We start from the raw sequence: 72,089 nt of genomic DNA, 5'->3' as shown, positions 1-72,089 counted from the left end.
TTGTTACACATGTGATTTCAAATATTAAATGATGGTTTTTGATGTTTGCAAAAATGAATTTTTTTTTGAAAATTCACGTTGTTACATAACCAATATTAACCATTAACCAAAACCATTAACCGATAAAAACCATTAACCTTAACCAATATTAACCATACCAATTGGCTACCCAAATGCATTAACCAATCATAGTGGTTATGGTTCGGTTTTAACCAATAACTGAACCAAACCGCCCCATACACACCCCTAATTTTTTCGTTGTATTTAAATTGATTTGTATCAAACATGATTGCTATTTTATTGCTATATCTCTCTATGTATGTCTATGCAACACGGATCATGAGAACTTATCATCTTAAGGCCCCTCCCTTACACTTTTCTCTAACCATTAACTCTTTGAGCCAATGGTCATTATGGATACCGCTATTAGTAATTAACAACTCCTCACTCGCCCGATTGTTAGAGTGCATGATACCATATAATCTATGGAACGATAAGCATAGTTCTTGATAGGGCTTCAGTCATAGGCTTGGTTGAGAACTCATTGTTTGCTTATACACATACAAACTCGTTACTTATTATAGCAATAAACTTTGCATCTCATTATAACAACAAACTTTTGTTACTAAATACTTATTTACTTGTTTTAGCAAAAAACTTTGTTGCTTCTTATAGTAACAAACTTGTTTGCTCCTTGTAGCAATGAAACTTGATTACTCATTTTAGTAACAAACTTTATTTCCCATGAGGATATGAATGTTGCATCTCTTTTGGGCAACATACTTTATTTCTCATGATGACAACGAACTTTGTTTACACAAACTTATTTACTCATTTTAGCAATATATTTTGATCTATGGAAACTTATATCAAAATTTTGATTTCGATTCATGAAACCAATATTATTTTTAAACTTGTGAGTACTCACCAACTATTTTTATAGTTGATGCTCGTTTTACATGGTTTTTCAGGAATCATCGAGTAAGTAGCACTTAGGGACACTTCACTTTTTGGAGCATTCGCATGTGTTGTATTTCAATATACTTTGTAATTTCTTTTAAAAGTTGTTCAAACCCATTGTAAAATTGTACTGGTTTTTAATACTATGGTTGGTGTTGTCTTTTAACTTTTGCTATGAAACCCTTTATACTGCCAAGCCTCGTGTTTCCACTTTAGCGGGGTGTGACATAAATACTCATCAAGAATTTTGCATGTTCAATGTTTTTATCTCTAAGATTGAACCAAAGACAATTAAGATTGCAATGGAACACTCAGATTGGGTTGTTGCAATGCTATCTGAATTATCTCAATTTAAACGAAACTAGGTTTGGAGATTAATTCCTAAACCAAATGATGTTTTAATTATCGAATTAAAATGGATTTTTAAAAATGAAACCGACAAAGATGGAAAGATTGTTCGAAACAAAGCCAGCCTTTTTGTTAAACGTTATTCTCAACAAGAAGGAATAGATTATGAAGAAACTTTTGCACCTGTCGCAAGACTCGAGGCTGTTTGTATATTTCTTGCTTATGCAGCTCACAAAAACTTTGATGTTTATGAAATGGATGTGAAGTGTACATTTTTAAACGGAGAGCTTGAAGAAACCATTTATGTAGAACAACCCTTTGGTTTTATTAATGAAGAACATCCTAATCATGTTTACATCTTAGATAAGGCAGTTTATGGTTTAAAACAAGCACCACGAGCATGGTATGCAACGCTTACTTCATTCTTAAAACAATGGAAATTTAAACAATGATCAGTTGATCCCATATTATTTCGAAAAAAGTTGGGAATCATCTAATGCTTGTTCAAATTTATGTTGATGATATTATTTCTGGCTCAACTGACCCTGCTATATCTAGAGAATTCGAAAATTTGATGAAAAGCAAGTTTGAAATGAGCATGATGGGAAAAATCAATAATTTTCTTGGGTTGAATATTCATCAAAACAGAGAAGGTATTTTTATCAATCAAGAAAAATATACGAAGAATCTGCTAGAGAAGTTTGGATTGACTAATAGCACGAAATTACGAGTTCCTATGGCAACTGGCATAAAGCTGAAACCTTTGTTAGATAAACCTGCAGTTGACCTAACTCTTTACAGAAGTATGATTGGTTCATTACTTTATCTTACTACTAGCCGACCTAATATCAGGTTTTTATGTGTAATTGTGCTAGGTATGAGTCAAATCCACGAGAACCACATCTCACTGTTGTGAAGAATATATTTCATTATCTTAAGGGAACAATTTCGTTAGGATTATGGTATCCTTCGAAAACTGGGTTCTTTGTTCAAGCTTATTCGGATGCACACTTGGGTGGTTGTAAGCACAAGTGGTGGTTGTCAATTGCTTGATGGTAAACTGGTGAGCTGGAATAGAATATGTGGTTGCTGCTGCTTGTACATCACAAATAATTTGGATCCAAAGTCAATTGCATGATTATGCAATTAATATGAAAAAGATTCCATTATGTTTTGATTCTCAAAGTGCCATACGAATTTTTCATAATCCTGTGCAGCATTCGATGACTAAACATATAACTCTTCGTTATCATTTCGTCAAGGATCATGTGGAAGATGGGAATATTGAAGTGCATTTTGTGAAAACAACAAATCAGTTAGCTGATATTTTCACAAAACCGTTAGATGAAAAGTCATTTGTAAGAATTTTGGAAGGACTTGGAATGATCGATGGAAACTCGATTCCATTCGAAAAAGCATAATGATGGTTAAAAAGGAATGGTTCAGAGGCACGAAATCAAAGAAAAAGGAATGTCATTCAGTATTCGAAGGTTACTGTTCATAGTCAACTCTTCGAATCCTTCGAATTCGTATATTTATCATTTTTCAAGGAATGTCTAAATTTCGTATCTTTGCAACAAGTACATTACAGTTTCTTATTTTATTTTCGAAAAATCAAAAATTCAAAAATGGTTTTATTTTTTTTATTTTAGAAAAATCAGAAATTCCAAAAATATTTTTTATTTTGTGTTTGAAAAATTCAAAAACAAGAAAAATATTTTGTTTCTGTTTTCTTTTCCATATTTTGTTTCAGATTTACGTACTGATTCATTTGGTGTAATGCTTCCAGTTCTAGGGTCAGGTATTTTTTTTTTTGAATACTTTGAACTAGTTAAGATGTCCCTACAAGCATCTTGCATCATGTTGACCAAAGCCTTTACTGAGTCAACGTGTGTGTTTAAAAGCCTTAATGAAAATTTTCATATGAAGATTTCTTCCCAATCACGTTCTATTCACATTAGTCTTCAGAGCTACCTGACTCTTCTCACATGAGTTAAGAGTTTACTATTCGGTCCAAATATAATAGAGGTACATTTCGTGTCTACTACCAATATTTTTCATCTCAAAATTCTTACACAATCACACACGAAGACATATGTCCAAGAGGTATCTGATTAAAGCAATCGAAACCTAGACATATCAAAACTTTGTGTTTATGATGTCCCTAGAAGCATTTGGTGTAATGCTTGCAGTTCTAGGGTCAGGTGTTTTTTTGAATACTTTGAACTAGTTAAGATGTCCCTAGAGGCATGCTGCATCACGTTGACCAAAGCCTCTACTGAGTCAATGTGTGTGTCTAAAATCCTTAATGAAAATTTTCATGCGAAGATTTCTTCCCAATCACTCTTGTATTCACATTAGTCTTCAGAGCTACCTGACTCTTCTCACATGAGTTAAGAGTTTACTGTTCGGTCCAAATATAATAGAGGTACATTTCGTGTCTACTACCAATATTTTTCATCTCAAAATTCTTACACAATCACACACGAAGACATATATCCAAGAGGTATCTGATCAAACCAATCGAAACCTAGACATATCAAAACTTTGTGTTTATGATCATACATCATGAGACAGTGACGAAAGTGAAACCCAAACCTCTAAACATTTAATGAATTGACGGGGAACTATGTTCCAGGTTTTAACGAAACATTTGTTTCAGTACCTACATTCGAAACTCCAAATCATATTCATTTCTTATGAGTGGTCTTGATCAAACATTCGAAACCCACGATGTTTGTTACCCAACATGATCCGTTACGAAATTTTTTTTTTCTTGAATATGATTTATGTGTGAGTTTTATTCGAAATTCAAAGTCATTTAAAAGTTTTCCAAAGCAAGCTTGTCACTGACTACACAGGTCAAACAAGTAATTTCTGTTACACTTACTCACCTTATGTTTAGGTTGATATGTAACAAAATTCATTAAGCCACCTCGTAAACCTTTTAAAATGAGCCCTTCGATACTTCATTACAAGTATTCGATTGTAATTCACGGGAACATACACAAGCTGTTGATCATCTTTCTTGATGATTAACAAAGAAACCTTTGCCCGGGGTTTTAATTTCCTTCGTGTCAAATTGAATTTTTGACATCACTGAATTCCAAAATTTTCTTTTTATTGCTTCTTATCTAAATTCTTTGGAACACTGCACACACAAAATCCTTGAGGTACTGAGTAACACCAACTCATGCTGATGATTTTAAACATCTGGAAAATGACTTTACTTTAAAACCCAAAAGTAAAAGAGCCCTACTTCCATACGAAGGGTTCCGGTGGTTCCTATTCCATTGGGGCAAACAAAAAAACTTGTTTGAGGGGACGTTTTGTATTATGTCCGGGTTTTGAGGCGTCGTGACAGTTACTTTATCATGCATGGTCACTTTGTCATCATCATGACGCGATTTTCTCAGTGCCACGTCAAATTTCATTAAATGCACATCCCGCTTCTATTTCTAAAATCAAGGGTTACATATAAAAGGGGATTCAAGGGTTCATTATCAGTTTACGCTTACAATCACAATAATTCCCAGATACTCTCTGATAAACAACAAGCTTTCAAACCCTAACAATGGCGGCTGCTGCAAATCTAGATGGTAATCTTTCTCACAACACTGATGATGTTACTATTGGATTAATGTCTAAGTCCATAACTATAATTGGTAAGACTTGACCCGACCCGGCATGGTCCATTTGGGTTGCATACCATTATGCACTTGGATAGACTAAATGAGAGAAATAAGACACTTATGGTTATTAATATATTATAAGTTCTAGTATATTAATAATAAGAATAATGAGATTATTTAATTAGTATTGATCAAGAATTAATCTAGCATTAATTGAGTGATCAAAAGAAGACTAATTAAATATATGGGTTGATTGTGTAAATCATCCATACATGTATAGTGGGCTAATGCTCCATGGATTATCTAGTTGGGCCAAAACCCATATGATGCTCCATGGATGCTCCATGGTGTATTTGAACCCATGGATCCAAGGAAATAAAAAAGTCATGACAATTAGGGTTTACCCTAATTGTATAACTATATAAGCATCTTATTCTTGAGGAAAATCGGTCACTAGTGAGAGTAAGAAAGGGCTAGCCGTTTTTCATGAAGTGTAGAATTCTCTCTATGTTATTCTAAGTGTTTTGATGATTGTGAACCATTTGAGGTGTCACACTTGGGGCACTAGGCACTCAAGCTTCATGAAGATAAGCACCATCAAAGAGGTATGCATTCTATCTTGTTATATTGATAGTTTTGTATGCTAGATTAGGATAATACCTTGGATGTTCATATTTGCATGTATAATAGAGAAAACATAGATCCAAGGTATTTAGGGTTGCATGTACACTTAGGAGTGATAGAATGCTCATAACCCAACAGTGGTATCAGAGCCTAGGCTTGTTTTCTTGTTATACCTGCAATAGAAGCTGAAAAAATCGAAATTGGTGCTGTCAGCCCAGCCAACTCGCCGAGTCCATGAAGGGACTCGACGAGTCCAAGGCAAAATGCATCCAACTCGCCGAGTTATGTTCATGCACTCGACGAGTTGGACCCCAGACAACATATTTTCGAGTTTTTTTGGCTAGAAATGGACTAGGAACATTACCCTAAGTTGTTTTTTGAACTTATAAACTTGTTTTTGTTGTGGTAATGTTCATGCTAATCCATTTTCAAAGATAGTTGTCAATAGATTCATGTTTTGTATTAGTTTAAAGGTTAGACTAATTACATGAAAAAGTTTGATTTGAATTATCTTGTTCTTATGAGTTGCTTAGATTAATAGAAAAGTTGAATGAAATAGTTGTTTTCAATCCAAATTAATCTAAGAGTTGATTCTAAAATGTGTTTTTGTAACTTGTCCTCAAGTTATATGAAAAGTCACATTTAAGTTTCATAAAACTCATAAAAGTTGGCAAAGGTTACAAAAATGAAGAGTCTAGTTCTAATTAATTGGAGTTATGACTCCATAATTTGTCCTCAAGTTATGGAGGACCAAGAGTCTCTTCATTAAACAATAAATAAAAAAAAATAATGTAACCTTAATTAATTCCATAAGTTATAAAATAAAGAAAAGTTAATTCTTTATTAGTTTAAAGTCTTCCATAATTTGTCCTCAAGTTATGGAACTTGAAGAGTTTTTAGATTAAAACTACTTTAAATACATAAGTTATGGAATTAATTAGTTTTGAATAGTTTCAAAACTTGCCCTCAAATTTTGGAATTTGTAAAGTTTTCTCTTATGAATACTTTAATTCCAAGTTAGCCCTTAGAATTTTAAAAGTTAAAATTCAACCCTTATACTTTATAATATTATAAGTTAATAATATATATATATATATATATATATATATATATATATATATATATATATATATATATATATATATATATATATGTATAAGAGTAAAGTCAGTCTTACCGCTAGTACGCCTCATTCACGAAGCCGGTCTATAAGGTGGGTATAAGGTTGTTGCCTATAAAATGACAACTTAATGGGTGTCCACTCTCACCCACCGCTTGCTTGACTGGTGGAGGGTCGTTAGCCGAACGGGTTTGACAGGACTATAATTCTCCCTTCATTAAAAGTATTAATGATAAATACTAAGTAACTAAACTCTTAATAATACCCAATCTTAGTTACTTAGGAAAATGTGAATAAGGTGCTAATCCATGAAATTACACTTTGCACTTTGTTTAAGTCGGTTAGTGGAGCGTGTGTGGTTAACCGGCACACTAACTTGGACTTAACAAGGTAGGTAAAGGGTGACTTAATATTTATCATAGTATCGATGGAGCGTGTGTGGTTAACCGGCACATCGATTGAGGGGTAATTTATTAAGGGTACCAAGTAATTTGCATGGTTACTTCACACCTTGTTTTGTGATCCTCGGCATCCCAGTCACAAAACCTGAAGGGCACACTCGAGATTGAAACATGCCATTGAACAGTTCAATGAATCTCAAAAGATCTAGGAATTTCAAATCCAATTAAAACCTAATAATACATTTCGTTTATCTTGGTGGAAATTGGTGAATCGTCATTCACCTACCTTCAAATTGTTTTATAGCTTGGATTACGGCATACCTCTTCTAAGTTATAAAATAGTTTATTGGGTCGTAGCCTTAATATTTCATATTGGGTGTCATATTAAGGACTTTAAGATCAACTATCTTGAATATCTCCCATAACATGCCTGGTTTAGATATTTATGATCTTCCCAAATCTCTTGAAACTAGCTTTCCTAAATGAAGATGATGTTCCAATGGAAATCATACTTCTTTCACCTCCTCCAATTACTCTATTTACCCCACAAGTTCTTGAAAAGTTTAAGGTCACTCAAGCCCTATTGGGAAGGCAAGATCTAGGTGTGATCACATCTTGGAGATGTAGTCACATATTGACAAGCCGGGAGAGTTGGGTCTCAAAGTCTTGAGAAAGTTGTAGGTTTAACTACTTTCTAAGTCACATAGTGAGTTCTTTTGGAACACCTATGAAACAGACTATGACAAGACCCTTAATGATCTTATCTACCTGCTAAGATCAAATTCCTAAAACATGATGGACATTAACAATAGTGACACAGGAAATCCAGAAAAGCATTCTCTTCCCAATGGAAAGGGATCGGCCATAGTCAACTCGGTTGACCAAATGGTAAAGAGAAAAGCTAAGTCTGTGATAGTCCCGTGTACCATTATCAAAGGGTCCATATGTTTATATTGCCAAAGAAAGGGTCATTAGTTGCGAAGCTGCCAAATTTACCTAAGGATGTTAAAGTCAATAAGTTTGACTCTACTTCAGGTAAAGTCCACTATCTAACTCTGTTAAGTTTCTATTCTGAGATTCTTGATACATGATGTGACTAGGTCACATGGTAATGTTTTAAGAATCAAAGAAAAGTAAAGGAACTCAAGAAAGAATATGCTGAATCTGATCGCGTAAATGGATTTCTAACGCGTAGTTTGAAAATCGGATTCTTGAGCTACTTCTTAGAAGTTATGAGATATTGCTTAGGAATAGATAACAACAAAGTTTTCATGCTCTTTTGCATTGTAAGGATGGTTTTTCCGCGTAGTTTTAAAAAATAAAAGAAAATTTTTGATTTTATTTATTTTAAAATATCCTTACAATGGCATTTGAGGAAAAATTGTTGCTTATATGATTCCATTAATAGCAAGAGTGGAAATATGAAATTTATTCCTTCATTTGTGGTAATGTCTAAATTTACCAAATAAGGAAAGATTCTCATCACCAAGTCTCAATTGGACCAAAACTTGGAATCATGCAAGTTGTATAACATGATGAATGAGAACCTTCAAGTATTGGAAAAATTAAGACTAATTACTTGTTCACATGGATGTGTGAGTCAAGTAATGGACTAAGGGATCGAGTACATAGTCATGTGCACTGATTAAGTCCACCACAAAAGATATAAGGCTATTCGTCATAGTTTACTAAAGCTCAGTAAATATGATTATACTTACAAGCTTAAGTGTAACTCTGAGACATTGGAAAAGGTTCCAATGCATGGCAGAGCGAATAAGAAGAATCCAATTAGGCAGAAGGATAAAAGTTTCTCAAATCTGAAAAGATGGGAGAGTACTTTAGTATCAGCTTTGTGATCATCTTAATGATTAAGAAACCATATCAAAATTAGTTCTCTAAGGAAAATCTTAGTGCATTCTTATGACTAAGAAGAAGGGATCTTGAATTGTTGAAATGGTTAAATCAAGAAGATGAGTCATACTTCGATCCAATACAAGTCTTAGAGTCATACTCCAAGATTGTAATTTGAGTGACATGTCTTTAAGAAGGTTTAAAACACGTGTCAAATGTAAGAGTAAAAGTGTCCTACTCTTGTTCATTTGAAGTTGGTAAGTTGTGATGTTTTGGATAAAACAAAGACCAACTTAGGCCAACTGTGTGAAGTGTTTGTCTTGGTTAGAATCCACACTATCTCTTGGATGTTTGACAAGGAAGTCTTATAGGTCAAGAGGACAGTGGGAGTCCTAAAGGTCTTGAAAGTCTCGAGAACTAATCAAGAATAGAACCTAAGGTTCTTCACTAGCACACGACTCGAGGTTTATAACCTATCGTGTTGACATATTCTGTGCCCATTCCAGTTAAAGTTGGCTTTGCATATGAGTTCTTAGAGTTCTCAATGTGCTGCACAACAACTTGGAAGCAATGGCAGGCCCTTGAGCTGCCAGGTGGCAAGAATTTAAGATTGAGTTCAGTCCATATGAGTTTGGATTTGTCATTACCCTTGTCTTGTGACTATGGTTTTGACAATTCACATGGGTAAGAACACATACACCATTAAATCTAATTGTCATAAGGTTTCTCTCCGATTCATGAAAATGATGGTGAGGAAACACTTTCACTAAGTAGATTTTAGCTAGATAGCAATTGTGATATTTGCATTCTCAAAGTCGTTAGTGGAGCGTGTGTGGTTTACCGGCACACTAACCTGGACTTGTGAGAAGTGGCAAAAAGGTCTAACCATTATGATTACGGCATCCCTCTTCATAATTGTTTAGACACACAAGTGTGCTATCTAAGGGAAGGTGTGTGATTTTGATAAAGTTCTATCAAAACAATCCAGTATCAGAAATCTGAACTTTGGTAAGAAAGTCAATAAAGTATTGATTTCTAGAAGTCCAGCTGATTTCTGAGTACATGTCAAAGCTAGTTGGAGCATAAGTGTTGTGCTAATAATCATCATGTTAGTGGGAGCATGATAATTATGATAAAGATTGTCAGGTTAGCAATGTTAATTATAGAAAACAAAAGGTTTCAATTGGGAAAAAGTTGTTTTTCTATAAGTAAGGGAGAGGAAATTATACTTCATCTCAAATCTATAAGCTTAGATCGTGAGGTTTTAATCATTTAGTCGAGGATATATATGAATTTCATGTTGGAATGGCTCAACATAAGGAAATTCTGTATATGGGTCCATTATTTGCGTTCTAAAATTCGATTATGATTACGGCATCCCTTTTCATAATATGAATTATGAGAACTTGGCAAATAGAAATGGAAATGTTATAGCAAAAGACTGGTTTAGTCTTTATGTGAGACATCATGAATCGTGTCCCATATGCTTCGGATATAGGATCAATTACATGTGCTATAGTTATCCGTTCTAAAAGTTTCCAAATGCCTGGGCATTAAGAAGGGAAAAGGTTTAGAACTGGATATGACTAAAAGGATTAAACAATTGTCGAGGACAATCTAAGGTTTACCAAAGATTGGTTGCTCAAGGACAGTTGGAAGTGTAGTGATAATTCTGGAAGGACCATATTGACATAATCTGTAAGGAGGCAACTCTTGTTCAGAAGTGATAGTCAAAATGAATCTGGAAATGTTTCAAAGTCAGAAATTTGAATCTGTGTAAGATTATGGAAACTTAAAGCAAGAAGGATGTTTCCAAGGAATTGATCTCCTTTGGAATACTCTGTAATGATTGTTGCCAAGTCTTTGTGAATTTGTGCATAATCGTTACAAGAGGATCAATGCATATAAGTTTAGAATCTAACAGATTTCAGTAAATGGCATGAATTTGGAATTCTTGCATTTGCAGTAAGGATTTGGGAGTGTGAAAAGAGAATCATTGAAGTTATGTTCAATTGATCTAGTTCACAAAGTAAAGATCATAGACAAACATAGTATGCATACTTGGTGTATGGCATGACTAGTGTTTAGAAAACATAGTGTACATGCTTGGAGCATGGGACAACTATTGTTTTAAATTCAAGAATAATGTTGATAGCTGAAAGAGTATACAATGAATAATGTGTAATCATATGGTGATAAATAAAAAGTGTTTTATTTATATTCATAAGTTCTGAGACCATATTGGATTCAATTATTATTGTGTTTCACTTTGCATGTTTTGACTTCCTGAATAAACTAGGTTATTCTTCCGAAATGACTAAGTTATTCAAACCATCCACAGTCGGTCATATGTTGGAAGTAGATATGAATTAAGACTGTCATGGGTTGGCTTGTAGAGGTCTAAGGTGTTGGACAAATGGCTACAACACTCATGAGTGCTCATAAGTTCTGAGCATTGGATTCAACCCGCGCTCAATGGAATCACTTCATGGATTTTATCACGAGTGATCATGAGACGATAATATCTTATATTCTTCAAACCTAGAGATATGAGTTGTTACTATGAGTTGGTTGTACATTGATTGCATGAAACTGCATTTGGTAACTCGGTTCTATAAAACGTGCATTTGTGTATGATTCAACAAGTAATAGAACAAGCCATATGAGTCGAAGTTTATACATTCCTTTTACCTTCGGGATAAAAGCGATATCTGCGGGCCCCTCGATGATTTGATGATGACAAATGGAAGTGCTCGGCCAGGCCAGGACTGACTTGATTTGTTCAATTAGTCAGTCGTCATAAATCGGAAATCGGGAAACAACAAATGGACAGAGAGAATGATTATAATCCATGTCTCAGTCCATATGATATCTAGAATGGAGGAATATATGATCCCTTATCTAATGGACAAGTCATTGACAAGATCATAGTTCATCTACAAGGTCAGAGTTCGAAAGAAGCTTTTGAGAGCTACGATTGCCAGTTGGTTCCTAAAGTCATACGCAATAATAGTTTTAGACTTATCCAAGTGGGAGACTGTTGGATTAATGTCTAAGTCCATAACTATAATTGGTAAGACTTGACCCGACCCGGCATGGTCCATTTGGGTTGTATACCATTATGCACTTGGATAGACTAAATGAGAGAAATAAGACACTTATGGTTATTAATATATTATAAGTTCTAGTATATTAATAATAAGAATAATGAGATTATTTAACTAGTATTGATCAAGAATTAATCTAGAATTAATTGAGTGATCACAAGAAGAGTAATTAAATATATGGGTTGATTGTGTAAATCATCCATACTTGTATAGTGGGCTAATGCTCCATGGATTATCTAGTTGGGCCAAAACCCATATGATGCTCCATGGTGTATTTGAACCCATGGATCCAAGGAAATGGAAAGTCATGACAATTAGGGTTTACCCTAATTGTATAACTATATAAGCATCTTATTCTTGAGGAAAATCGGTCACTAGTGAGAGTAAGAAAGGGCTAGCCGTTTTTCATGAAGTGTAGAATTCTCTCTAAGTTATTCTAAGTGTTTTGATGATTGTGAACCATTTGAGGTGTCACACTTGGGGCACTAGGCACTCAAGCTTCATGAAGACAAGCACCACCAAAGAGGTATGTATTCTATCTTGTTATATTGATAGTTTTGTATGCTAGATTAGGATAATACCTTAGATGTTCATATTTGCATGTATAATAGAGAAAACATAGATCCAAGGTATTTAGGGTTGCATGTACACTTAGGAGTGTTAGAATGCTCATAACCCAACAGTTACTTCTTTATCGATTATGAAGATTCAGGGTACAAATTATCAAGTGGAGGCTAATGTTTCTCAATACCCTGAAGAACTCAAGATGCTAATCATTGCTTTAAAGAGTTCTGTTTTGTCAAAAACAATGTTCAATTCCTTTTCTGTTCCACTTTCATGGCTTTCTCAAGTCGGATCAACTACTACTTATTCAAAAGCTTTTGATGCAGTTACTTTCAATCTCGTTAATGATAAAAAGGTCAGACTATCCGAGAAGCTTTTCTGTCATATTTTGGAAATCCCTAATTCCCCACCGTATGTCAATTTTACTTTTCCTCAAATCGTTCATATGTTTAATGAAATGGGCCATCAACCTCAATTATCAAACACTAGTGACTTCAAGAAGTCTGGTCTTCCCAGTGTTTGGAATTTCTTATTTGGTATTTTCTTGAGGTGATTGACTGGAAGAACAGTTAGTCTTGACAAGGGTCGAATGGAGGTATATGTCATGGTTGCGGGGCTTTATTATGATCTACAAGTGGATTATTCTACTCAACCATATAAAGAATTTCTGAAGACACGAATGCTCTTCATGGAATTTCGTGTGCAAGATGTTGGAGCTTGATTCTGTAGTATTTTTACGAGAAAGAGAATATTCTGGTACCAAATGATGAGGAAAAAGCAGTTTTTCATGTATACAGTTGTCTGAAGGATGCAACTGATGATGCTGAGGAGTTTCCTTTTGTAGCTCGTATTCCTGATGTGATGCTCAAACATGTTGATCCAACGAATACAATCTTATTGACCTATTTGCAAACAATTGATACAACTATCGAGACTGGGATTATATTGGCAAGGGAAGAGACAAAGTCAAAACGTACGAAGAAGACTGAAACTGGTTCTTCTGATAAACCACTCAAGGAGTCTAAGTCTACGAAGATTCCAAAGAAGCTACCAGTTACTGATGCAGAGCCAGTAACACACGAAGTTTCGGTTGCTGACACAACCTTAACTATGCCTGTTGGTCCAGAAAATCAAGAAAAAGAAATTATTCCTTCGAAGACTGTTGTTTTTCGAAGAATCAAAATGAAGTCAAAGCACAAGAGAATATCTCCACTCACTAATGTAGTATGAAAGACACAGGTTACTCATTAATGAGTCCTGTTTTGTGAAATTCCAGCGCATGTTTCTCCATCATCAAATAAACGAAGGGCTGCAGATATGGCTAAACATATTTCAAAGAAGAAGAAGAAGACAACCAAAATGATCATCTCTTCTGAATCTATAGATGACGAAGATGAAAGGATTCCAGAAACTCCTTAAGAAAATCTCCAAACATATACTTCTACTCCTTCACAGACAGTTGTTATACCACCCGAAGATTCGGTTGCCTAGTCATTTCCAGAGGAGGCATGAACTTTTGACATTCTTGTAAAAGTATCTAATATGGATGAAAATGTCATCATGGGTGAGGATGATTCGAAGAAAGATGAACAAGTTAAAACTTCACATGCTACCTCAAAAACTTTTGTTTCTTTTTCTCCACAAATTACACCTGTCATACCTATTACTTCAACCATAGATTCCCCTACATTCGAAAACATCATTAAACATCCAATTACTTCTCTTTTCTATTCTCAATCAACTGATCCACCCACAACCACTTCACCAATTCAAGAATCTATCTTTATGGAGACTAAGAATGAATCTGAAGGTTTTGGAAGTACTTTTGAGAATTTAGTATTTGATGAAGATGAAGCTGATTTCCTAGATCATATGCTTATGACAATGAAGCAGTTTTAAATTTTGAATACAAAGTTGAATTCTATTCTTCAATCACAAGCAGATCTTGGAGGAGGTAATTATGTGTCAAGTTTGGAGGTTGATGGTTTGTTAAAATTGTTAGAAGGAAGGATCACTTCGAGAGTTTCTGGCATGCTCAAAGACTTTCAGTCTCATCTTTTGGAGAAATTTGAGTTGTGTGATCACAACAATGAGATGAGGGTGAATTCTCAAAAATCCACATTTGAAGGTGATCTGAAGAACTTGTGAAAGGCGACCAAGGAACTTCATGTATTGTTCATTGAAGACGTTAAAAAGGTGCGTGAGGATGTCAACGTCAAACATCAAGAGCTTCGTCAAGATATGGACAAAGAGATTGCATGTGTTCAAACAGAACATGCTTCTCTAAATCAGAAGGTTGGCATCATTTGTGATGCTGTGACGAAATTTGCCAAGTTGTATGAAAGTTTGAGTCCTCAACTATCTCAACTTTCTACAACTGAAAACAAAAATTTTATGGAGGTTATCACTTTGTTAAAGGAGCTCAAGGAGTAATCTAAAATGTCAGTCTCATCTTCTCAATGATCTTCGGATTTTCTTTTACAAAAAATTTCTCAATTCGAAGATATTCTTCTCAAACAGTTGGCTCCTCTTTCTCGCATATCTAGCCTTTTTCCAACAACAGATGCCCCGCTTGTTTTTACCAGGGTGCAAGGGAGAGAAAGGAAGGTTGAAGATTCGAAGGCTGGTGGTGATGATGCGAAGGTGGTGGGAAAGCTATTTTCTTCAAAGATCCCAACTACAAACCCAATCATAGCAACTACTAGTCCAATTACTTCGACAGTAATAACAACTGTGCTAATTACAAGAACAATTTCGAAAGGTATTATGATTGGTAAATCTGCTGATGTTGGTGGGAGTGATTCGAAAACAAAAGAAGTAATAGAAGATTCAACTTTGAAAGCCATAGGAAAAACTATTTTGGTGGAGAAGTCAAAGGAAGAAAAGAAAGCTGAGGCTGAGGATGAACTGGAGAGGATGAGATTGATACAAAGCATAATGACACAAAGGGTAAGTGATCCTCCAGGCATGAACAAAGGTGATCCATCAAAGCATTATAACTATGAAACAATCGAAGCCAAGCTTGCATTCAATCATATGTATTCATTCGAAAAGAATCCAAAACAGAGCTACATAGTTACGAATACTGATGCAAGCCAATTGGATTTTCCGATCAATGAGATGATGTTCATCATGCCCCAGTTCAAAGCCGAAAGTAAATTCAAAGTGAAGGATGAAGGAACACATATGAAGATCAGATTTCATGCAGTTCTTGCAAAACCTGCTGAAGAGGTGTGGTCACTAATAAAGATAAACAAAGTGATTAGTATAAAGAAGGGTGTTGTTTTTGAAGACACAGTCCAAAATATCAAGTATGTGGTAGCCAGGGCAAATGGGAATGTTTTTTTATTTTGCTATTGTTGATTTTCCAATAATGAACTTCTATGACCTTATACAAGTTGCATTGCTATTGAAGGAAAGATCTTTCTCTTTTCTTCAGAATACTGATCCGGATGAATGCTTGGCTTTGATTGATGTGGAGTTAGCTACAACGAAAGGATTAGAAATAACAGCTCCAATGGCTCCTTTGAAGACTTAAGTAGATCTGAAAAAGTATGCTGATGGTGAAATTTTCTTGAAGCCCTTTGGGTTAGTCTTCTCAGGAAAGGACAAGGCTGGGAAATCGAAACGATTTTTGTTCCAGGCTGGTGAGGTGGAAAGATACTCAACTTCTCAATATATAAACTTAATTGTCCGTATGAATCATTGTAAGAACAACAATCAAGGAGACAAGAAAGAGCTTAAGAAGATAATCTCCTGGTATACTTAGATACGAAGAGTGAAGCTGTATTCCATCCAGCTGCTTACGAATTGAAGTCTTCGACTATGATTACAAAGGGGGAAATTGTAAGGGTTGTTTTTGTTGTAATTAGTCGAAGTATACTCTGTACTTTTCGTATGATTCGTAATCTATTTTACTAGAGCGCTTTTATACGAAGCTTAAGTGGTTATGCCTTAGTATATTTTTTGTACGCTTTATGTATCTTATAAATAGGATCATCTACTAGAGTTAGATAGAACTTTGCAGTTTTGTCTATTTTTCTATGTAAGCTCAAACTGTAATAGACATGAAGTGAAATCTTATTTACCTCCTGTGTTTAATCTCTCATACCTTCTTCAATATTAACTCTGATTAATATCATACTCGATTCATTGATTCATCATGGATTTCGAGGGATGCATAAACTGAATGTAGTTCAAAATAAGTGGGAAACGTTTATGAGGATCGTAAGCATTTAGGGCTTGGGAAGTATCTAGGATATTTAGATACAAATACATTCATTGTGGTTATGCATAATTAGTAGGTTCAATTCAAATTGTTTTGTGTGATATTGGTGGGCATGGTTCTATGTAATGTAGTAAAATCAATTTGGTTTGATTGCAAGGATAAAGGCAAGTATGGAGTAATTTGATATTACTATTTTTATGCATATATTTAGGCATTATTTTAATACATTTAAGCTATATTTTGGTAAAATCCAAATATATTTGGTACTTATTAAGATAAATTATATTTTGCAGCCAAAGAAGACATTCTCGAAGAAAAGGAGCCAAAATTGCTAGAATTTGGATACATGGAGAACTGGAGCTGAAACTAGGAGATTAACGAAGAAGAAATTGAGTATTTTACATTTCCCACGACATGGAGTTACAAATATCATGGTGTGACATTAAGAAGATTCTCGATTCTTGCATTAATCCATATTCACGACGTGACACAACACCTTTCACATCATGACCACGTGTATTTAGAAGATTCCTATAGGTTGTTGTGTATTTTCTTGGAGAATACAGGAAAATCTTTATTTTCACTACAAGTTTATGGTCACGATGTGAAGGCTGATCTTATGGAAACTATTTATATCGAGTATTAGATCAAATGGAGAGACTTTTGGCAGACTTCTGGAGATAAAGGTACAACAAAAACCCTCTAGAAAGTCACTGGATGATTCGAAGTCATTTTAGAGTTCATGTTCAGAGATTTGAAGAAGAAAACAATATTTAAAAATTCGGTTTGTTAGTTTCTATCATGTCTACCCCAATTAGCGTTGATTCTATTTTTGTTTCTGCATTAATCATGGGCTAAAACCCTCATACTTTTGTTTAATGATGATGAACCCTTTGACTATGTGCTGATTTTGAATTTATGAAGTTTTTATGTTGGTTTAACTTGTACCGATAAATCATATACCTTAAATGTTAAAGTTCTAGCCTAAATTGCTTTTCCTACAAGTTTTTTGTAGTAGATTATAATTCTATTTGCATAATTATTTTATCTACTTGTTTATGAACATTAAATTTCTAACTCTAGTGATTAAATAAATTCTAGAATTTGGAGATATAAGTAGTAAATTTGATTGTGTTAGAGAGCATAATTTATCCATAATTTGTGCTTGGTTGCTTGTCTTGATCTTATATAGGTAGGTATTAGGTTTATCATACATAGCCAAATTGATCTCTATATATCAATTTTGTGATAACTTTTGTTCGAATATTACGTGGTAGTACATAAATTGGTAAAAAGTAGGAATTTGAACATAATAACTAGTTACATAATAATTTGGTAACCAATATAAATATACATAATAATTTGTTAACCAATATAAATATTCACGAGAAATCAACCATAAAAAAAGAGGGGGATTCTGAACTAAATGAAAGTACTCTTTATTCTTGAATTTAAATCATTTCATTTCGTATTTTTTTGTTCTTCTATTGCTATTTGTTTGACATAAGTTACTGGTTTAGTATAATCAGTAAAACCCCCCAATTTAAGTTATTTTTCTTAGTTTAGCTTTTAGTAGTTAAGTTATTATCTAATTACCGTTCCCTGTGATCGACACCCGACTTACTTTTCGATATTGTAAATTGACTAGGTACATCACCTATGTGCATTAGTTAGTTTGGTTTTGTTAGGTTACAAATTTAAAATTGATAGGTATATCTGTACACATCAGTTCTCATCAGAAGTGCATAGAGTATCAAGAGTTGAGCAAGTTGATGGTGAAGAATCGCTACACACTTCCTATGGTTGATGATCTTATCGATCAACTTCAAGGTGCATCTTAGTTCTCCAAGATTGATTTTTAGGTCGAGTCACCACCAGATTAGGGTTAGAGAGGAGGATGTGGAGAAGAAAACGTTCTGAACTCGAAATGGACATTATGAGTTTGTGGTGATGTCGTTTAGGCTCACCAAATGCAGCTGCAATATATATGGATTTTATGAAATGGATATGCTAACTGATGCTCGACCAGTCAGTTATTGCTTTCATTGATGATATTCTGGTCTACTCCAAGACCAGGGAGCATCACGAGGAGCACCTACGATAGCTAATTTGTAAAATCCCAAAATATGGTCCCAAAAAATTCATTTTTAAAATAAATAAAATAGTATTTCCAAATATCATGCATAAATCTAAAAAAAAGCAATGTATCAAATGTCATAAAAATCATAGTAGAATATCATATGCGGAAACCCAATGGGGTGTGCAATGCAGTCAACTTGAGCTTTTCCCTTTGCAACCGGAAGTACCTGAAACATAAATTAAAAACAGTAAGCACAAAGTTTAGTGAGTTCCCCAAACTACCCCATACCATACATAATAAATCACATAATGGGCCCCCGCCCGACATCAGGCCTCACCTGGCATCGGGCCCCGACCGCTATCGAGCCCCGCTTGGTTTATAGATCTATTATTTTAAGTCCTCGCCTGCGATACACATACAATCAATATCACATAATCATGTTAACTCTTATAATTCTTATAATAATAGCGTACATTCTAGTACTTAGGCCTCGCCTGGCATCGAGCCCCGCTCGCTGTTCATAGCAGCATATAACACATGGAACGGTCACGCAAACTCCTAGCATCCTAGCATAAACAAGAACGGTAGGAATTGGTGCCTTCTACCCACTAAACCCACTAAACAAATCAACTCAAGTGTTGAATCTCACAGAAAGAAATCCCTAGTTGCTGCTCTAACGACTCCTCGAGCTATCAGAACAAAATAAAACCAAATCAATATTTGGATTTCAATCAATATCCACTACTTGATACTTGGGTAAAACAACTATTTTACCCCAGACCTAATAATCCATGTCCAATGCCCAAATCAACAAAACAAAAGGCCTAACACTAAGTAATCTTCCAAGGCCCACTTGTGACCCACTTATGGCCTAATTTTCCAAATTGTGCCCAAACCCCTCTAATGGGACTTACCTTAAAGCCTAATAATTTCCTTAGTCCAAAAGCCTGATTTTAGATGGGCCATTAAGGCCTAAAGCAACTAGATCCATGAAATGGCCCAAACCGAGGCCCAACTATGTAAAGCCTACTCTGACTGAGTACGCAGGGCGTCTCAGTTGTTCGTAGCGCATACATGCTTGTTGTCTTGTACACTGCACATACAGACTTGTATGCCGAATGTACTCCTCTATTACGCAATCTTTTTCCATTAAGCACTTATTGCTTAGACCAAAGGTCCAAACCACAGATCTGAGTCCTAACTCATGCATGGATGGATTTCAACCTCAAAATGGGAAGTTTATGACTCAAGGTAAAAAATAACACCAAGAGTGGCAACTCTAAGCTTCAAAATCAATATGAACTCGTAGATCTCATCAATAGGACCAAAAGGGTCCATAAGCCCAAACCAAAAGAGATCTAAGCTAATAAGCATCAAGTTCAAGACTTTATACCTCAAATGAGTGCCAAAAGATGATGAGATTCTGGATCTATAAGCCTTTACGCCTCCAATGAAGCTTCAAGGATAGAAACCTTCCTTTAAAGTACCAAAATACACCTCAAAATGGTCTTCTAAGCTCAAAAACACTCAAGATAGAACTAGGGTTCCAATGTAGGGTAATGAGGACAAGGAGGCTGATAAGATGAAGGTTTCAAGTCCATAAGTGCCAAAAGATGATGAGATTCTAGATCTATAAGCCTTTACACCTCCAATGAAGCTTCAAGGATAGACACCTTCCTTAAAAGTACCAAAATACACCTCAAAATGGTCTTGTAAGATCAAAACACTAAAGATAGAACTAGGGTTCCAATGTAGGGTAACGAGGACAAGGATGCTGATAAGATGAGGGTTTCCATTATCGTTGCGTATGCCCTGTGTATACATACGAAACCCCGACCAACACTCTCGCATAAGTACGCTAAGCATACCACTTGGTACGCCCCACGTACTCGTTTAACCACTTGTACGCTAAGTGTACCTTGTTGTACGCCCTGTATACACCCCAAGGGTCAAAATGGTAAAAATCAATAATGCAAGGTCAAATGAGAAACTTACCGAGATTTAAGTGTTAGAATTCTCCCCCACTTGAATCAGACTTTGTCCTCCAAGTCCGTTGCCTTGAATAACTCAGGATAATGCTCTCTCATCTCCTCTATGGGCTCCTAACACCACTCTGACCCCTTGCAGTGCTGCCACTGCACCTTCACTAGCTCTACCACCTTGTTCCTCAAGGTCTTCGCACTACGATCCAAAATTGCCACTGGTCTCTCAATATAATTTAGGTGGTTATCTACACTAATATCCTCCAATTGCACAACTACGGAATTATCTAATAAGCACTTCCGCAACTGATAGACATGAAATGTACTATGAATCTGACTAAGCTCGGGTAGAAGATCTAGACGATAATCAACCCAGCCCTCCCGAGCCAAAACCCTTAAGGGACCAATATACTCGGGGCCTATCTTGCCTCGCTTCCAAAACTGGATGACACCTTTCCAAGGTGACACCTTCAGGAGAACCACATCTCCCAACTGAAACTCCAAGTCCAACAGCGCTTTTCAGCTTAACTCTTCTACAGACTCTGAGCTATCTAGAGCCTGCCCTGAACCTGTTGAATCAAATCAGTGGTCTTGAGTACAACCTTGGTACACCCCATGAACCTTTGACCAAACTCACTCCAACAGACTGGGGTCCTAAACTTCCTTCCGTAGAATATCTCAAAAGGAGGTCGATCGATGTTGGCATGATAACTGTTGTTATACAAAAATTCCACTAACAGAAGATATGTATCCTAACTACCACCAAACTCCAACATGCACGTACGCAACATATCCTCAAGAATCTTAATAATATGCTCACTCTGGCCATTGGTCTGCAGATCAAATATTGTACTGAAAAGGAGATGATTGCCCATCTTGTTATGAAATTGCTTCCAAAATATGGATGTAAAATGAACATCCCTGTCTGAAACAACTGATACGGGCACCCCAAGACGTGCCACTACCGCCCGAACATAAATCCTAGCCCGAACATAAATCTCAGTCAACTTCTCTACATATATACACTCCTGCATCAGAAGAAAATATGCACTCTTGGTCAAATGATCCATGATAAACTAGATAGAATCCACTCCGTGCGCGGTCTTGGGAAGCTTCATGAAAAAATCCATAGTGATGTCTTCCCATTTCCATACAGGAATCTCCAACGGTTTCATCTTTATATAAGGTCGCTGATGTTCAGCCTTGACCTTCCTGTAGATTAAGCACCGCTCCACATACATGGCTACATCCCACTTCATACAGGGCCACCAATAATCGGGTCAAAGATCGCTATACATCTTCGTCACCCTGAGATGAAAGAAGAAGCTCGATTTGTGGGCCTCCTCCATTAGAACCTAGGATACAACCCCCTAATAAGGAATCCAGACCCGCCGTTGAAAGTTAAAAAATCCATAACTATAATAATCTAAGGAAGTCACCTAAACCATAATGCGCTCACTCTTTCAGTGCTCTTCCTTCATAGCCTCGAACTGAGCCTCGCGGATCCGCTCCAAAATGGAGTAATCACTTCCATCCTAGAAGATATATCTCTGATCGAAGCTCCAACCACCTTGCGGATGAGAGCATTGGCAACCACATTGGCCTTTCCTGGGTGACAAATGTTCTTGAAATCATAATCCTTCACCACATCCAACCAACGACGCTACCTCATGTTCATGTTCGAGTGATCCAACACATACCTCAGGCTCTTGTAGTTTGTGTAAATAGTAAAATGAAATCCATCAAGGTAATACAACGAAATGTTAAGGGCGAAGACAATGGCCCAGAGCTCCAAATCGTACATTGATAGTTCACCTCATGAGGCTTCAACTACCTCAAAGCGTAAGTGATCACGCAACACCGCTGCATCAACACTACCCCCAAACCCGTGATCGAGGCATCACAATAAAACACAAAATAATCAACACCCTCTAACAGGGTCAGAATTGGCACCTCACATAACTTCTGTCTAAGAGCCTCAAAAGTTGCCTGCTACTCAGGCCCCCAACGAAATGTCACCGACTTCGTGGTTATTCGGGTCGGTGGAATAGCGATCTTGGAGACATCATGGATGAATCTCCGATAGTAGCCTGATAGACCAAGAAAACTCTGAATCTCAGATGGAGTCCTCAAAACCTCCCACTACATGACAATCTCAACCTTGTCCAGATTGATCAGAATATCCTTCAGGTTGACAAAGTGCCCTAGAAACTGCACCTCAAACAACTAGAACTTGCACTTAGAGAACTTTGCAAAAAGTCTCTCCTTCATCAATGTCTCAAGCACCTCCCTCAAGTGATCCTTGTGCTTCTCCTGATTCTTGGAATAGGACAAGATATCATCAATAAAGATTATCACAGACCGATCCAACATTAGTCAGCACACGAAGTTCTTGAGATCCATGAACATGGCTAGATCATGGGTGAGCCCAAATGGCATCATTACGAACTCATAATGGCCATATTGAGTCCAGAAAGCTATCTTGTGCACATCCTCATCTTGAACCCGCATTTGATGGTAACTCGATCACAAATCCATCTTGCAGAACCAAGATGCACCCTAAAGTTGGTCAAAGAGATCATCAATCCTCAGAAGGGGGTAATGGTTCTTTACCGTTACCTTATTCAAATCCCGATATCGATACACATACGATGAGACCCATCCTTCTTCTTCACAAATAGAATCGGGGCTCCCAAATGCAAACAACTTGGCCTAATGAATCTCTTGTCTAACAGATCATGTAACTACGTAGACAATTCCTATATCTTGGGAGGAGCCAACCGATATGGTGCTTTAGCAACTGGAACCAAATCCATCCTGAACTCCACCTGCCCCTCCGGAGGTACCCCTGTTAAATCCTCCGGGAACAAATCCGGATAATCCTGCATGATTGGTACATCCTCCACAGTCGCCATAACCTTATCTCGGGTATCCATGACATACACGAAACTCGAGCAACCCTACTGAAGATAGCGTCGGTCTCCCACTGCAGGACACATAACCAGCCTACAATGCGGTCTCTCACCCTGAATCACCAACTTTCCCCCACTTGGGGTCCGAACCCATACTAACTGCTGCTCACAATCAATCACTGCCCACACTAGGGCTCAACCAATCCATGCATACGATGGCCTTGTTCCCATGCATAGGAATGGGAACTACATCGACCAGATACCGCTTGTTAAACAAGTGAATAGTATAGCCCTGATGAACCCTCGCAACCCTAACTTTCATATCATCAGCAATATCATCATCAAGAGGACAGTCTAGCTCCCCCGGAGCTCCAACAAATCTCTTGCTAAGTGCAAGCGATACAAAAGATCTGTTAGCCCCCAAATCAAATAACACCAAAGTACAGATACTATTCATACAGAATGATCCTAAAATAAAACACATAAACATAAGAAGCAATTCAATATAAATAAAGAAATCAGGAGTGGATACATACCCTTCACAACATCAGTAGCTACACGCCCCTCCTCTACCGTCATCTGGAAAGCCTTGCTCTTTGTCGCAGCTGAGTCTGCCTAGCCCTGACGGTCGTTAGTAATCCTCAAAGTCGTAGGAGTGGGTGCCAACACCAGTCATGCTGCAGCCAAACTCAGACATTGGGCCTTCTTGTGGTCCCTATGATTGCAATGAAATCAAATCAGATTTGATCCCTAGGTGGTGGTAGCGGTACAATCCCTGCTATAATGACCAGTCTGGCTGCACTTGAAGTAGTCAGAACCACCACCACTACCACTCCTGCACGAAACCTCGTGCATCCTGTCATACTTGCCACAACGGCTATGGCCCTAATTTCCCCTCGATATGGAATCCAATACCTTGGACCTCTTTCCCAAACCCCCTGATGTCTGGACATCATCTGGCTTCCTCTTCCTCTCCATTTCTAGGTAAATCTACCTTGCCCTGGCTCGAGCTATCATATCTCCAGTGTATGTTAGTTGGAACGGCTCACAAACTACCGGATGTCGCTCCTCAGCATCTCATGATATCATACCTTCTTCATCTCCTTGTCCACCACATACTACGGAACCAGAAGCACCCACTCCCTGAACATAGCAGTGATCTCAACTACCGCCTCACTAGTTTGGCGAAGATCCTAGAACTCACACGCCACCTGTTGCACCTCAATAATCAGTGCAAACTCGGGTCGAAAAATCATCCTACGTAATCCCATCAATAGTTTCATCACCCACAACACTACCAACGTCCTCCCACCAATCTTGCGCACTATCGTTTAAAAGGCAGGAAGCTACTTTGACTTTTTCCCCCTTGGGACAACAACTGGTGTGGAAAGTGTTAACCGCATCTGCTAACTAACATCTGCTCACAATGGGGTCCTTCTCCCCATGATAGTCTGGAGCGCCACAAGCTCAGAACTCCTTGAATGTCAAAGATTGAGCTACTCCTATAGCCATCATCTCATATGAAAACAAGCTCAATCGGTCCTCCAAAACCTCCAAGATACCCTTCGTGACCGAGCTGAAGATCACAGGAGTCTGATCGAGAATGGAAAGAGGAATCTTTAACGAGAGAAACTCCTTAGTCTACTCATCGAGATGCCCGACTCCTGATCTTGCGCTTGAACCCTCGCCAACACCTGAGCTGCCAACTGGTTTGCCCCGTAATACCACCATGCTGAAAATAGACCACAAAACTATCAGAATGTGCATCAAAACATACCAGGGAATTACAACCCCACAAGCATCCTAATTTTATCGTAACACTCCTTAAATCGAGTACGGATCCTCTGCTTCTAGTAGTACGGTCCCATACTACCTTCCACGTTTATCTGTACTTTCCTCAAGAATTGCTTTGAGTCAGCTAGGTTAGTCTAATCCATCTAACCACCCCTCACAAATAAGGCTCCCAACACTAGATCTCTTCCTAGGTTTTCCTAGAGCAACTCCATACCATTCTCTGCCATCAGTCGTAGAAAAAATTCCTACTATCTGCTTCTAACTAACTTGAAAATACTATCACATATCACTAAAACTAGATAATTCGTGAAATGAAAGATCTCACACTACAACAATTGGACTCCAACAAGAGCTGTGCAATAGAGTTAAAACCTAACCTTCTAAAATTATTTAGTTCCCATGATATGTAAATTAGAATATACACTTACCACTTAATTGAAGCTAGTTAGAACTCCTAAAATCACAAAGGAAGTAGTATTAGAGCATTAACTATCAGAACCAAAGATAACCTATTCATTTCATCCTATCATTGACTGATTAGTACTAGCATGCATGTCTACAAGCTCATATAACATGCATACAAAGGCATCCCTCCTAGAATTATATCATGAAAAACTGAGCAGATCCTTAGCCCTAACTAGCATGCAATTCAGAGATTCACAGATTCAAACATATCAAATAACATGTATGGGTAATTTGGGAAAACTTACTTGAGCTTGGTCGGTTGCATGCACCACACACTTTAGTTTGACTTTAGACACACCCGAGAGTGTGCCCGAATCCCTCAAACCAAAGCTCTAATAAGAACTTGTAACATCCCAAAATATGGTTACAAATTTTATTTTTAAAATAAATAAAATAGTAATTCCAAATATCATCCATACATATCAACAAAAACCATTGTATCAAATGTCATAAAAATCAGAGTAATATCATATGCGAAACCCAATGGTGTGTGCAATGCAGTCAACTCAAGCTCTTCTCTTTGCAAACGGAAGTACCTAAAACATAAACTAAAAATAGTAGGAACAAAGCATAGTGAGTTCCCAAAAATTACCCCATACCATACATACTAAATCACATACTCAGCTCCCACCTGAAATCGAGCCACAGCCAACATCGAGCCCCACTCGGTTTACATATCTGTTATTCTCAAGCCTCGCATGGCATCGAGCACCGCTCGGTATTCATAGTAGAACATAACACATGGAAGGGTCATACAGACTCCTAGCATCCTAACACAACCAAGAAGGGCTGGTATTGGTGCACTCAACCCGCTAAACCCTGTGAGGAAATTCACCTCAAATGTTGAATCACATAGAAAGAAATCCTAAGCTACTGCCCTGACAACTCCTCGAGCTATCATAACAAAATAACACCCAATCAATTCTTGGGTCTCAATCAAGATCCAATACTCCATACTTGGGGTAAAATAAATATTTTACCCGTGGCATAATTTGATCCATGACTAAGTCCCAAATCCAAAATACAAAGGGCCCAACACAAAATAATCTTCCAAGGCCCACTGGTGACCCACTTATGGCCCAATTTTCCAAATTGAGCGCAAACTCCTATAATGAGCCTCACCCTAAAGGCCAATAATTTCCTTAGTCCAAAAGCCTGATTTCAGATGACCGACTAAGGCCCAAAGCTACTAGGTCCATGAAATGGCCTAAACCGTAGCCTAAATATGCGAATCCCACTCTGACTAAGTACGCATGGAGTACTCAGTTGTTCGCAGAGCGTACACGCTTGCTAGCACGCATGTTGTGCATACATACTTGTACACCCAACATACTGCTTTATTAAGTGAAAACCACTTGTACGCCAACATACTCCTCTATTAAGCAAAAATTTTCCATTAAGCACTTAATCTGTAGCCCAAAGGTCCAAACCATGTATCTATGTCCTAATTAATGTCTAGACCCATAAAGTCACTGACTTGGTGACATTGCATGTCCAAAATGAATCCAAACTCAAAATATAAGCTTATACTTTCATGAAAATGGCCCTAACTCATGCATTGATGGATTTCAACCTCAAATAACACTAGAATGCAACAACTCTAAGGTTCATAAATGATATGAACTCGTAAGATCTCATTAATGGAACCAAAAGGGTCCATTAACCCAAACCAGAAGAGTTCTAAGCTAATAAACATCAAGTTCAATACCTTATACCTCCAATGAGTGCCAAAAGATGATGAGATTCGGGATCTATAAGACTTTACTCCTCCAATGAAGCTTCAAGGATAAACACCTTCCTTTAAAGTACCAAAATACACCTCAAAATGGTCTTCTAAACTCAAAAACACACAAGATAGAATTAGGGTTAGAATGTAGGGTAAGGAGGGCAAGGAAGCTGATAAGATGAGGGTTTCAAGTCCATATGGATGCTTAAATAGTGCCCAATCTTGGAAATTAGGGTTTTCATTAACCTTGCGTACGAAGTTTTACGCCCTGCATACGCATCCGAAACCCGGATCAACATTCCCGCATGAATACACTAAGCGTACCACTCGGTACACCTTGCGTACTCACTTCACCACTTGGTATACTAAGTGTACGCCTTGCATACAACTAAAGGGTCAAAATGGGAAAAACCAATAATACAAGTTCAAAGGAGAAAGTTACCGAGATTCAGGCATTAGATACTTGATGTACTGAGGAAGGAGATGCTATATTCAGAGTTCTCGAAGTGTGATTTTTTGTTGCGAGGGGTTCAGTTCTTGGGACACCTTGTCAATCAAAACGAGATTTTGGTCGACTCGGTCAATATTGAGGCAGCTATGTAGTCTAAGATCTCAAAGTCCCCATCTAAGATCAAAAGTTTTCTAAGTTTGGCAGGTTACTATCAGGGGTTCATCTAGGATTTCTCAAAAATTGTTGTCCCTCTTACTCTCTTGATGAAGAAGAGTGTAGATTTCCGTTGGGGGCCTGAGCAAAAAGATGCATATAAGACTATAAGGAAAAGGTTATCTGAGGCCCGTTATTGATGCTTTCAGAGAGTGGTGAGGATTTTGTGGTATTTTGTGATGCTTTGATCATGGTTTTAGGGGTGGTGCTCATGCAGTGGGGTAGATTTATTGTGTATACTTCCAGGCAGCTGAAGCCTCTTGAGGTTAGGTATCTTACTCACGATTTGGAATTGGGGGATTTGATGCCCTCATCATTTGGAAACACTATATATATGGTGTTCGGTGTACCATCTACACGGGTCAGAAGAGCTTGAGATATCTTATGGATCAGTCGGATCTGAACATGAGGCAACATAGGTGGCTTAACGTGGTTAAGGATTATGACTGTGAGATTCTTTAACATCCAGGGAAGGCCAATATCGTCGCCAACGCATTGATCCGTAGGGCAGCTAGTCCTCCTATTCAAGGATTATGTTTGAGGATGAACATCGTTTCACCGCTTTCGGAACTGATCAGGGAATCTCAAGTCGAGGGAATTATGAGGGAGAATTTGTATAAGAGAAGATTAGGGGCTATACTAGAAAATTTGTTACCGATAATCAATGGATTATGACCCAGTATGGGTGGGCATCAGTCCCAGTTTCTACTGTGGTTTGGCAAACATTGTTAGAGGAGGTGCACAAGTCCAGGTTCTTAATACACCCTGGAGCCACGAAAATGTATCGAAACTTGATACTTAGGTATTGGTGGTCATGCATGAAGTGAGGGATAGTTTAGCATGTGGAGAGATGCTTGACTTGTCATATTGTCAAAGCAAAGAAGTAGAGACCGCAAAACAAGTTGCAGCCATTGGAGGTTCCCATGTGGAAATGGGAGCAGATTACCATGGATTTCATCACCAAATTTCCAAGGAAGACAAAGGGGTTTGATATCGCCTGACCAAGAGCACACATTTTATTTCCATACAAGAGAGTTCTTCGGTCGATAAATTTGTTGACATTTATGTTTGTGATATCGTTGATAGTCAAAATGTGCCGTATACATTGTATCTGATCGTGATGTGTGATTCACTTCCCGGTTTTGGTAGAGGTTTCATGAGGAGTTGAGTACGAGACTACACTTCAACACCACTTATTACCCTCAGACCAATGTTCAAGGTGAGCGGACTATTCAGAAACTCAAGGATATGTTAAGGGATTATGTCATCGATTTTGGTGGGAGTTGGGACTATTATCTCCCTGCAGCAAAGTTTTCTTACAACAACTACCATTCCAACATCAGTGCACCTCCGTATGACCATATATATGGGAGGAAATGTTTCACTTTAGTTTTTTGGGGAGAGGTACGCCATTGGGTCATGGAGAGGATAGATGTTGTACTTCAGATGACACAACTTATTCAACCGATCAGGCATGGGTTGTAGATAGTGTAACATCCCAAAACAAACATAAATTTTTTCATTTTTTGTTCATCAAATCACATAGTGTTTGTTGCAAAAAATCGTCATAGTAAAAATGTATCATAATCATCAGAGTACAATAACAATCATCATGCGGAAAAATCACCAGGAGGATATATTGTGAAGTCAAGTCGAGCCTTTCCCTTTGGAACTAGAAGTACGTGAAAATGTTCAAACCACAAACCACAATGCGACAACCCTCAAATTCTGGTCAAGTTAAAGTCAAATAAAGTCAACAATTCAAACCGGTCACCTCAGTTAACCCTTGTATACTAGGGTTTACGTTATGTAATTACTAATCAACTTATTATTATAATGAGAGATCATAAATTGAAAAGTTCGTACATCTAGATTTCCTTAACCTAAAATTGTGGTAAGTAACGAACCAAACCGATAAAACAATGTTGCATACTCATTGGGAGTGTGTAAGATCCTTAAACATGGCTTAATGGGGCTTACGGACCTTGTGTTGCGAAGCTGGACACTCACAATGTCACACACGAAACCTCTCTAGTCGTTTTCACTCTATCTCTCTATATCGAGAATCTCTCCTAAATCTCTCCAAGAATGAAGAATCTCTCCAAGAAGGTGTAATCTCTCTCAAAACCTCTTTTGGATTTATTTTGATCATTTGGGGCATCCCGACACATGACTTGGTGAAAAACCACTCAGTACGGGGAGAATCCTTGGAAATTAGCCTCCTAGGGTCGAAGCCTCTCTGTAGGGGCCAAAACCCTCTTGGAACTGAGGCCACATAAACCGAGTCTGAGGCCCCTGAGTAGCCGCAGCCATCCAGCCGCAGTCACCAAGTTGAAGCCTAGAGTCGCAGCCGTCAAGACCGTAGCCACGAAGCCAGAGCCACTGAAACCGGAACCAAGCCCCACAGCGAGCTTCACTTCGGACCGCAGAGAGCCTTCCGCATCAGCAGCGAAAGCCTTCAGCAGCCTTGTCCTGAACTTTGGATTTCAACTCTTCCTTCCCATTTTTCAATATTTTTAACATTTTAAGCCCGTTTTTAACTATTTTAACGTGGGATTTTCTCCAATAATCATATTTTATCATATAAGACCCTAAATATTCATAATATAAATATATTTTTATGAAAATAGTTATTTAGAATAAAATCCATTAAGGGAAATCATGAAATGGAGTGTGGATCTTGCCATAATATTTGATACAAACAACCACCCCATGCCCATTCCTTTGACCAACCATTGTACTCCCCACCATACCTGGCCATTCAAGGGTACTTTCCCACTCTTTTCTTCAGCAAATCAATATCCAAAGAGTTGGGAAAGTACTCCACTCACTCTTCATTTCTCTCATTTCTCTCATTTCCACCCAAGTACTCCACTCACTCTTCATTTCTCTCATTTCAAGGCTGATCATCAAGTTTTCTTACACTCTTGGTAAGTATAATTCATTCCCCTTGTGTTAATTTCACTTCCCTTTTACTCAAATCATTGATTCCTTACACAAACATCATCACATTCATGTTAGATATTCGAATCTTCAAGCGATCCTTCAAGTGTTCTTGAGTTGAACACTTCTGTTCTTCAACACTCATCTACTGAAACCACTCAAGGTGAGTTCATACCCTTACATTTTCATGTTTTCTCAAGTTTTTAGGGGGGTGGGGGATACAAGTTAAAACACCAAGAACATAACTAAACTTTTCTAACAGCTTTCATCAGAAAAGTTGGACTCCATTCACGGACTGTTTTGGACAATTTAAACATTTTAGTTTTCAAAACTGCTTTAGGTGCAAGTAGTTCCAGTTCTTCGATTTAAAATGACTACTTGCACATCTCCATATGATTTTTCTACAATTTATGGTGATTTTTACAAAACAACCTATCATTCCAAGAACAAATTCGGAACAGTCTGTGAATATGAACATTTAAACACAAGTTAAATGCTTCCAAAAATCATGATAAAAATTATGAATAAACTAGACACATTTTAGGAACTCTCAAAATTTACGGATTCAGTTTTCGACTTCGTATGATTTTTCTATGATCTTTCTAAAACAGTACAGAAAGGTTTAAAACTAGTTAACAACTTATAACTTTCAACACACTTTATTAGATGTTGAGCAAAGTGTTAACTCTTTGATGACTTCATATTTTACATGTGTTTCTTGTTGTGGCATAATTATATAATAGAAAATACTCACTGAATTGTAAGAATGCTCCATCATTACCATTAGTACAAAACAAAGCAAGATAAACATAGTTATATTTTGTTATACATTCGACTTACATAGAAAAGGGTTCTTATGCACCACAAATAAACATACTAAACTATAATAGGTATAGTTAGGTTGCATATACATTTCAAACGTTTTGATAAACTACAATAGGTATAGTTTATGTTCATTTACATTACAAAAGGCTTTAATACGAAAAGGGGTACAAATACAAAGTACTCGTTTCATACCAAAAAGGGGTACACATACAAAGTACCGATTTTAGGTTTTCATACGAAAAGGGTACAAATACAAAGTACCGGTTTTATACAAAAAGGGGTACAAATACAAAGTACCAGGTTTTCATACGAAAAGGGGTACAAATACAAAGTACCAAGTTTTCATACGAAAAGGGGTACAAATACAAAGTACCGGTTTCATACAAAAATGGGTACAAATACAAAGTACCAGTTTTATACAAAAAGAGGTACAAATACAAAGTACCAGTTTTTTATACAAAAAGGGGTACAAATACAAAGTACCAGGTTTTCATACGAAAAGGGGTACAAACACAAAGTACTGGTTTTATACAAAAAGGGTACAAATACAAAGTACCGGTTTTATACAAAAAGGGGTAGAAATACAAAGTACCAGACTTTCATACGAAAATGGGTACAAATACAAAGTACCGGTTTCATACAAAAAGGGGTACAAATACAAAGTATCGGTTTTATACAAAAAGGGGTACAAATACTAAGTACCAGATTTTTATATAAAAAGGGGTACAAATACAAAGTACCAGGTTTTCATACGCAAAGCGGTATAAATACAAAGTATCGGTTTTATACAGAAAGGGTTACAAATACAGAGTACCAGGTTTTTATACAAAAAAATTGTACAAATACAAAGTACCAGATTCACATAAAATAGTTTTTATGATATTAAAACTATATTTCATCTAGAATTGTTAGACTTCAGCTATAGTTGCTAAGCGTATATGCTAGAGTTGTATAAGAATCTACTCTCGATCGACTTAGAATTGGTGGGCCCCGCCTCATCTCCTATTCCTCGTTGGGTTGTGGACCTAGGGCAGACCCACTATATTCAACGGTTTATCTAACTTAAATCTTATATAACTTATATACGATGGACGATTATAGAAGAAATCTACGGGTTTTTCTAGCGTTCATTATCACATAATATAGGAATATTCTTTCACACTTAACTAAGAAAATATAGGATTTTTTGGAAATCAAACTCTATCGATTTTACAAGGAAAACGGTTTCTTCCTCAAACAAAACTCTTATGAACTCACCAACTTAAATGTTGACACTTTTTCAAAACTACTTGTATTCTTAGGAAATCGGTGAAACAGGAAAACATCAGCGCTTTGAGGATGGGACGTTACATCGTCAAAAAATTTATTTTGTCATCATAATGTAATTGATTTTGAAACATGTAAACATATATTTTGGTGTAACTTTTTCAATTATATTTATGATGGTTGTATTTACTTTGAGCACTATTATACTCATTGTTGTGATACTATACATGAAGTCCGCCACCCCGAATGGTTCTACCTTCCTTGGTTTGGGGGTGTGACAGATTGGTATCAGAGCATTGCTTATAGTGAAGTATATATATCTAACCACATAAGATATACAAACTATAAATGAATTGGGACTAAGGTCTCTGATTTAAAGTTTTCAAAACAACTATACTTTTAGAAATAAATAGTTTCTTGTTAAAAGTATATATGCATGCATACATACTAAGGTCAACATCATTCTAGAACAAAACAAAAGTAATGATTATTGAATATCACAGGTAAGCTCGGGGATGTATGGTCAGTCTTGGGAGTTGCATAGCCTAATCAACTATGCTGGTCCGAGCAGTGATTAGCACATGCCCAAGAATGGTTGTGATATGGCGATAAGTCTAAAAACTTACCAACACTACCACAATGAGAACATTAGAACAGAACATGAGTATAAAATACTATGGGAGTATATTATGTTACAATAAGTGCTTACATGAGAACTAAACATGTCTCTATCAAGTAGGTCAATAGTTGTTTAGTGGATACGCTAAGGGTATATGAAACTTAGGCGTTATAGACTCAGAATCTGTGACCGTTGCTTTACTTCCTATTCTCGTTGGATTGTGGATTTAGAGTTAGGGTCGCTTATTCGAAGGTCTATCTTGTAAAGATCATCTTATAATTATCTAATTAGTACGTCTACTTAGTTATTTCTTATATTCCCTTTTTCTCGTATGAATATCGTGGTCTGATCTCCATCCCCATGACGACCCGTATTACCCTAACCACGACAATACTGAATGGATCAGAGAGGAGCCAGAGAATGATCACCCAATCCCTGTGGATGGTCACCAAGCTGAAGGCCTTGCTGAAGGTTCTGACTCCGAACCTAAAGTGGAGAACCTACCCCTAATGGCTCTTGTTCCGAATCCTAACCCTCGTCCAGCTTTTCAAGGACCGAAGCCTCCTTGGGTGGAATGCTTGGAAACATGGAACGAAGAGCAAGACCAACCTATGCCGTTTAATGGAGACCGAAGCTTCTACAACATAAGTGAAGGAAGCTCAGCAGATAGAATTCTTCCAATTCTGGTCTGTAGAGTTGCCCGAAACGAGATTCAGGGCATAATAGCTCTCCATCGTATCGCAGAGGTTGATGCAAATGCAAGAATCCATACAAACAGCACCAATCGCCTTGAGCACACTCGTGAAAGATCTGAGAGAGACCATGAAACCCCGCTGCAAGCACTGGATGAAACACGAGCCAAAGTCATAGAACTCCAAGTACGCCATAGGGTGTATAAAAGGCACATGCTTGATATGCAGCGACAACTGGCTGAACTGTGGGTACACCAGAGGGATGACCGCCACCAATTGTAAATGCCTTACTTTATTTCCCTTCTAAAAAGGAATTGTTTTCCTATCTATGTCCTATGTGGTATTTTCTATGAAACTATCTTGGACTGTAGGTACTTTTGGTTAGGTCTTTAGGCGGCTAAAACTCTCCTACTCCGGATGTGATGTAAGACCCTCCACAAGATCAATTTTCCTTAATTTGTTACATCTTAAACATCAATGACATTGTCAGTCGGCTAAATTCTATGTCACTCCTTGTTTAAATACTTCCATCATGCTATCATAGGAGTCTATCAGAAACCCACTCTAGTCAAGTTGATGGACTAGGGTAATTTAGCTCCGGGATCGTTCCTAATTCTCTTTCCAAGGTTGGATCATGTTATTCGCCAACCAATGGAACCCGGTTTGAACGAAAAACATCATGAGACCATTCTACGAACTCACTTCTACTTCGTAATAGGACTGCATCATAGGGATGAAGGTCAATCCTTCAAGAACATACTTCTACTCTATAGGAGAACAGCCGAAATACATCTAGGTTCAATGATGGCCTTTACTAGGAATTCTAGTTCATTAAGAGGGATCAATAAGAATGTTATTATTATGATTTCCTCACTCATACATTTATATAACAAAGACCTGGTAGACAATAGAATGTGAGATTTCTAACTTAGTTTCTTTTCCTCGTTGGGATGTGAAACTAAAGTAGAATCACACATTTCACTATCCGCCCAATCTTGGTTATATCATAATGTGTATAAGTTAAGTTTTCATGTATAATATCTCATCTCTTAATCAGACTCGAAATAATATAGAGTCGCCCTTCCAACTGCCTTGTCAACCTTAAGTACATACGACCTATATGCACAAGTTAATGATACATGGACCAGGTATGAGTCCTGCCATGAACTTCAGACCAGGTTACACATGAGTGCAAGTGAACGCCCTATCATCCGAATAAGTCTAGTCGTGTAATCCGAACCCATAAGTTCCTAACCGATCTAAATCAAACGGTAGACGCTACAGTAGGCCATATGCAGCGCTCCGAGGAGAAGTCATTACTTATGGCTTAAAGACAGCTAAAGACGTACAAGGTCGGCTAGGTCACGCATGACCTTGAACTATGAGCGGTAGTGTACGACATAGTGGTCGGGAGGCACTATCTCCATGAAACAAAGCATACAATCTTCACCGATCATAATAACCTAAAAGGCACGAACGGCAGGGCATGTTATCCCATGAACCGGATCTGGACACCGAGGTTGATGGATTCAGAAATAATGCCACGAATGAAGCACACGAAAACTCGCTACTCCTCTTCATTCAGACTCGGTAAAAATGTGTCTGGACCTCAAAAAGTAACCTCAGTGGGCGAATAGGAAGGTAGACATCGTTACACATATGGGCAAGTATCGAACTTATGCCAATGTCAAGAGAGAATAAAGGGAGCCTTCGCGTCTCCTACAACAATCAGTGATACCTGAAAGGAAGTGGGAGCGGATAACAATGGGCTTCATAACCAAGCTACGCAAGGCGTCATTTAATATCAGGCAGATTGGTCCCCTCCATATCAATTTCTTGTACTACGAGAAGTTTTCCCCATCTTTTCTTCAAATTCATGAAGTCTCGGTCAAAGTGCTAATTTCGGGACGAAATTCCCTCTAACGGGGGGATGATGTGACAACCGTCAAATTCTAGTCAAGTCAAAGTCAAATAAAGTCAACAAGTCAAACCGGTCACATCAGTTAACACTTGTATACTAGGGTTTACGTTATGTAATTACTAAACAACTCGCTATTCTAATGAGAGATCATAAATTGAAAAGTTCGTACATCTAGATTTCCTTAACCTAAAATTGTGGTAAGTAACGAACCAAACCGATAAAACAATGTTGCACACTCATTAGGGGTGTGTAAGATCCTTAAACATGGCTTAATGGGGCTTACAGACCTTGCGTTGCGAAGCCGGACACTCACAAATGTCACACACGAAACCTCTCTCAATCATTTTCATTGTATCTATCTTTATTGAGAATCTCTCCCAAATCTCTCCAAGAATGAAGAATTTCTCCTAAATCTCTCCAAGAAGGTGAAATCTCTCTCAAAACCACTTTTGGATTTATTTTGATCATTTCGGGCATCCCGACACTTGACTTGGTGAAAAAACACTCGATACGGGGAGAATCCTTGGAAATTAGCCTCTTAGGGCCGAAGCCTCTCTATAGGGGCGAAAACCCTCTTGGAACTGAGGCCAAATAAACTGAGTCTGAGGGCCTTGAGTGGCCGCAGCCATCCAGCCGCAGCCACCGAGCCGAAGCCCAGAGCCGCAACCGTCAAGACAACAGCGACAAAGCCGGAGCCACCGAACCCGGAACCAAGCCCCGCAGCGAGCTTCACTTCGGACCGCAGCGAGACTTCCACATCAGCAGTGAAACCCTTTAGCAGCCTTGTCCTGAACTTTGGATTTGAGCTCTCGCTTCCCGGTTTTCAATATTTTTAACATTTTAAGCCCTTTTGTTAACTATTTTAACGTGAGATTTTCTCCAATAATCATATTTTAACATATAAGACCCTAAATATTCATAATATAAACATATTTTTATGAAAATATGTATTAAGAATAAACTCCATTAAGGGAAATCATGAGGTGGAGTGTGGATCTTGCCATAATATTTGACACAAACAACCACCCCATGCCCATTCCTTTGACCAGCCATTGTACTCCCCACCAGAGTTGGTCATTCAAGGGTACTTTCCCACTCTTTTCTTCAGCAAATCAATATCCAAAGAGTTGGGAAGGTACTCCACTCACTCTTCATTTCTCTCATTTCCACCCAAGGAACAAACACCTTTTCTCTCAAACTTCCCACCCCCCCCCCCCTCAAATTCGAGATTCAAGGTTGATCATCAAGTTTTCTTACACTCTTGGTAAGTATAATTCATTCACCTTGTGTTAATTACACTTCTCTTTTACTAAAATCATTGATTCCTTACACAAACACCATCCATTCATGTTAGATCTTCGAATCTTCAAGGGATCCTTCAAGTGTTCTTGAGTTGAACACTTCTCTTCTTCAACACTCATCACATTTTCATGTTTTCTCAAGTTTTTAGGGGGGGGGGGGGTTGGGGGATACAAGTTAAAACACGAAGAACATAATTAAAATTTTTTAACATATTTCAGCAGAAAAGTTGGACTCCATTCACGGACTATTTTGGAAAACTTAAACATTTTAGTTTTCAAACCTGTTATAAGTGGAAGTAGTTCCAGTTCTTAGCTTCAAAATCACTACTTGCACATCTCCATACGATTTTCTACAATTTATGGTGATTTTTACAAAACAGCCTATTATTCCAAGAACAAATCCGGAACGGTCTGTGAATATGAACATTTTAACACAAGTTAAAGGCTTCCAAAAATCATGATAAAAATTATGAATAAACTACACACATTTTAGGAACCCTCAGAATTTACGGATTCATTTTTTGACTTCATATGATTTTTTTATGATCTTTCTAAAATAGTGCAGAAAGGTTAAAAACTAGTTAACAACTTATAACTTTCAACACACTTTGTAACATGTTGAGCAAAGTGTTAAATCTTTGATGATTTCATATTTTACATGTGTTTCTTATTGTGGCATAATTATATAATAGAAAATACTCACTGAATTGTAAGAATGCTCCATCATTACCATTAGTACAAAACAAAGCAAGATAAACATAGGTATATTTTGTTATACATTCGACTTACATAGAAAAGGGTTCTTATACACCACAAACAAACATACTAAACTATAATAGGTATAGTTAGGTTGCATATACATTTCAAACGTTTTGATAAACTATAATAGGTATAGTTTATGTTCATTTACATTACAAAAGGCTTTCATACGAAAAGGGGTACAAATACAAAGTACCGATTTTAGGTTTTCATACGAAAAGGGTACAAATACAAAGTACCGGTTTTATAGAAAAAGGGGCACAAATCCAAAGTACCAGGGTTTCATACGAAAAGGGGTACAAATACAAAGTACCAGGTTTTCATACGAAAAGGGGTACAAATACAAAGTACCGGTTTTATACAAAAGGGGTAGAAATACAAAGTACCAGGCTTTCATACGAAAATGGGTACAAATACAAAGTACCGGTTTCATACAAAAAGGAGTACAAATACAAAGTACCAGTTTTATACAAAAAGGGGTACAAATATAAAGTACCAGGTTTTTATACAAAAACGGGTACAGATACAAAGTACCAGGTTTTCATACGAAAAGGGGTACAAATACAAAGTACCGGTTTTATATAAAAAGGGGTACAAATACAAAGTACCAGGTTTTTATACAAAAAGAGGGTACAAATACAAAGTACCAGATTCACATAAAATAGTTTTTATGATATTAAAACTATTGTTTCATCTACAATTTTTAGAATTCAGCTATAGTTGCTAAGCGTATATGCTAGAGTTCTATAAGAATCTAGTCTCGATCGACTTAGAATTGGTGGGCCCGCCTCATCTCCTGTTCCTTGTTGGGTTGCGGACCTAGGGAAGGCCCACTATATTCAACGGTTTATCTAACTTAAATCTTATATAACTTATATACGTTGGATGATTGTAGAAGAAATCTACGGGTTTTTCTAGGGTTCATTATCACATAATATAGGAATATTCTTTCACACTTAACTAAGAAAATATTGGATTTTTTGGAAATCAAACTCTATCGATTTTACAAGGAAAACGGTTTGTTCCTCAAACAAAACTCTTATGAACTCACCAACTTAACTGTTGACACTTTTTCAAAACTACTTGTATTCTTAGGAAATCAGTGAAATAGGAAAACATCAGCGCTTTGAGGATGGGATGTTACATCGTCAAACAAATTATTTTGTCATCATAATGTAATTGATTTTGAAACATGTAAACATGTACTTTGGTGTAACTTTTTCAATTATATTTATGATGGTTGTATTTACTTTGAGCATTGTTATACTCGTTGTTGTGATACTATACATGAAGTCCGCCACCCCCAGACATTTCTGCCATCCTTGGTTTGGGGGTGTAACACACAAGCACAAAGCTTAATGAGTTACCTAAAATACCACATACACTACAAATGGGCCCAACCTAAATTAACAAATAGGCCCACTCCAACATACATACAAATGAACCCAACCCAACATACATTCAAATAGTTCTAACTTAACATACAAATGGGCCCAACCCAACATGAAAATGGGCCCAACCCAACATACATTCAATTAGGTCTAGCCTAACAGCTATACCCAAGAGTCATAAAGACAGATAGCATCCTACATAATATAATGAGCAGACTCACTTGTCTTACGAAGTCAGATAAACCACAACTAATTGCCACATATTACAACAAACCTAACAATCAAACAAGATCTAACCTTAGTCTATACCGTAGAAGTAGCACTTTGAGCTAAAGTAAACCCATGTCAAAAAATCAAAGGTCAAAGTCAACTGTCTAAAGTTTACTTCAGAGGGTCACCATATCTTCACCTTCTAATTGTTACGTCATGGCATAATAAGGAGAAAATAGATGCGCACCTCCCCCACTCGCCACATCATCGCAGCCAAACACCATGTCATGGAAACTACGTTCAATATCTTAAAGTATTTATCCATCTTCCATCATTTCCATGAGCTCCAAAGCATGGATCTGATTCTTCCCAAGGTACTAATGGATAAAATTTCCAACTTTAGACATTGAGACATCCCTCTAAGCCAAGATCTTAATTCCGAGGTTGTAGAAGGAAACTTGATGCATGGAATCAACCATTAAGCACATAAGTTTTCTTCAATCCAAAACTTCAAAAAGGGTTTTAGAGACCCTAATGATCCCTAAAAATGCAAACTTTATGGACATGCATTCCCTATGCATGTCCTTTCCCAAATTTATGTCAAAAGATGCAATATGACCTAAGATTCATGAAAAGTCCCCAAATCAGCACCACATCCTAGATCTATGAGATATAATGCTCTTGGGACTCAGAAAGATTTTAAAGTTGCAAACTTTATGTCTTTACTCATCCCATCCTCACAAATAGGGCAAAATATGGCATAAAGCATATATATAAGAGGCTTACATCAAAAAGAGGAGAGTTTTGAAGACTTACAAGAAGTCCAAAAGGTACACACAAGGACGATGAGAGATTTGTTGGAGGAATTAAGCAAAAATTCTTCTTTTCCTTCTTTCAAAATCACTACAAGCTTGCAAAAGTGAGCTGAACAACTTCAAGAAGGCTAGGGTTCGGGCTAAGGGGCGTTTGGAGGTGATGGAGGCTGAGTGTGGGGAAACGCTAACCATAACTTCCTTTAAATAGGTCTTAAGGCCCAAAAATTAGGGTTTTAAATAAAATGGATGCCACGTCATGGTCAACATATTGTCACTTCGTGGCCAACATATTGCGACGCCGTGACACTCACTTAAGATGTGCTCCTCAAGAAAGCTTTGTCATGTCATTGTGATACTTTCACCATGTTGTGGCCAACCAAAATTTTCAAAACACATTTAAAATTCATACTTCAGAATCCAGATATTACAAACATCTTAGAGCCAGCAGAAGAGTTATGTTGATAGGAGAAGATCCGAGTTGGAGTTTCAGGTCGGGGACATGGTTTTACTGAAGGTATCACTCTTGAAGGTTGTTATAAGCTTTAGGAAGTGGGGCAAGTTGGGCCACTAATTTATCGGACCCTTTAGAGTCGTAGCCAAGGTAGGCAAGGTGGCCTCCCAGTTAGATCTACCTAAGGATTTTATGCATATTCGTAGCACTTTCCATGTTTGTCAGCTTTGGAAGTGTTTGGTTGACGATTCAACAATAGTTTCATTAGACGGCATTTAGGTTGATGAGTGCCTAAATTATGTGGAGAGGCCAATGACTATTCTGGATAGAAAGACGAAGGCTTTGCGCAACTAGGTGGTACCCTTAGTTACGTTAACTAGTAGCATTTAAATGGTTTCGAGTAGACTTGGGAGCCCGAATTATACATGCGTGAGCACTACCCAAATCTAATTGCAGCTGAGCATTTCATGAATGAAATATAGTTCAAGTATGGGAGAATTATAACACCTAGTTTCGGGTAAGCATCACTTCAAATTATTAATTAATTTTTAAATGATAAAGAGTTTGCCATGATGTGACCATGTGTGTCTCATTATGTGCCAGTGGATAGGGAAGAATGTGTATTCCATTGGGTTTCACAATGTGACACCATGTTGGTCACGACGTGACAGCCCTTGCAAGCAAAACCCTAATTTCGGGGATTGTGCCCATACTTAAAGGAAGTGAGAGCTAGGGTTTACATAACCTCAGCCTCCATCACCTCTAATGCTAGTCCAAAATGAGTGGGACCAAACTCACAACTACACAAGTTTATAAAAAAATAAAAATAATTATAAATATAAATGTGTAAATATTTAGGAGTTTAAATTTATAAGAAAAGTAAGAAAAATTAGAGTTTAAATTGAAATGTTCATTTATCTTTTAAATTTAAATAAATAAATAAAATAATTAGTTTATAATTTATGAATTTTAAAACTAAAAAGAAAGTAGAATTAATGGCATTGATATAGATTTGTTATTATATTTATTACAAGTATTACATTATGAATTTTGGAACAAAATTCCTAGAGAGAGAGAGAGAGAGAGAGAGAGAGAGAGAGAGAGAGAGAGAGAGAGAGAGAGAGAGAGAGAGAGAGAGAGAGAGAGAGAGAGAGAGAGAGAGAGAGAGAGAGAGAGAGAGAGAGAGAGAGAGAGAGAGTAATAAACCATTGGAATTATATTTTTTTATATTATTGATATAAATGTTTGTAAAAAAAGTATTGTAAATTATAAAAAAAAACTATATATATTAATTAAAGGGCACCGGTCACAATCGTTGAGCCCCATTCTGTTCAACTCATAGATGAATATTCAACGAAATTATAAACGTTTATAATTCTTTTTAGTGGATGTGGATTTATTTCCAAACCGTTAAAACACAAACAATATATTTTCATTTTTAATTCAAAACAAAAACATATTTTTATTTTAAATCATCAACATATCTACTTTGTCAATTTAAAAACATTACTTTATACTTTAACCATCGAAAATAGAAAGAAATTTTTATTCCATTCAAAATTTTGGGTAGAGAGATTGATGTAGCCGTGGGATAGCAACCACTAAAAGTGGCTTCGCCAAGCTGAGGTCATCTTGATTTTCCACAAGCTTAATCCCCGACTCATTATGTGGCACCTCCCAGGTGAACGCTTGAAGCATTCTTGCTAACATCATCGTCGTAATTGTTGACCCCAACACCACTCCTGGACACCCACGTCTCCCAGTGCTAAACGAAACCATCCTCATCTCATTATCTGATAGAACCACTTGCTTTCCTTCTTCATCAAGATGTCGATCAGGGTCAAACTTTAACGCATCTTTCCACACATTTGGATTCCTTCCAAGCCCAGGACGACTAAGCAAGACATGACTACCCTTCGGTATGAAGTAGCCAGCAACAGTTGTATTCATGATTGAAACATGTGGTGGATTGAAAGGTAAGAAAGGATGAAGCCTGAAGGCCTCCTTGATGCATGCTTTTATGTAATTGAGTTTGTGAAGGTCTCGCTCTTCGACCAGACGTTGGCGACCTACCTCATGGTCGAGTTCCGCGATTGCTCTCTTTAGGATTGTTGGTTCGTTGAGCATCTCAGCCATCGCCCACTCTATTGCATTGGAGGGATTATCAATCGTGGCTATCATTAGTTCCTAAAATCAGTCAAAACATAAAAAAAGACTCAGTAATATTACAATTAAATGAGAATCTTAAGAACCTCCTATATATACATAAGAGATTGTTCCAAAAAATTTCTACATTGTTCAAATGAAATAATCAAAAGTTACTTGGAAATGCATGCCGAGTCTTACTATAATCTGGGCTTTGATCTCTTCTGATGTGAGCTTAGGTTTTCCATGGTTGATAAGAACATCAAGCAAATCATTGTCTACCTTTCTCACTCCTTCATTCCACATTTGAATTCGTTCATCGATCAATGGATCTTGATACTTACGAACTCTTTGGATGGCAGTCTTCAAGATCTTTTCATGGCCATCAAAATCTGTCTTCCCTCCCAACCATGGGAAATAGTCAGTGATGGAAAATGCGTAAAGATACTTGAGCAAGATTAAAACAGACGTGACATGCTCAGTTTCTTCTTCACCTGGCCCTCCATCTTGCATTCCGTCCCCAAAGAACCTTTTCCCAAAAACCATCTTTCTTATCAAGTTTCCACAAAAATGTTGGGTCGTGAGTCGAATATTTACTAACCCTCCATTGGTTGTGGTATCTTGTTTCTCTATTTGATTGCAAATATACCTAAGCAAGTGATTGGCTTCTTCGTCTCTTTTGGGTTGGAGCCATTTGTGTGTTGATGATGATAGGATGACCTGGATCAACATTTTTCTCATCTTTCTCCATTGTTCCCCAGAAGGAGACAAACTGGTTATGAGATAGCCATCACTTACCAGATCAGCTGATAGTATGACAGGCCTTGAAGAAAATACTTCATCTTGCTTTTTCAAGAACTCACATGCTAGGTTTGGACAGGAGACTGCAATAACATGCGTAGATGGTCCTAACCGGATGCAAAGGATCGGGGTCTTGAACTGGGTCATGAGTTTATGGATCCAACGGAAAGTTGGACGATTTAAGAGCATTTGGATGAAGCATCCGATGAACGGTAAAGGGGTTGGACCCGGTGGCAGTGGATGTTGGCATGGAGGTTTGTTTCTAATAAACTTGGCGAAGAAGAAGAGGATAATGGTGATGATGACTGCAAGAGGGGTTGTTAATGACGATGAAAGAGTTGGTATTGAATTGGGAAGCATGTTGCAGGCGATCCCGAGTACTGGGACGACGTTATTCATGAATTGCAATGCACAATGGGGTGAGCAATGATTATGATTTAACTTGGTGCAACGAATTCTAAGGTATTTATAGAGCAAATATTTTAGTATTTTACTTTAATATTGGGAAAAGAAATAAATAAAAACTAAGAAAAGATGGGAGAAACTCAGATTACATACCGAAAAGAAAAGGGGCCTTAAACAAATACAATCAACATCCTTGTTATTATACCTATTTCATAAACTTTAAATTTTAATTTTCTATTAACTTTAAGCATGGGCCCGGTCCACAGGATTATCTTCAAATACTCGGGATGTGCCACAAAAAAACTCATTGTAGCATATAATAATAATAATAATAATAATAATAATAATAATAATAATAATAAGGCCTTCAAAAAAAAAAGACAAAATTGCAAGAATGGTCCTGTGGTATGTTAAAACTAGCACTTTTGATCCAAAATGTGTTTGACTTGCAAAGATGGTCTAATAGTTTTGTTTTGTTGCGAGTTTGGTCCAATTTACTATGAACTTTTTTATAATGACAAATTTGCCCTTATATTTTTATTTTATTATCTGTAATTAAAAATAAAACAAAAATAAAATACTCTCTCTCTCTCTCTACCGTATTCCCCCCATATATTTTTTTTTCTTTTTACACAAGAACAGTTCATCTTCTTCATCCCTCCCCTGCCTATCTGATATGTCTTCTTCGACAAGTTCAAAGAAGTCAGTTCAAAACAATTTCAAAATCAAACATGTTGCAACCTCTCAGTGATCTATGTGAGAATACAATCACCGGAAAACACATCTTTTCTCTTGCCTGGCCCACCCACTTAACCATCAACATCACCTATTATATCTGGCCATCATCCATCGTACCTCGCCCATCACCTAAACCAAGTAACATCTCCGACGAATACCAACAACACCATCGCCTCCTAGGTCAAACCACTATACCTAGCTTTTCTCTCATTGTCGTTTAGAGCTACAATGCCACTGTTATCGTTGTTCTTCTACAAGAGTCATCTTCTACGCCTAAAATTGACACACACCGATTCAGAGAAGAACAAGAGAGAGGGACATGATTGGCATTTGATTCAATAATCGGAAAGGACACAAAAATCTCTAGGTTGTAAATCGTAATCCCTTTCATCTGTAAATCGTAATTTCTTTAACCTGTACTGATTTAGGGTATATTGTGTCTGCGATTCAGGGAGAGGGATAAAAGGGGTGCAATTTACCTTCATCTTTATGTTTCTTAAGTTGTTTGTGTGCTTGTGGGTTTGAATCGGGAAATTCATAGAAGAAATTGATTCCGATGGTGGTGATGGCAATTCATCATAAATCGCTTTCTTAGTTCGTGAATATGATGTTCTTGTTCTTCAACTCGGGAAAAACCGAGTGTTCTTGAGATTCATATGCATATATGTGTGTGTATGTGTTCAGTCCATTCGACTTCATACAATGAATTGAACAAAATTGATAAAAGTTAGGGTTCTTCATTTTACAAATCCACTACCGGATTAGTATTAATTTTGTTTGTAGAGAGAGAGAGAGAGAGAGAGAGAGAGAAAGAGAGAGAGAGAGAGAGAGAGAGAGAGAGAGAGAGAAAGAAAGAAAGAAAGAAAGAAAGAAAGAAAGAGAAAGAGAAAGAGAGAAAAAGAGAGAGGGGGAGAGAGAGTATTTTATTTTTTTTTATTTTTAATTGTTTTTTAATTACTGATAATAAAATAAAAATGGAAAATTAAAAAATAAGGGCAAATCCATCATTATAAAAAACTTCATAGGAAATTGGACCAAACTCGCAACAAAACGAAACTGTTGGACCATCCTTGCGAGCCAAACCCATTTTGGACCAAAATTGCTAGTTTTGACATACCACAGGGACCATTCTTGCAATTTTGTCAAAAAAAAATTAGGACATGAACAACTCCTACAGTTTGTCCATTCCTTAGGACAAAATTGCAAGAATGGTCCCTGTGGTTAGGTGGAAATTGCCACTTTGGGCTAGCATTGATGGTCCATAGGTTTCCATTTTGTTGCCACTTTGGTCTAAAACCTTAACTGCCGTCACTTTCACCCGTTACCATCCATTTGACTTGTCAAATGGAGGGTATTTTCGTCATTCCATTCCCTATTTTACTCCCTATATTTAATTAATAAATTCCTCTTCCTATAAGATCGATCGATGATACTGCTATCCTCAAGCTTTAATCCCCTCGTTCTTGTCTTCTTCACAAGCCCTAACACATCACTATTCACAATTTCCTTCTGAAGAAATTAACAATGGTGTTGTGTTTCTGTGGTAAAATGGCTATTGTTTGCACTTCGTGGACTGACAAAAACCCAGGTCGCCGTTTCTGGGGATGCCCGACTGAGGTAAGCAAATGGATTTTGTATTTGCATCATTGTTGTCGCATTACATGTTAAGAACATGTGTTGTCTTTTTTTTTGAAGGGATCGAAGTGTTGCTTTATTGGGTGGTATGGTGGTCCAATGTGTGAACGTTCAAAAGCCATCATACCTGGATTGCTGAGGACAATAAACAAAGTGAAGGCTCAGACCACAAGACTCAAAATTTACCTGTTATGTAGTTGGATTTTCTTTGTGTATGTTCTATGTTACAAGTAGTCTGAGAATTTAATAGTTTGGGTATGTAGTTTTTTGTTGAAGATGTAAGCTGTGAGCAGTAAGCAATGTAATATTTTGGTAAGTTGTATGAAAGTAGTATTTTGTTCAAGATGTAAGCAATGTAATCCATGTAAGACATGTTTTGCAACAAAATGCCAATGAAATTATATTTGGTATATATATGTTGACCATTCCATTTATGTATCCAATTAACAACAAATTTAACCATTGTAAAATATGCAATTAACAACAAATTAAACATACCATAAACCATAACATCCAATTGTATGATTTAAACATTGTAAAGTATGCAATTAACATCAAATTAAACATACCATAAACCATACCATTAAATTTCTGATATGTTTTTCCATAAATCAAAAGACATACAATTTTTAGTAACATACTATCAAGTACCAAAAATAACATCAATTGTATGATTTAAACATTGTAAAGTATGCAATTAACATCAAATTAAACATACCATAAACCATACCATTAAATTTCTGATATGTTTTTCCCATAAATCAAAAGACATACAATTTTTAGTAACATACTATCAAGTACCAAAAACAACATCAATGTATCTTCCACACAAAAAGACATCAAGTACATAACATACAATAAACATAAGCAGTTGACATGTAAAACCCAAAAGACATCAAACTAGCTTCAAACCCCTTTAATTTCCTACTTGGCCCTTCCAAGTTCTAGCATTGTGCCCTTTATTTTTACACTTGCTGCAAGTCACACTAACAAACTTCCTTGTTAACTTCCCACTCCTACTTGTAGCATGAGTTTGACTCCCACTAGCCCCATCAGTTTGACTCCCACTAGCACCATTACCATTCTCTCCCTTCTTCTGGCTTCTCTCCCCTGCAGAATGCCTTCTCTTTTTCTTGGGTCTCCCAGGCTGATTATGGTGCAGAGGAGGGGTGATTTTAATTGGGCAATCACTTATAGGCCACATTGCTCTCCCTTTAATAGGCTCTACCTTATGAACACAAGCTGCTTTCCAAGTGCACCCTGTGGACATAAGTGTGTAACTCTCCAATCTTTTCACCATTATCTGTTTTATCATTTAGGAAATTTATGACGTGTTTACAAGGGAGGCCAGTTAATTCCCACTTCCTGCAACTGCATACCCTTTCTGCCATGTGAACAACTTGTTGTTCCTGCCATGGCCCTTTCACTTGGTATTTGTCTGAACCATTCCACCTAGTTGTGTACTAAGATGCCAAATAGACAGTTTTGTCCATAATCTTTGTTGCAAAAGGAGTTAGAGGCTCTACACACTTATTTTGCACCTTGATGACATTACAGATTCTTTTCATCATGTATTCCCTTATGTACTCCAAGCAAGTTATTAGTGGCTTATCCCTTCCTTTAACCAATTTGCTGTTGAAAACTTCACAAAGATTATTTAAAAGCATATCTGATATTTCTCTCCCTGAAATGTTGTCAAAAAAAGTAAATAGTAAGTAAGACAGTGTACTAACAAAGTAATACACCTTAGGGGCAAATTTGGAAATTACCTGTGAAGTGGCTTCTTGCCCAGTGTTGTGGAGGGATCTGCTTCAACCAATTATATGCATGCTTGTCAAATAAGTTGAATTCATTCATTAAGTGGTTGAACTCTTGGACTGTTGTTGATCTGGCAAAATTCCACAAGTGTTCTTTGTGTTCATTGGATCTCCATGTTCTCTTCATATTATCATGTATATTCCTGAGACAATATCTGTGCTCAACACATCGAAACAACTGAGTAATGGCTGCCTGTAAACCCTGTAAGGAAATAAAACATAGTTAGTATATTTCATGCAAATATAGTAAATTTAAGATACCAATTACATACCTTTTGTCTATCACTTATAAATGTGAAGTTTGAGTTTGCATATAGGTCTAGGTCATCTCCTAAAATCTCAAGAAACCATTTCCAGCTTTGAGTATTCTCAGACTCAACAATGGCATAATCCAGGGGGTATATTCCATTGTTTGAGTCTACCCCAACTGCAGTCAATATCTGTCCTGGGAAAGGGCCCTTCATAAATGCCCCCATCAAAACCAAGAAAATCCCTCAGGCAAGCTCTAAACCCTTTCTTCATTCCACCTAGACACACATAAATTCTTTTAAATCTTCTTGAGGTGGCATTAGAGTTGGGTTCAGAATCAAATTCTAACTTCACAGTTGTATCTGGATTGGTAGACTGTAGCTCTAAGATATAATCTTTGAGAACCTCATACTGTTTTCTGTAATCCCCTTGCACTTGTTTTTTTTGCATTAGATTTAGCCTTGAAAATCTGATGTATAGAGAAACCCACTTGATATTCCTTTTGCAGTTGCTCTTTTAAAGCTTTCACAGGGATTGTTGGGTTTAATTCAACCTGATCCATTATTTTCTTCCCAATGAACTTTGCAGTTGCAGATCTCACTTTTCTTGTATGCAAACATCTGTGTTCGTGCTTATATGTTTTAATAATCCAACTACCATCTTTATTTGATCTAGAACCTTGTATCACCCAAGGACAAGGGGAAGGTTCACCAACATCACCCTCATTAAAGGCTACAGTCCCTTTGCATAAAGCTCTTAACCTTGTTTTGTCGTTTTTCTTGAAGAATATATTCCTCTTGGTTTCCAATACATGAAATTGTATTTTTTTTCCTTTAACTCCTTTTTACTTTAAATTTTTTTTCCTATCCTAAAAGTAACTTTATGTATCTCCCCTTGAGAGCACCTTGTCTCCTTCCCTAATTCTTTTAATAAAACTCTCCTTTGCCTTTCCATATCAGAAACCTCATCCATTGAATCCTATCGGTCATTATCAATTACATCCAAATCTTCAGGGTCTTTAGGGTCTTCATCACTATCATTATGCATGGGATTTGTTACTCTCGTTTCCATAAATTCAGCTTCCAGATCAACACTCATGTAAAAATCCTTCATATCTACCTCTACTTCATGAATTATGTTATCCTCATCTACCCAAAAGTCACTGTCATCAGTATCCTCCTCCCCATCACTTCTTTCATCACTATCATCCTCCCCATCACTTCTTTCACCATTATCCTCCTCCCCATCACTTCTTTCATCCTCAGCTACATTATGAGTAACTTCATCTTCAACTCCAGTATCCATCTGATAACCCATCATATCTACTTCATCTTCAACTCCAGCATCCATCTGATAACCCCCCATATCTACATCATCTTCAATTCCCACATCCATCTGATAACCCCCCATATCTACATCATCTTCAACTCTAGCATCCTTCTCATAATTCCTTATATCTACATTAGCACTAACTTCATTAACTACCTCCTCCCCTTCATCCCCTTCCTTCTCTTCATTGAATTCATTATCAAATTCAGAATTAGATTCTAAAATCTGTTGGTACAATCCAAGATCAAATTCATTAGCTACCTCATCAAAATCATTAGGTGCATGATCCTTATCCCCATCTACATTAGCTTCACTAACATCACCCATGGCCAATTTCTTATTGCATGATGACAAAGATTTGTCCTTGGTCCAACTCCTTTTCCTATTATACTCAGGGGATAATGAGAAAGCACCTTTATTATGTAAAACAGGGGATATTGACAAAGCACCTTCATTATGTAAAACAGGGGATAATGACAAAGATTTGTCCTTGGTCTAACTCCTTTTCCTATCACTAGCTTGGTTATCAGTTGTGGTGGTTTCATGTTCCTCAATTTCATCTAATTGCTCAATAATGACCTTTTTAACAGTTTTAAGAGCCATAAAGTAAGTAAGCAATTTTGTAAAACCGTGTTCATTGTACACCCTTATGACTTTATGCTCCTTCACATATTGGGCAAGATTACGAACATCATCATCGTTTCCTAGGGCACGTAGTCCAAAATGCATGTCTCCTTTGGGCAACCGATAATGATAATAGATAACTGGGGGAACTGAGTATCCTAAACCTTTCATGATCGCATCCATTTGATGAATAGAAAACTCTTCTATATCGACCATGTCAACATATGTCACAGTTCCATCAATGTAGTTCACATCTGGAAAGTTTGTGAACTCTCCCCCATGATGTAGCTTGATGGTAAACAGAGTTGGGTATCCATCTTCAAAACAAGAACAAAAAAGAAGTTTCAGATGAGAGGATTTCACATAAAAAGGAAACTTAGTGAGCAAAATAAAAATTACGTACCATAAACCACCCTTGTGTTGAATGCTTTCTCATACAACCTTACATTCCACATTGGAACTTGCATTAACTGATCAACTCACTTGATCGAAGCGCACAAGCTGGAAATGGGTTTAGGGTTCTTGATCCTCAGTTAATGAAAATCGAAGCGGAACGACTATCTATGTAATTAAGACTATAAATGTGAGTATGATCGATGCTTTTATCCGTATGGCGGTAAGGGATGGATACGTAAAAAGAATTTATTAATTAAATATAGGGAGTAAAATACGGAATGGAATGACGAAAATACCCTCCATTTGACAAGTCAAATGGATGGTAACGGGGAAAAGTGACGACAGTTAAGGTTTTGGACCAAAGTGGCAACAAAATGCAAACCTATGGACCATCAATGCTAGCCCAAATCTTTTTGGCCAAAAGTGGCAATTTCCACCTAACCACAGGGACAATTCCTGCAATTTTGTCTTCCTTAGCGTCCCTCAAAACATTAAGTATTGACCCGATTGCAAGAATGATACATGTGTTATGTCACAATTCGTAAGTTTGGTCCAGAAATGTTTTGGACTCGTGCTACAGATCTAAAACTTTCCTATTGATGCGGGCTTCGTCCAAAATTTTCAAAATTTTTTGTAAACATATATTTGTCCTTGGTATTTTCCCTTTTTTAAAACTTTTATTACAAAAATCAAAAAAGAAAAAGAAAAAAGAAAATAACCACCCTTCTCTCTCTCTTTCTCACACACATACACATACATTCAAAACACTTTATGAACAACACTTGTTGCCACCACTGTCCTCCACCACCACCAACTGTTGACCACCAGACTGTCACCAACACCACTGTCGACCACCAGTCTCAAGAACTACCACCAACAGAATTCTTATATAATGTTTCCAATTCTGAAGAACAAAACATTCCATTTTTTTTAGAATTCAAACTCAAGAATAACCAATTTTACAGTTTTCTTATATGCAAATTCAAAATTAAGAATAACAAGATCGGTAAACCCACAACGACAATCAGATTTTTAACAACAATACAATATTAGATTTGTAAACCACGTATCTGAAAACCCATCAACATATAACTCAAGGACAACCACCACTTTTTGATGTGTTAACATAACTTTATCAAATCCAGTAAACAAAACTATCCATTTTTGCAGATGTAAAGAACAAAACATCTCATCTCACAACAATACATTTACAGATTTATAAAAGCCCTACCATCTCAAAACATAATTCAAAAAAATGGCATGGATATGAACAATTACACTGATACCTAACCAAACAAGAACCTCTCTCTCTCTCTCTTCTCTCTCTCTCTGCCTCTCTCTCTCTCTCTCTGGCAAATTTCTATACACCTGGAAAACGTACCAATCTATATGATCACACAAAGACGTACAACCGCTACCTGAAACCCTAATGTTGCCACTACCATAAATCCTATTCATGTTGTCACTTTTAATGTCCCATTTCCACATCAAAAAATTTCATTTTTAATTAAGGTAAAAATGCTCATTTTTAGGATACAGGTTAAGAAAACCAATTATTCCAAGTACACTCTTATAAAATCAGACTAATTTTGTAAATACAAAATCTTCATTGTTGCTGATGAATGTGTACAGTCATGCTGTTACCTTCCCACGATCATCGATAATGCCTAAAGACAACAACAGTTAAGTAAGAATGAAGCACAGTGAGTTCCTCCAAAATACCCTGCACAGCAAAAACAAATATACAACATGCATACTAGGTTAGTTATCCTTCTGTCTCAACCCAACAATTCTACAGGTTTGTTGGCTTGCTACCTCAACCCAATCGTTCTTGGGTTTATTGGCATGCGACCTCAACCTAACTGCTCCCCGGGTTTGTTGACCAGCTGTCTCAACCCAAATGCCACAATATGTCGACATAGACAATCAAAAAATCATGTAGGCACATAATACATTCAACTACCAATCATACAACTCACTACCACATACTAGATCCCTCATAGGACACTGCTTCGCTACCAATAAATCTCTACATAATGCATATATATAAGTAACCAGTGGTGAGATAGTCACCCGAACAGATGATCCTATTTTAGAGCCATAACCACACAAGGAATAGGAAAGAAAGCATAGATCAAAAGTTCTACGACTATCCTACATGGCTACATATAACCCCTAAGGCATTCCACTAGATGATAACCAGCCTACTGGTACTCTAAGCAACATACCACTACTCTTGCATCCTAATACACATGGATATAAATATATCTAATAGATCACTATAGTGCAACAACATCCTATACATAAGGATACATAACCAAATCTAGTAGGTCAACATTGGTGTCTTCGACCCACAGGTATAATGAGGAAAACTCACCAAAATGAAGAACATAGAAACACTGCGACATGATCCCCTTTCTACACTGCTTGCTCCCACGGGCCCTCTAGCACCAAAACATGGAAGAATATTAATCAACATCCTAAATCCTTCAAGTTGGACTGAAAGTCAAATTGGTCAAAAAGTCAACGGTCAACTGCTCCTCACGACGTGACAATCTATTGGTCACGCTGTAACCCACTAAAAGACAAAATAGTCGCAGTTCTTCTATCCTGACGATGTGACACGCATAGTCTCATGTTATGAGAAATGTTTGAATGACATCTTGATGAATGAAACCCTTTAATCCATTAAGTCGCTAATCTACCTCCTCCAGAAGACTTCCATGCACCCCAAAAACCATAAAAATGGATGATTTAAGGTCTTGCATGTACAATGCAAGACATGGGCTCAAATTAGGTTATTTTATGAAGAAAAGGATGTCAACACATCAACAAAGCTCAAACACCAGCCAAACATCAAATCTACTTCATATAATCACCAAGGGATTCTAAGGACCCATAAAAGTTACCAACTTTATGGAGTCCCAACATTATAACACATCTAATCATGAACCATAATGCATAAAACTCTAGATTTAGCAACAAGGGACCATAAAGCATGAAGCTTGAATACTCATAAGGGTCCATAGGGGTTTATAGAAGATGCCAATGAAGCTTGCAATATGGATTTATGCGCCAAAAGATGAACCCTTCTTCTTCAAGTCACCAATACACCACCAAATGCTCAAGAACTCAATGATGGGGCTAGGGTTTCGTTTGAAATGAAGGGAGGTCGAAGAAGATACCCGAACTTATGAGATAATTTCCTTAAACACAGAGAAACCTCTAAAATTCGTCAGCTTGGGCTGCAATCAGCTTCAAGATATGAGCATTATATTGTCAAGTCATGACTTCCTTTTCCACCTATCACGTATTGACCTCTTTGTGGTTATGTCGTGACACCTATTTTCCCAAAAATCATGCCTTTGACTGCTTGATGACCTAAACCGATCCGTTCTAGAAAATAGGTGGTACAGTTCTCCCCTACTTAAATTAGGTTTCATCCTCAAAATCATCTCTCGCTTCTACTCACAAAGTAATCCCCCCCTGGTTAGTTCAAAAACCATGCATTAAACCATGGAGATAGTCAAATGGAACAACAGTGATTCATCTCATTCCAACCCAAAACCAGATATCAAAATTTGTGTGACACTCAGGCTACCAAATTGTGCATGACACACAACTGTCTATCAAAATACACCTATGTCAATCTAACAACTATGGGTTCTCAGCAATCCTGGGACTATCAACATTCTAGAGGACTATCGGTAGTTCTGGAGCTATCAACAACTCTAAGAATACTCATACAACCACCAGTTAGTAAGACTCAACTAGTCTAACACGCACAACACTATGAGTTAGGTAGTATAGTGAAAGATCTCAAATAAAACCTCATCGTAAAACGAACACAAGTCCACTAATAAGAATCCTAATAATGAGTTGCTAATATACCATAATGAATTCTCTAGAAATTCAACATCCTATACCAGTCACCGAGCCACCAGTGACAATATTATACTGCACAACGCCCATCTATGCCACATGACTAACAAACCAACATATGGTTCTCCACCATATAACTATTGACCCCTCTTTCAAAAGTGAAATCAACGACGGCTCGCGACACTTGGTGACACCATCCAAAAATTTGGATGATAACTCATTGATCCTAACCATTTTTTCCGATATTGGACCACGAGCATGAAGATTTTCAACTAACATCCAATGGCCTAAAAAACAATACCATTATTCCACTGAATGGTACGAACCCAATTAATATTCCACTTAGCACATTCCAGTAAATACATGATACATACCGTTCTAAAACACACTCTTCCACAATCCACTGTCATTGACACATCGTGAAACGAAACATGACCACACACAACCACAGCTAGACAGACAATTTAAATCTCGTTCCAACATGGAAGCACAACTTTTCATACCATCCAAATGGAAGAACAATGTTCCTCAATTGTAACAGCCCGAAATTCAGGTACAACCCTTTAACCCTTCATCTTTTCATAAATGTCATATTGGCCCTTTTTGTGTTAGGCGAGTTCGCTGGGCGTACAAAGAGTACGCTGCGCATACTCGCACGCTTAATTGAACGCGTTATCACCCGGGTATGCCTGGCGTACCTAAGGTTACGCCGGGCGTAACCGGTCCAGACCCAAAACCCTAATTTGGCTTCATGGCTATAAAAGGAATGAGATGGCCTTGTCCCTCAGCCACCATCCTTCAGTGAGAAACCCTAAGAGAGCTTTTCCTTCATTTTTAGCTTGGGTGTGAGTGTTCTAAGCTTCAAGGTGTCATTTCAAGGTAGCAAAAGAGAAGTGGAGTCCATTGTGGAGGCTAGAAGTTGGTGGAAAAGTGTAGATACGAGGATATAAAAGGTTGGAGCTTCTTCCTGAGGTAAAAAGTTCGGATCTTGCCTTGTATTTCTTATGGTGTTCTTGTTGGACCAATTTCTAGGGTTTTTGGTCCCAAAGATGTAGACTTTATGAGCAAGTAGTCTCCATTGTTCTAGATCTATCATATTCCAGGTCTATTTGAGTTGTATGTTCATAAAAATGTAATCTTGGACGTAAATATTGAGCCATGCATGAGATCTAGATCTTTGGAGGAGAAAAGAAAGGTGTTAGAGGGTGTAGGAACCTTTACAGCCATGCCAAGGCTTAAAGGTTCTAACTTTATGGGATAAGAGGCTTAAGGAGAGCCAGATCTGGAACTTGAAGGAGTGTCTTAACCGTTTAAGACCAAATTTCATGGTATGGCTGAATATGGGACTTACGTTGGGTGTAACTCTCAGTACGTGCAGTATAAGGGGTTGAGACCCCCGATTGTGGTTCATCAATGTACGCCCCACGTACAGAAGCTGGTACGCCCCACGTATTGTTGTCTGTTGACTTTTGTTGACTTTTAGGGTTTTGGTCAACATGTGGACTTTGAGTCAAGGAGGGGTGAAATGGTCTTTTACCCCTCTGTGGGATAATGAAAAGAGTGTAGCCTAGTCTTGGAAGCCTATATTAATTAGAATGATATTTCGTTGTGATTAGGCGGGGTTAGGTTGTCGTTTCGAGATTTGGAGATATCGACCACGTGAGATTATAGACTTCCAATGAGGTGAGTCTTCTCACTATACAGTACTCGGAAGGGTATTTATGTGTGACCGGAAGGTCGGATAAGTTATAAGATGTATGCATTGTATGTGATTAAGTAAACCGTTTTGTATGTGCTATGTATGCTATGCTTGATATGGGTCAGAAAGCATTATCTTATTGGACGAAAGGCATTTATGTTATGGTCCGGAAGGCATTGTGATGTGGACCTGAAGGTCGACGTAGGTAGGATCGGAAGGTTTACCGGGTCGAGACGGAAGTCCCCTAATACACATTGATCGGAAGGTCATGGCCTAGAAAGGCGTATATGTGTAAGTAGTATTTTGGGGAACTCACTAAGCATTTATGCTTACAGTTGTTCTGTTATGTGTTTCAGGTACTAGCAAGGACCGTGGGAAGGCACCGACATGACCTATACACACTGTCGGAAGATTTATTATGATCTTGGTATTTGACATGTTTTGTATTATGATTATGATACTTTGGGTGTTTATGGTTTGATTTGGATGAAAACATCTTTTTAAGAAATGAAAAATTGTTTTGAAAAATTACGTTGTTACAAGTTGGTATCAAAGCCTTGGTTTGAGGGATTCGGGTGCACCTTCGGGCGTAACTGAACTCAAACCGAGGATTTGAGAAAAAAATTCAATAATAAAAGCATAAAATTTTATAAGAGATTTTGTGATAACTAAAGAAGAAGCAGTGTGAACGGTCAGCCATAGCCCGAATGGTAAAATCCCTAAAATATCGTTACAATATGTGTTATGAGATATGCTATGATATGTTATGCATGCTAGAGTAGACTAGGTATTCATATTAGGACTAGAGTGGCCTGATTTGTGATGCCTTAGTCTAGGGGAATCCTGCTGCTATGAGATGCCTTGAGAGTGAGTAGGTGGCCTATGCATAGTAATAATAGAGTACTCGCGTTCCGGAGTCGAAGGAGGAGGACTTGGGGTGAATGCTGATGCAGTGTCATCAGTAGTATAGGGCCCATACTACTGAGGACACCGGATCAGTGGGCAGCCCAAGTAAGAATCCTTTTGGGCATCGGAGGTCGAGTAGGGATGCGTTATCGAGTGCAAGTATGCTTGATTGAGCCTCTGATATTTTTATGTTGTATTTCAGAGGCATCATGGTTGGGACACGCCACAGACTTGGGACGAGTGGTGTGAGTGACGAGGAGCTTCGTCAGATGATCCACGATGAGGTGGCTACGACAATCAGGGCTGAGATTTCGGAGATGTTTGGGTCTATCAAGACCACGCTGGTGGAGACTTTTGATGAGCGGTACGCCATGGTGACTGAGGCTGCAACCGCTGCAGCTACATCAACTGTGGCTGCTTCCAGACCTCAGGGAGGTGACTCATTGTTGTTCCGGGAGTTCAGCAACACGAAGCCACCCGAGTTTGATGGAACGCAGAATCCGATCGCTGCGATGAGATGAATTACTGATATTGAGGGATGCTTCTATACGTGTTCATGTCCGGAGCATCTGAGGGTACGGTTCGCTTTGAACCAGCTCCGCCTAGGAGCGAAAGATTGGTGGAAGTTCATGACAGCGAACTTCACTCTTGCAGAGATTTCAGCAGTGATGTGGGAGAGGTTCACCACCATGTTTAGAGACGAGTATGTTCCCCCAGTGGAGAGGGAACCGATGATTCAAGATTTCTTGACCCTCAAGCAGGGTAATGATTCGGTTACTGTGGTTACCCGAAAGTTTCATGAGAGGGCAATGTTTTGCCCCGAGCAGGTATCTATTTAGCAAGCACGGATGAGCCGGTATTTGTGTATTCCGAGGAGGGACATTCGGGAGTTCGTATCGAACTCGACCTACCGGACATTTGCTGAGCTCCAGGAAAATGCCCGGAAGAGGGAGATTGAGCTGGAGACTCAGGCCAGGGAAGAGGCCGAGTCTCAGAGGATGGATCGGCGGCCGGCACAGTCCCAGTCGGCAGCCAAGCGGACCAAGTCTGCCGATTCGAGGACGGGAGGCCAGAAGAGCCGCACTTGTGGGAAGTACGGCAAGGGAAATGAGGGGGTCTGTCAATCGGGTGGTTGCTACAAATATGGCAAGGAGGGGCATATCGCTAAAGATTTCCCCAAAGGATTTATGATTTGCTTCCATTGCAACCAGACTGGCCATTGGAAGGCCGAGTGTCCTCAGCTACACCAGGGATCAACACAGGGATCTACACCAATTGCTATGGTTACCGAGATTCGATCAGCGAAGACCGAGGCTCTGAAGGCTTGTGGGAGAGCTTTTCAGTTGACGGGGGAGGAGGTCCACGCGGCACCCGATGTCGTGGCTGGTATGTATTCTTTTGTGTATTTATTTTCATATTGAGATATTATGCTTATATTATGATATGCGTAGGTAATTTTCTTGTGAATTATGTACCTGCCTTGGTATTATTTCACTCGGGTGCGAGTCGGTCCTTTGTATCTTTGGCTTTTAGTCAGCACATCATATTACGCGGGAGGTGATGAGTCGACCCCTGAGGGTTTCCATAGCTGATGAGAAAGGAGTATATGCCACCAACGTGTATCGAGGATGTGTACTCGAGATTTTTGGTGTCAAGTTCCCCATAGATCTAGTTCCTATCGCGATGGGAGATGTCTGTGTCGTTGTGAGCATGGACTGGTTGAGTAAGTTTGGAGCGCTCATTGACTGCGAGAGATAGCTGGTGACCATACGAGACCCTAATGGGGGAGAGCTTACTGCGTATGGTGAAGGGACACGGTGTGGGTCAACGTTTTGTTCGGCTGCCAAGGCGAGACAGAGTTTGCAGCAGGGCTCCAGTGCATTCATAGCCTATGTGATGGACACACGAGTGGCCGCGGGGAGGCCAAGTTCGGTTGAAGAGGTTCCGGTAGTGTGCGAGTTTCCGAATGTTTTTCCCGAGGAACTCTCGGGCGTGCCTCCGGAAAGACAAGTGGAGTTCCGTATTGATTTGATTCCAGGAGCAGCACCTATCGCCAAGGCGCCTTATCGGCTCGTGCGGCCAGAGATGCAGGAGTTATCCTCGCAGCTTCAGGAGCTGTTGGGGAAGGGGTTTATTCGACCGAGTAGCTCACCTTGGGGAGCGTCGATCCTTTTTATCAAGAAGAAGGATGGTTCACACCGGATGTGTATTGATTATCGGGAGTTGAACAAGATGACGGTCAAGAACCAGTATCCGTTACCGAGGATCGATGATCTATTCGATCAGTTGCAGGGAGCATCATGGTTATCCAAGATAGACTTGAGGTCGGGTTATCATCAGATGAGGGTTCGGGATGAAGATATCCAAAAGACTGCATTCAGAACTCGTTATGGACATTACGAGTTTGTGGTGATGCCTTTTGGGCTCACCAATGCCCCAACAGCGTTCATGGATCTAATGAACAGGGTGTGCAGGCCGATGCTGGATCGGTCGGTGATCGTATTCATTGATGATATTTTGGTATATTCGAGGTTTAGAGAGCAGCATGAGGAGAATTTGAGGGAGATCCTTGGAGTTCTAAGATCGGAGAGGTTGTATGCCAAATTCTCCAAGTGTGATTTCTGGCTACGAGAGGTCCAATTCCTAGGGCATCTTGTTAACCAGAAAGGAATATTGGTCGATTCGGCCAAGATTGAGGCGGTGATGAGATGGGAGGTGCCGAGATCACCCACTAAGATCAGGAGCTTTCTGGGATTGGCCGGCTATTATCGGAGGTTTATTAGGGATTTCTCTACGATCGCCATGCCACTTACCAAGATGACTCGGAAGGGTGTTGCATTTGTTGGATAAGGTGTCTAAGTCCATAACTATTTCTGGTATGTACTTGACCCGACCCGGCATGGTCCATTTGGGTTGCATGGCACCATGCAATTGACTAAATGAGAGAAAGAACACTTGGAGATTATTAATATATTATAAGTTCTAATATATTAATAATATTATTTGATTAGTTTGATCAAGAATTAATTTAGAATTAATTAAGTGATCAAAAAGAGAACTAATTAAATATATGAGTTGATTATGTAAATCATCCATATCTTGTATAGTGGGCTAAGATGCTCCATGGATTATCAAGTTGGGTTCCACCCATAGGATGCTCCATGGGAGTTACAAACCCATGGGTCATGGAAATGAAGAGTCATGACACATTAGGGTTTACATGGTGTAACCCTAGATGTGTCAACACTATATAAGAATCATATTCTCCACCAAAATCGGCTACACTAAGGAAACAAGAGGGCTAGGCCGATTTCAAGAAGTGTGAATTCTCTCAAAAGTCTTTCCAAGAGCATTTGGTGTTGTGTGAAGCATTTGAGGCATCACACTTGGGGTGCTAGGCTCATAAGGTTTCAAGGAACATAAGCAACAACAAGGTAAGTTATTCTATCTATCATTCAAGTTAAAATTGTTCCCCATGTATGCTAGATAGGAATATAGCCTTGGAATTCAACCTTGCATGATAATTAGACAAACATAGATCCAAGGTTATTAGGGTTGCATGTACACTTAGGATGTGTTAGAATGCTCAAAACCCAACAGTGGTATCAGAGCCTAGGCTTGTTTGTTTGTTATTTGTGCTAAAAATTTGAAGAAAGTCGAAAAACTTGATGTTAGACTGTTGGACTCGTCGAGTCCATGGGGGGACTCGTCAAGTTCACTTGTATCTTCAACCTACTCGTCGAGTAGGTTAATGCACTCGGCGAGTAAGGTCGACAGAGTGCAGATTTTCGACTTTAGTTGCTGGAAATGGATTAGAAACATTACCTTAAACTGTTTTGGTACTTGAAAACTTGTTTTAGTTGGTGTAATGTCTTTGCTAATTCATTTACAACAACTAGTTATCAAAATTACAAAGTTTTAAGTGTAATTTGATTTATGAATGTGTTCATATTCATGTTCTTGTTCTTATGATGTTTTAGATGATCATAGGAATTATTTGTAACCTATGTGGTTGATTAATTCTTGATCATAATGTGTTTTAATGGAGTCCATAACTTGTCCTCAAGTTATGGAAAACCAAGAGTCACACTTGAATTAAAACCATTAAAAGAACACAAGAGTTAGAAAAATGAAGAGTCTTCATTTTATTACTCTATTAAAGTCATAAGTTACAAGAAATGAAAAGTTTTGAAAGTTACAAAACTTGCCCTCAAGTTTTGGAACAAGTAGAGTCTTATTAAAACTTTAGAATTTTAAAAGTTAAAAGTCAACCCTTCTACTTATATTATTATAATTTAATAATTATATATATATATATATATATATATATATATATATATATATGTATGTATAAGAACAAACTCGTCTTACCGCTAGTACGCCTCATTCACGAAGCCGGTCTATAAGTTGGGTATAAGGTTGTTGCCTATAAAATGACAACTTAATGGGTGTCCATTCTCACCCACCGCTCGCTTGACTGGTGGAGGGTCGTTAGCCGAACGGGTAGGACAAGTACTTATAAATTCTCATTAAAAGTATGATGAATATTGTAAAGTAACTAAATGTTTTATTAAATTCCCAATCTTAGTTACTTTAGGAAAATGTGAATAAGGTGCTAATCCATGAAATTACACTTTACACTTTGTCTAAGTCATTGGTGGAGCGTGTGTGGTTAATCGGCACACTAACTTGGACTTAACAAGGTAGGTAAACGGTGACTTAAGGTTTATTATAGTATCGATGGAGCATGTGTGGTTTACCGGCACATCGATTGAGTGATAAACTTTAAGGGTACCAAGTGATTTGCATGGTTACTTCACACCTCGTTTTGTGATCCTCGGTATCCCAGTCACAAAACTTGGAGGGCACACTCGAGATTGAAACATGCCTTTGAAAAGTTCATTGAATCTCAAAGAATCTAGGAATTTCTAAGAACCAATCATAAAACCTAATATCTAATATTTCGGTTTTTGTGGTGGAAATTGGTGAATCGTCATTCACATACCTTTCAAATATGTTATAACTTAGATTACGACATACCTCTTCTAAGTTATAATATATTGTGATTGGATCCTAGCCTTAATATTACATTTGGGTGTTTTATTAAGGACTCTCTTAATATCTAAACTAATCTTGTCCTCTTCCTTCAGATGTCTTCAAACAATGCTGCTTTTGGCTCTAATCCTAATGGCTCTTTTACCCTTATGAACTTGTGTGGGAAAGTCACTTTTTATGGATCCAACTTGAATAAGTGGATCAGAAACATCAGGATGATTACCCGCTACGAGGACAAAGAATATGTCCTTGACAAGGAGCTTAAGGAGATTGATGAGACCACTGCAACTCCTCAGGAGATCGCTGACTTTCAGACACATGAAAGGGATGCTACGAAAGTAGCATGCATCATGATGGCCACAATGACAGCGGAACTCCAAAAGTCCTATGAGGATTTCTACCTTTATGTAATGCACCAAGATTTGATGGAAAGATGCCATCAAAGTGCACGACAAGAGGGGTACGAAATCATCTGCTCCATGATAACAACCATGATGAAGGATGGGGATTCCGTCAAGAGCCACATGCAGAAAATGCAAAGGTATGTGGATCGATTGCTGAAGCTTAATGTGAACTTCCCTGAGGAGCTTGCAATAGATATAATTTTGTGCTCCTTACTATCGTGCTATGATCAATTCCGCATGACATATCACATGAATAAGGAAGAGGTCACACTCAGCAAACTTCAGGGACTTCTCAAGACCGCAAAATCAGGTCTTAAGGGGAAGTCGGTTGTTAACACTCCTACTCCAAACTCCACTCCGGTTTTGGCAATCGGGAAAAGTCGAGGGAAGAAGAGAAAGAGTTCTTCGAAGGGTACCAAGGTTAGGACCCTTGATGGCTCTTCTTCAAGTGGAACCAAGAAAGGTTTCGTCACTCCTTCTTCTGACCCAAAAGAGGCTAAATGCTTCTATTGCCATGAAAAATCACATTGGAAGCAGAACTGCCCAAAATACTAGCAAGATGTGAAGGATGGGAAAGTTAAACCCAACCATGCAGGTATTTACACTATCATTTCTAATAACTCACCCCATTTGAAATCTTGGGTCCTTGATACCTGTTGTGGTATTCACATTTGTTGTGACTTGCAGGGACTAAGAAGAAGTGAGAATGTGGAGCAAGGAAGAATAAACTTAATCATGGGGAATAGGAAAGTTACACCTATCATCAAGATTGGAGTTTATACTTTATCGCTAAGTAATGGGTTAAATTTAGATTTGAATAAATGTTGTGATTCGCCAGAAATGGCAAGAAATATTATTTCCTTTCATGCATTGTATAAACAAGGTTTCACCTTTTTATTTGATAATGAAGTTGGTTTGATTAATGCTTTCTTTAATAATGTTGTTTATTTTAAAGCATTACCTTGTGATGGTGTGTATGAAGCTATATCTGTTGTAGATAACTTAGGAAATAATGTTTTGTGTATTGATTCTCCTAATAATAATAACTTGGAGAAAGCATCATTATGGCATTGTCGTCTTGGACATATAAGCAAGAAACGCATAGGCCAACTCCAAAAGGATGGAGTCTTGGAGTCATTTGACCTAAAGTCAAATGATAGTTGCGAGTCATGCTTACTTGGAAAAATGATGAAGTCACCCTTTACAGGCTCGTGTGAGAGGGGTGAAGGTTTGTTGGACCTTGTGCACACGGATGTGTGTGGACCATTCAAACATGCCACAAAGGGATGCTAATCGTTATTATTTGACATTTACTTATGATTATAGTAGATATGGATATGTCTACTTAATCAAGCATAATTCAGAGACTTTCGAAAGGTTTAAGGAATTTAAACAGGAAGTCGAGAATCAATTGGGCAGGAACATTAAGATGCTTCGATCCGATCGAGGTGGTGAGTATCTTAGTTCAGAGTTCCTCGACTATCTAAGGGAATGTGGGATTGTCTCACAATTGACACCTCCCAGGACACCGCAGTTGAATGTTGTGGCTGAGAGGCGTAATCGAACCTTGTTAGACATGGTTCGTTCCATGATGAGTTGAGCTTTGCTACCAATCTCATTCTGGGGGTATGCCTTAGAGACTGCCTCCCATATCCTTAATCTAGTCCCTACAAAGAAAGTTGCCAAAACTCCTCATGAGATGTGGACTGGTAAAGTACTCAAACTAGACCACATCAAGATTTGGGGTTGCGAGGCTTTCGTGAGATGCGAGACTCATGATAAGCTCGAACCTCGAAGCGAGAGGTGTATTTTCATTGGCTACCCACAGCAATCCTTTGGTTACCTCTTCTACAGACCTAGTGATAATGTGGTCTTTGTAGCAAGAAGAGGAGTATTTCGAGAAAGAGAGTTTATAAGCCAAGGAGATAGTGGGAGGCAAATTGATCTTGAAGAAATTCAAGAGTCAAGTGGTGAAGGAACTTCAAACTCTAGCCCTCAACTTGAGGAGGAAACTCCTATTGAGCCAATTGACGAATGTGTACCTCTGAGGCATTCCACGAGAGTTAGGAGTGCACCTGAGCATTACTATGGATTCCATATTACCGCAAAAGGTTAGACACTTATTAGTGATGGGACACTAGTAAGTCAAGATGACCCTAACAGCTACGAGGAAGCCATGGCAGGCCCCGAGTCTGCTAAATGGAAAGAGGCTATGGATAGCGAGATACAATCCATGTATGACAATCAAGTTTGGAACCTGGTTGAGAATGTACCAGGTCGTAAGACAGTAGGGTGCAAATGGATCTTCAAGAAGAAGACTGACATGGATGGTAATGTACACACTTACAAGGCTCGACTGGTCGTAAAGGGCTTCTCTCGAATTCCTGGAGTGGATTATGATGAGACCTTTTCTCCAGTAGCCAAGATTAAGTCTATTAGGGTTATGTTAGCCATAGCCGCATTTCATGACTATGAAATTTGGCAAATGGATGTCAAAACCGCTTTCCTTAATGGAAAATTGGCTGAAGATGTTTACATGAGTCAGCCATAAGGTTTTGTCAGCAGAGAGTACCCTAATAGAGTGTGTAAGCTTGAAAAATCCATCTATGGATTAAAGCAAGCACCTCGCAGATGGAATCTTTGCTTTGATGAAAAGGTTAAGGAATTTGGCTTTTCTAGGTGTGAAGATGAATCTTGTGTGTATGTCAAGGCTAGTGGGAGTATAGTTAGCTTTTTGGTATTATATGTGGATGACATACTACTCATAGGAAACGACATGCCAACCCTGCAGGAAGTAAAGTCCTGGCTTGGGAAGTGTTTCACTATGAAGGACCTTGGTGAAGCTGCCTATATTTTAGGGATAAGGATCTTGAGAGATCGGAGTAAAAGACTAATTGGACTTAGTCAGAATACCTACTTGGATAAGGTGCTGAAAAGATTCAGCATGCAGGACTCCAAGAAAGGAGAGTTACCCATCCAGAGTAACGCCAAATTGAGTAAGACACAAAGCCCTAGCACTGAGGCTGAGATAGCAGAAATGAGTCGAATACCTTATGCTTCGGCTGTAGGATCGATCATGTATGCTATGACGTGTACTCGACCTGATGTAGCCTTTGCCCTGAGCATGGTTAGCAGGTTTCAGGGGAACCCTGGCAAGGCACACTGGACTACGGTAAAGAATATTCTCAAGTACCTACGAAAGACTAAGGACTGGGTCCTTACCCTTGGTGGGAGTGATGACTTGAGAGTTGCAGGGTATAGTGATGCTAGCTTCCAGACTGATAGGGATAATTTCCACTCTCAGTCGGGCTGGGTCTTTACCCTAAACGGAGGAGCAATTTCTTGGAAGAGTTCCAAGCAAGAGATAGTGGCTGATTCAACTTGCGAATAAGAGTATATTGCAGCGAGCGAGGCGGCAAAGGAGGCTATATGGCTAAAGAACTTCATCGGAGACCTTGGAGTTGTACCAGCTATTAAAGATCCAATGGAAATTTTCTGTGATAGTGAAAGCGCTGTTGCGTTAGCCAAGGAACCAAGGGATCACGGGAGATCCAGACACATCGACAGAAAATACCATTTTATTAGACATCAAATAGAAGAAGGATTCCTCGTGGCAAAGAGGGTATCATCAGATGAGAACCCAGCAGATCCCTTCACGAAGGGACTGACTCGGGTTAAGCATCTCCAGCATGCTCGGAGCATAGGGCTAAAGGATGATATTAGATTTAGTAGTTAGATAACCTTGAAATTTGTAAAGTGTAATTGACATTAGATGATGAATAAAAGGTGTTTTATTTATGAGTAAAGTGTTGTTATCTCTTGTCAATCGTTTACTATATTTCTTTTGCATGTTTTACTTCCAGAATAATTTTGTTTGGTATAACATATTATTGAAGCCCCCACAGTCGGTCATATGTCAGAAGTAGGTATGAATCAAGACTGTCATGATTGGTTGCAGAGGTCTAAGGTGTTAGACAAGGCTACAACAATCATGAGTGCTCATAAGCTCTGAGCATTGGACTCAACCCACGCTTACTGGAATCACGTCATGGAATTCTATCTCGAGTGATCATGAGACGGTAATATCATATAAGTCTTCTAACCTAGAGATATGATTTGTTACAAACAAGTTGGTTATGCATTGATTGTACGAAAATGTTGGATTAATGTCTAAGTCCATAACTATAATTGGTAAGACTTGACACGACCCGGCATGGTCCATTTGGGTTGCATGGCATCATGTATTTGGATAGACTATAATGAGAGAAATAAGACATTTATGGTTACTAATAATAAGAATAATAAGATTATTTAATTAGTATTGATCAAGAATTAATCTAGGATTAATTAAGTGATCAAAAGAAGACTAATTAAATATATGAGTTGATTGTATAAATCATCCATACTTGTATAGTGGGCTAATGCTCCATGGATAATCAAGTTGGGCTAAAACCCATAGGATGGTCCGTGGATGCTCCATGGTGTATTTGAACCCATGGATCCAAGGAGATGGAAAGTCATGACAATTAGGGTTTACCCTAATTGTAACACTATATAAAGATCTTATTCTTGACAAAATCTGCACTGATATGATTCTAGAGAGGGCTAGCCGATTTCATGAAGTGTAGAATTCTCTCAAGTTATTCCAAGTGTATTTGGTGTTGTGTGAACCATTTGAGGTGTCACACTTGGGGCACTAGGCACTCAAGCTTCATGAACACAAGCACTAACAAAAGGTATGTTATTCTAACTTGTGTTATTCAAAGTTTAGTATGCTAGAATAGAACAATACCTTGGAAAGTTGATATTTGCATGTATAATAGAGAAAACATAGATCCAAGGTATTTAGGGTTGCATGTACACTTAGGAGTGTTAGAATGCTCATAACCCAACAGTGGTATCAGAGACTAGGCTTGTTTTCTTGTTATACTTGCAAATGGAGCTGAAAAATCGAGTTTTGATGTTGTCTGCCCAGCAGACTCACCGAGTCCAAGGCAAAAAGCATCCAACTCGCCGATTTGGTTAGTGCACTCGACGAGTTGGACCCCCAGACAACATAAATTCGACCTTTTTGGCTAGAATTGGACTAGGAACATTACCCTAAGAGGTTTTTGAGCTTATAAACTTGTTTTTGGTGTGGTAATGTTCATGCTAATCCAATTTCAAAGATAATTGTCAATAGATTCATGTTTTGTATTAGTTTAAGGGTTAGACTAATTACATGAAAAAGTTTGATTTAAATTATCTTGTTCTTATGAGTTACTTAGATTAATAGAAAAGTTGAGTGAAATAGTTGTTTTCAATCCAAATTAATCTAAGAGTTGATTCTAAAATGTGTTTTTTTTGTAACTTGTCCTCAAGTTATATGAAAAGTCTCATTTAAGTTTCATAAAACTCATAAAAGTTGGCAAAGGTTACAAAATGAAGAGTCTAGTTCTAATTAATTGGAGTTATGACTCCATAATTTGTCCTCAAGTTATGGAGGACCAAGAGTCTCTTCATTAAATAAAAAAAAAGTGTAACCTTAATTAATTCCATAAGTTATAAAATAAAAAAAGTTAATTCTTTTATTACTTTAAAGTCTTCCATAACTTGTCCTCAAGTTATGGAACTTGAAGAGTTTTTGGATTAAAACTACTTTAAACACATAAGTTATGGAATTAAGTAGTTTTGAATGGTTTCAAAACTTCCCTCAAGTTTTGGAATTTGTAAAGTTTTCTCTTATGAATACTTTAATTCCAAGTTAGCCCTTTGAATTTTAAAATTTAAAATTTAACCCTTATACTTTATAACATTATAAGTTAATAATATATATATATATATATATATATATATATATATATATATATATATATATATATATATATATATATATATATATATATATATATATATATAAGAGTAAATTCGGTCTTACCGCTAGTACGCCTCATTCACGAAGCCGGTCTATAAGGTGGGTATAAGGTTGTTGCCTATAAAATGGCAACTTAATGGGTGTCCACTCTCACCCACCGCTTGCTTGACTGGTGGAGGGTTGTTAGCCGAACGGGTTTAACAGGACTATAATTCTCCCTTCATTAAAAGTATTAATGATAAATACTAAGTAAGTAAACTCTTAATAATACCCAATCTTAGTTACTTAGGAAAACGTGAATAAGGTGCTAATCCATGAAATTACACTTTGCACTTTGTTTAAGTCGGTTAGTGGAGCGTGTGTGGTTAACCGGCACACTAACTCGTATTTAACAAGGTAGGCAAAGGGTAACTTAATGTTTATCATAGTATCGATGGAGCGTGTGTGGTTAACCGGCACATCGATTGAGGGGTAAACAATTAAGGGTACCAAGTAATTTGCATGGTTACTTCACACCTTGTTTTGTGATCCTCGGCATCCCAGTCACAAAACCTGAAGGGCACACTCGAGATTCAAACATGCCATTGAACAATTCAATGAATCTCAAAGATCTAGGAGTTTCAAAAACCAATTAAAACCTAATAATACATTTCGTTGGAAATTGGTGAATCGTCATTCACCTACCTTCAAATATTTTATAGCTTGGATTACGACATCCCTCTTCTAAGTTAAAAAATAGTTTGTTGGGTCCTAGCCTTAATATTTCATATTGGGTGTCATATTAAGGACTTTAAAATCAACTATCTTGAATATCTCCCAAAAGATGTTTAGTTTAGACGTTTATGATCTTCCCAAATCTCTTGAAACAAGCTTTCCTAAATAAAGATGATGTCCCATGGAAATCATACTTCTTTTCACCTCCTCCAATTATTCTCCCTAACCCACAAGTTCTTAAAAAGTTTAAGGTCACTCGAACCCTATTCGCAAGTGAAGATCTAGGTGTGGTCACATCTTGGAGATGTTGTCACATATTGACAAGTCGGGAGAGAAGGGTATCAAAGTCCAGAGGAAGTTGGTGGTTCAACTACTTTCTAAGTCACATAGTGAGTTCTTTTAGAACACCTATGAAACAGACTATGACAAGACCCTTAATGATCTTATCTATTTGCTCAGATCAACTTCCTGAAACTTTATGGACATTGACAATGGTGACACTGGAAATACAAAAAAATCATTCTCTTCCCAAGGAAATAGATTGACCATAGTCAACTAGGTTGACCAAATGGTAAAGAGAAAATGCTAAGTCTGTAATAGTCCCATGTACCATTATCAAAGGGTCCATATGTTTATATTACCAAAGGAAGGGTCATTAGTTGCGAAGCTGCCAAATTTACCTAAGGATGTTAAAGTCAATAAGGTTGACTCTATTTCAGGTAAAGTCCACTAATCTTACTCTGTTAAGTTTTTATTTTGAGATTCCTGATACATGATGTGACTGGGTCACATGGTAATGTTTTAAGAATCATAGAAAAGTAAAGGAACTTAAAGAAAAAATATGCTGAATCTGATCGCATAGATGGATTTCTATCGCGTAGTTTGAAAATCGGATTCTTGAGCTACTTCTTAGGAGTTATGAGATATTGCTTAGGAATAGATAGCAACAAGTTTTCATATGGATTGTAGGGATAAGTTTTTCCGCATAGTTTTAAAATAAAAGAAAATTTTGATTTTATTTATTTCAAAATATCCTTACAATAGCATTTGAGGAAAAATTGTTGCTTATATGATTCCATTAATAGCAAGAGTGGAAATATGAAATTGATTCCTTCATTTGAGGTAATGTCTAAATTTACCAAATAAGTAAAGATTCTCATCACCCAAGTCTCAATTGGATCGGAACTTGGAATCATGCAAGTTGTATAGCATGATGAATGAGAACTTTCAAGTATTGGAAAATTAAGACTGATTACTTGTTCACATGAATGTGTGAGTCAAGTAATGGACTAAGGGATCGAGTACATAGTCATGTGCACTAATTAAGTCCACCACAAAAGATTGATAAGACTATTCGTCATAGTTTACTAAAGCTCAGTAAATATGATTATACTTACAAGCTTAAGTGTAACTCTGAGACATTGGAAAAGGTTCCAACATATGGCAAAGCGAATAAGAAGAATCAACATAGGCAGAAAGATAAAAGTTTCTCAAATCTGAAAAGATGGGAGAGTACTTTAGTATCAGTTTTGTGATCATCTTAATGATTAAGAAACCATATCAAAATGAGTTCTCTAAGGAAAGAAGAGGAACTTGAATTGTTGAAGTGGTTAAATCAAGAAGATGAGTCATACTTCATTCCAATACAAGTCTTAGAGTTATATTCCAAGATTGTAATTTGAGTGACAAGTCTTAGAGAAGGTTTAAAAACACAAATCAAATGTAAGAGTAAAAGTTATATACTCTTGGACATTTGAAATTGGTAAGTTGTGATGTTTTAGATAA

The 72,089-nt window shown here is 37.8% G+C and overlaps 1 protein-coding gene across 2 annotated transcripts; it reads right to left on the bottom strand.

The window, feature by feature from the left end:
• Window positions 1–43,103: 43,103 nt before the first annotated feature.
• On the bottom strand, window positions 43,104–45,059 carry LOC145011420 (isoleucine N-monooxygenase 1-like). 2 transcript variants are annotated; one of them, XM_078970134.1, is made up of 2 exons: window positions 43,974–45,059; window positions 43,104–43,838 (listed from the first exon to the last, which is right to left on the bottom strand). In XM_078970134.1, exons 1-2 carry the CDS (start codon window positions 44,994–44,996, stop codon window positions 43,206–43,208), a joined length of 1,656 nt encoding a protein of 551 aa, XP_078826260.1. In that variant the 5' UTR covers window positions 44,997–45,059; the 3' UTR covers window positions 43,104–43,205. The 2 variants fall into 2 exon arrangements, with proteins under 2 accessions (XP_078826260.1, XP_078826261.1); XM_078970135.1 differs by having other exon boundaries at window positions 43,107–43,838; window positions 43,998–45,058.
• Between the last annotated feature and the right edge of the window lie 27,030 nt (window positions 45,060–72,089).

This window comes from Lactuca saligna, chromosome 8 (genome assembly GCF_052625555.1).
Source record: "Lactuca saligna cultivar CGN05327 chromosome 8, ASM5262555v1, whole genome shotgun sequence".
NCBI classification, from domain to species: domain Eukaryota; kingdom Viridiplantae; phylum Streptophyta; class Magnoliopsida; order Asterales; family Asteraceae; genus Lactuca; species Lactuca saligna.
This window is presented reverse-complemented; position numbering and strand designations above follow the sequence as displayed.

Excerpts from the sequence above, each read along its gene's own strand:
- LOC145011420 (XM_078970134.1), bottom strand. The coding sequence starts at position 44,996 with ATGAATAACGTCGTCCCAGTACTCGGGATCGCCTGCAACATGCTTCCC. Across the intron at positions 43,839-43,973 it reads GACTCGGCATGCATTTCCAA|GAACTAATGATAGCCACGAT; the intron begins GTAACTTTTGAT and ends GACTGATTTTAG.